This window comes from Glycine soja, chromosome 19, assembly GCF_004193775.1.
Source record: "Glycine soja cultivar W05 chromosome 19, ASM419377v2, whole genome shotgun sequence".
In the NCBI taxonomy this organism is placed as follows: Eukaryota; Viridiplantae; Streptophyta; class Magnoliopsida; order Fabales; family Fabaceae; genus Glycine; species Glycine soja.
Window position 1 is genome coordinate 43,971,648 of NC_041020.1, and position 66,871 is coordinate 44,038,518.

The 66,871-nt window shown below is 31.8% G+C and overlaps 4 protein-coding genes and 2 pseudogenes across 4 annotated transcripts; 3 read left to right on the forward strand and 3 right to left on the reverse strand.

Moving 5' to 3' along the window:
• Nucleotides 1–1,519: 1,519 nt before the first annotated feature.
• On the reverse strand, nt 1,520–6,730 carry LOC114399895 (diaminopimelate decarboxylase 1, chloroplastic-like). The gene is made up of 8 exons (XM_028362115.1): nt 6,005–6,730; nt 5,690–5,864; nt 4,806–4,955; nt 4,418–4,579; nt 3,297–3,482; nt 2,559–2,681; nt 2,335–2,424; nt 1,520–1,923 (listed from the first exon to the last, which is right to left on the reverse strand). Exons 1-8 carry the CDS (start codon nt 6,502–6,504, stop codon nt 1,843–1,845), a joined length of 1,467 nt encoding a protein of 488 aa, XP_028217916.1. The 5' UTR covers nt 6,505–6,730; the 3' UTR covers nt 1,520–1,842.
• Nucleotides 6,731–13,448: 6,718 nt separating this feature from the next.
• Nucleotides 13,449–17,712, reverse strand: LOC114399600 (cytokinin riboside 5'-monophosphate phosphoribohydrolase LOG3-like). Its single transcript, XM_028361806.1, has 7 exons — nt 17,331–17,712; nt 16,615–16,712; nt 16,403–16,433; nt 15,960–16,059; nt 14,399–14,469; nt 14,148–14,291; nt 13,449–13,734 (listed from the first exon to the last, which is right to left on the reverse strand). Exons 1-7 carry the CDS (start codon nt 17,448–17,450, stop codon nt 13,639–13,641), a joined length of 660 nt encoding a protein of 219 aa, XP_028217607.1. The 5' UTR covers nt 17,451–17,712; the 3' UTR covers nt 13,449–13,638.
• Nucleotides 17,713–35,053: 17,341 nt separating this feature from the next.
• Nucleotides 35,054–41,821, forward strand: LOC114400124 (annotated as a pseudogene).
• Nucleotides 41,007–41,936, forward strand: LOC114400125 (ethylene-insensitive protein 2-like). The gene is made up of 2 exons (XM_028362412.1): nt 41,007–41,119; nt 41,283–41,936. The coding sequence occupies exons 1-2, from the start codon at nt 41,051–41,053 to the stop codon at nt 41,646–41,648; spliced, it is 435 nt and encodes a 144-aa protein (XP_028218213.1). The 5' UTR covers nt 41,007–41,050; the 3' UTR covers nt 41,649–41,936.
• Nucleotides 41,937–57,316: 15,380 nt separating this feature from the next.
• Nucleotides 57,317–61,279, forward strand: LOC114399496 (phenylalanine ammonia-lyase 1-like). Its single transcript, XM_028361692.1, has 2 exons — nt 57,317–57,814; nt 59,365–61,279. The coding sequence occupies exons 1-2, from the start codon at nt 57,426–57,428 to the stop codon at nt 61,112–61,114; spliced, it is 2,139 nt and encodes a 712-aa protein (XP_028217493.1). The 5' UTR covers nt 57,317–57,425; the 3' UTR covers nt 61,115–61,279.
• Nucleotides 61,280–62,877: 1,598 nt separating this feature from the next.
• Nucleotides 62,878–63,646, reverse strand: LOC114398861 (annotated as a pseudogene).
• Nucleotides 63,647–66,871: the final 3,225 nt, after the last annotated feature.

Consider the following 66,871-nt stretch of genomic DNA (forward strand, 5'->3'; position numbering starts at 1 on the left):
TATGCATTAACGTCATAATTAATATTTGTGTTCGTCGTAGCATTGTCTTAGCTGATGCAAAATGAGAATAAATGTGAACAATTTATATTGTCTTCTTCACTTTTCATGCTTCTTCCTTATCCCATGTCCCCTCCCTTGCAAATTTTGTCCTTTGCCAGTCTCCCTTTTTCTCATTAAATTTGTGCCACTCCTCGTCACCCCTCGTTTGTTTGGCCTCCCCTGCCCCTCCTGATTTTTGATTAATATCTTTTGTGAATTTTATTAATTTTTATCATAATATATTAAACTTCATACCAATGATAATATTTATTTAGTTGATAGTATAAAATTGTATTACACTGATAAATTAAAAGATTACAAATAACTTTATCCTAAATAAAGATGTTATTTTTTTAATGTGTATTGAAAAACTTTAAACCATTGATAAAAAGAAAGAAATTAGTTATTTTCGCATTTATCAGTGTGCAACTACTTGAAAATGGCATTTGATGGTGTCAACTCAATAAAGGCACATATGTGTAAATGTTTGGTTGAAACACGAGCAACTCTGGATTTCATCGTGCTGACTTTGGTTAAAACTTAAAAGGAATAGGGCTAGATGTCGGACCATCAAAGTCACAAAATGTACAACAACTAATTGCAGTAAATTCACAACAAGTGACAAAACCACACGGAAAAAGCTCATTCAGACACTAACGCTGCTTTCAGTGCACGACATCAAACGCTAAAAGTCTAAGTAAATTCTATGAGGTATCATTTCATACACTAAAATTTTAGGACTTATAACCTTGTGAAATTGACGAAAACTACTGACAAATAAATAAATAACTATCAATTTAATCTCTGAGGTATCACCTTCTAAATAATCTTTAAACTAATAAAATTATATAGGTTCCATCAATTTTATCCATTGGTTGATATATTTTACTAACATTAAGAGACTAATTTAAAGAATTTTTCTAATATAAAGGATTTTACTTGAGGTACCAAATTAATGATTTATTAAAAAATTGACAAAAAGTAAAACCCTAAATTAGGTTTAGAATTTGTCAGTGTCAATCTTTAGCCTTTTTGAATCTTCCTCAGACTTTTCCTTTTTAACTTTTTTTTTACCGTGGTTTTTACTAATATAAAAAATTATAATAAATGACACTTCATAAAATTAAGGACTATAACATAAATTTTAAAAAATAAATCAAGCCAACACTTGCAAAGTTATAATCTAAAACTAACCTGAGAATTTACTCAAATGATGAATGACAATTTGGACCATCAGAATTCTTTTATGGTAAGCCACAAGTATCATGTAGCACGATGAATAGCAATAGAATTGCACCAATCAATATGCCCTTTTGAATATAAAGGTTCATGTTAAAGTCTTAGATTCAAGCAATACTACAGATGCAGAAAGAGCCAGCAAGTCTACACGTACATGTAAGTAAAATTTAAGACTTTAAGATGCTACCCCAAGAACTCAATTTGAAAGCCAACATGCATCTAAATGGTCAATAGGTCTAAATAGGAAGCAATTAGTACAATACACAGTAAGACTCAAATATATACAACCACCATACATAAGGTATGCTCCACAATTCAATTGATAGCTGTAATAAATAACATATTTGCGCTTTTATTAAATTGACATTGGAAGGAGGCAATTGAATGCAGTGTAAAATCTAACTGAAATCAACTTTATTCTCTGTTCCTGTCATGGGAGTCAACATTCAATTAGAACGGAAGAAACAGAACTACAAGAGTCATGCATTCATTGACGAGGAAAGATTCAAACTCCAAGTACATAACAATTCTCCAGCCTTCTTTCCTACAAGATAAATTATTAGCTCAAAGCCCCTCAAAAAACCGAATGTGGTCTTCAAAAGTCTCTCCATGTCTTATTTTGCTCACTGATCCATCATCTTCAACCTAAAATATTTTATAAAATATAAAAAATGAAGATGAAGTTAAAATTTGTTTTCATGTAAAGTTCTACTAAAGATTGGGCTTAAAACTTTAACGGGATTCTACAAAAGGAATAAATCTAATAAGACCATTGCCAACACGAAATGCCATTAAATATTTATAACTTTCAATCATTAATCGTAACAAGCAATATCCCTTATTTTTTCAAATACATGTTAAACTTCAAATGATTTTACTAAAGACACAGGAAAACAAAAAGAAAACAATTAAGAAATATCTTACTCAAAAAGGTATTGCTAATATCTAATATGTTTTTTTTCATTAATGACTATCAAAATGCATTTTCACTCAACCGCTCTACTATAAAGAAGACTGCTGAACAAGGTTAGCAAGTGGAAAAAGGAAATTTCATACCCAATACTCAGGAGGCCGCATCTTTAGATTGTAGGTTGATGCCATGCTCATGCAATAAGCACCAGCATCATGAACAACCAAACCAGTACCCTGACATTAAAATTCAGATGAGATAGTTTAAACAAGTTGGCATTGTTGTCTTTGTCATAGTTTTGCATAGATTATGCATGTATATTATTATTATGTAAGCAACTATATAACAAAAGATAAATATATGATATTACCTTGGCTGGAGTAGGAAGTTCTCTTCCTTTTCCTAAGAAATCTGCAGACTCACAGACAGGGCCAACCACATCAAAAGTTTCTGTTTCAGCATTTGACGGGGCAGGGGAAACCAGCTCTATATGCTGCAACCATACAATGAAAATGTCACTAAACATTCATGTAAACGAAAATTGATACAATACAACCCAGTTGCATGACTGTAGAATCAGGTGACCATAATCACCTTATGCCCTGTCAACATCCAAATTCCAAACAGTTTCTTTAGAATGCAGTTCTGTTATTTACTAGATAACATCATAACAGCTTTAAATGCCATGTTAAATCTAACTGAATTTATTTTTCATCTTTTTTCCATCGACAGTGTCAACATTCAACCAGAATTGGGAAAACAACCAAAAACGTAATTGCATCCTTTGGCAAGGAGTGGTCCAAGTCCCAAAAACCTTTTTTTCTTCTTTACATTAGATCCAGCACACACAAGGGGGTGGAGGTTGTAGAATCCCAGCCAAACCATAATATAATAATATGCTGAGCAAGATTTAAGAGTGCATAATACGTTATTAGAAAGCACATGCATTCAACGGGTCTAGAATCCTTCATTGGTTTCCAATGCAATATAGCAGAAAGGAGACATCAGACACAAATTTCTCTAAAGAAAAAACTGTCTGTTATACATTACCAATACTGATGTATTGGATGATAAGTCATAACAAACTTAGGGTACTTATAACATTTACCTGGTAAGCATCATAAAGACTAGGGCGGATAAGTTCAGCCATACTTCCATCAATTACAATGAAGTTTTTAGATCCATTAGTTTTAACACCTGTCACCCGGTTAACTAAGCAACACGTGTTTGCAATGAGTGATCTTCCTGGTTCAATGATGAGATTAAGACCACGTGAAATAACAAGATCTCGTACCTGTTCCAACCATGAAAAAAAAATGGAATTAGCAGGGATACAAAGTGCACAGTTAAAACGTAGTATAACTTACTTATTCTGAGATAAAGGAGTAGTATAACAGGTCCAAGTCTGTACCATAAATAGGCAGTTAAGAAGAAGAAGAAGATGCTCCTCTATGATTTATAACACATACAAACATGTGTCAAATACTGTTCATAGTATATGCTATTTATAGGACTCGAATAAATACCACATGTAGTTATACTCTAGAAATATCTTGGTTGGTAGAGCTGTGAGACATAATATGAGAGTGCTCGGGTTCAAATCTGGCAATTTATACTGCCCATATCCCCTCCCCCCCTCCTCTCCCTCTCATGTGAGGCTCCCAGTGGACTTCCTTCCTTCAAAGGCCCACCTCAGTGGTGGGTCCCCCCAACAAAAAACATGGACCTATAAGACCTCCATTCTCTGCCATTTGCCACAAGCAAAAGGTCCAATAGTTACTTCTATAGAAATTCTACTGCATGAAAACTTCCATCTTAATAAAAGAAGACTATTGCTAAGAACTTAACATCACAACTGACAACTGAAATCTAGTAATTTATGTATATGAGATGTTTTGGTCCTTTGCACTATTGCATCTTTCATCAACTATAATCAGCAAACATGAATCTCAATAGATGGCATTGATCTAGTTCCTGAAATACTGTAACAAAACATATCTTTGCATAATCTATAAAAATGTTATAGTTCTCAAAGGACTTATTTACCACATTTCTGTGCATGACACAATTACAAAAATGGTAAATGCTACATTTTTTGTGTAACATTGCAATACTAAGAACACTCATTTAAAAGTCATTACTCAGTAGTGATATTCATTATGCTTGCAAGCAATTGCAAACTTAATAACATATAGAATGAATTGATGAAGTGAGATATATAGTCCTCACAGTGTCAATGAGATCTCTAGGTGTAGGAAGGATGGCACCAGAATGATAATAATCTATCCCAAGTCCTCCACCAATATTTAAGTAATCAACTTCAAAACCCTGATCTCGGATTTGGTCAATGTAGTTGATCATAATGGTGGCTGCATCCCTGAAAATGTCAACCTGAAAAAGAAAGAAAAAAATGCAACAATAATTTCAACATTTTATATTTAGATAAAGATTGAGAATCAACATAAAGTAGTGCAAAACTACAAATTGAGCTAAGAAAGCATGAACGCTGAACGCAAAATAAAGCAAGAAAACATAAATTGAAAAAAAAAATAAGGTATATCTCAAAGTAGCAAAGCAAAAAAGAAGCAACAGAAAAAATAAAGAATTTCCATCTAACCTTGGTAATTGTTGAACCAAGATGGCAGTGGGCCCCTACAAGTTTGAGCTCATTAGGATGTTCCTTCACTGCATCTAAAAAGCACTGCAGCTTCTCATTTCTAATGCCAAATTTAGAGTTCTTATTCCCAGTGGCAACATAAGGATGAACCTAAGGATGACAAAGATAAAAGTTTAAATATTCTAAATGATAAACATAATATAAACAGCGATGCAGATGAGAGCTACAAAATCTGGAGGTCTCAAGTTTAGCAATGGTGCGTTGTGCACTAACCAGTCAATCACAACTTGTAAGTTTTAATGACAATGAAGGTAAATGCAGGAAGAGGGAAGGAAACCACCAGTGGAAGGAAGATATCATATGAATGGAAATTATGAAATATGTAATTGCTTGTGAACATTGTTGATTGTTGAAATATTACAAAGTTGTTTGCAATCAGATATCCTGAGCAATGCATCAAGTAGAACTTCCATGAATGTGTTAGCGTGTGTTTGGTTTATTGGCAGCACACTTTCTACTACAACAAAAATGAAAAAGCTTGTCTCACATTAGATTGGCTTTAACGTCAGTTCCAGTTCTCTAAACAGACATCCAACCATACTATAAGGACAATTTTCAGTTTCTTCTAAACTTGAAAACTTATTTTAGCCCCACTAATCCTAGAAGAGAAAATATAGTTTTTTTTTTAAAAAAACACACAATTATTTTCTTCCTTGGAAGCCTCTTTGGATCTGTGCACACCTCAGTTGCTTATCAGTTACCAAATGAGCAAGGACAATAACTCATTGTTGCAAAAATTGCCAAAACCTCTATCCTCTAAGTGAATTACAAGACGCATGAGTCAAACTTCGCTACTCGTGTGTCAAACCTGTACAACAACATACCTGTGGATCCACATCAGGATTAATCCGAAGTAAAACATTGACCTTCTTCCCAGCCCTTTTTGCAGCCTCTACAATGTTTTCCAAGTCAAACTCACTATCAATGTTGACAAACACACCTTCCTGAGCAGCCAAGACCAAATCCTCCAAGATTTTCCCATTCCCATTAAAGATACACCTATTCATCCAACCCAAAATTACATTAAGAATCACAAAAAATCCTTAACAACACAAAATACAAAAACAGCCAAACAACATGCAATGCAGGTGAAAAAGAACACAACAAACAAATTCATGGGTTGAGTGACATTATTAAACCTTGTGGGATCAAAGCCAGCTCGAAGAGCCAACTTCAGCTCATTCCCACTAACAAGCACAGCACCACAACCCAAGTGCCTCAAATGTTCCAAAATCTTCAAGTTATTATTGGCCTTAATGGCATAACCAATTATGGAGTTCAACCCTTCCAATGCATCCTTGTAGGCTTCAACATTCCTAGTTATCTGGGGCTTGCTGTACAAATAGAAAGGTCTTCTCTCAACAGATTCCATGATGTCATGCACCTTGAGGCCCTCACAGTACAGATACCCATCTTCGGATTTGGTGAAACAGTGCTGAAAATGAGCGTTCTTTGTGTCCTCCACCGAGGTTTTGACAGCGTTCTGCGAGAGAACCGCTCTGAGAGCACGTGGTTTTGTGGTGGCTTTGAATTTGAGGGGCAGAAAAAAAAGCTTTTGGGATAACGCGTTTTGGTTTAAGGAGTGGCTGTAGGTTTTGGGAAGGGAAGGAGAGTGAGAAAGAATGTTTGAGCCTGCCATGGCTGTGTGTTGTTGGTGGAAGATTTTGCCGACAAGACAATGTGTGTTGCAAGGATAATCACAAGACAAAACCCTCGCCCATGTTCTAATTTGTGTTTTATATATATATATAGCAATTTAGCATATTTTCTACTAAACTACGGTGACAATTTGGGCTTCAGAGGCTAGAGGCTGCTCTTTGGTCAAGGGAATTCCTATTGGGCACAAGAAGAATTGTTATTAGCCCCTATCAACTTGTAAAACTAATGGAAAACATCATTTTATCCCTTAGTTATCACACCCTTTCTATTGACCTTCACCTGCACCCCAACAAATATACAAAAAAAATATAATTCCATGTACAAAATATAAAATAGAATAGTTTGTACCTGTAATTACATTTTCATTGTGTTTGTTGAAGTACAAAAATATAACAAAAACATGATTTTGCGTGTAAAATATGAAAACGTAATCATGATTCTATTTTGGATTGTGTATGTGAAATCAGGTTTAATTGTATTTTTCAAAATGAAACAAATATACAACAAAAACATGATTGTGTGATTTCATTTGAGATTTCGTACACGAAATAATGTTTCATTATAGTGTAGGGATACAAACAAAATATAAAATGGAAACAAGTTTTCAAATACAAAATATGAAATGGAATCATGATTCCGTTTTCATATTTTGTTGGCATCTATAATGAAAACCTGATTTTGTACCCATAGCAATGATGTTGGGCCAATAACAACCCTCTTTGATCAATTGGAAAACCCAAATTATTTGTGTTCCAGTCATGCCAAGAAAGACGGCCCAAATATTTACATTCTTTATAGAATTTTTTCAGGTCCAGTATTTACAGGTTAAATGAACAATGTTGCTTTTGTCAGCCTAATAACCTTTTTATTTTAATTAAATGAACAGGAATGTTTATTAGTTCCCTTTTGCTTTTTTCTTCTGTTTCTTTTCCACCAACACACACAAAAAAAAAAAAATCAGGAATGTAGAGAAAAGAAGGGGAAGAAAAACAAAATGTGAGAAAAGTTAAAGAAGTTAATTAATTTTGATTTAGAGTGGAAAGTTTTATTATGGATGAATTAATAATGTTAACAATGTGTATCTTGAAATGTGATTTTCTTCGGTATTTTTTATAAGATTCAGTTAACTCATTTATAATGATTAAAAACTACTTCTTTTTTTTTATCATACAGCATGTGTGAAGTATTTCGTTGGTTCACCGAAGAACTTATAAACCATTTTTTGTAGAATTCTTTCTTCAATTATATTTTTTTTATCCATAATATTAAAACTCAAGATGTTATTTAAAAAAATAAAAGATCGAAATCTAATTCTACTTATTTCCAAAAAAGAGAGTTCAGATATTTAGGAGGTGTATTGGATTAGCATTTCAAAAGATTTTAAAATATTTTTTTTTATAAAAAAAAGTCTTCTAGTATTTAATCAGAATTTTTAAATGGTATAAATAAGTTTTATGGTATTCAATTAAAATTTTTAATTTTTTTTAAGAAAGACAACAAATTCCAATGGTATTCAATTAGGATTTTTATAACTTATAAAAAGTTTGTTGGTATTAAAAAATATACAAATAGTTTTTAAGAAGGATTTCGATAAATTTTATACGATTTTTTAGTATAAAACATCTATCAAATAATGTCACTCAAACTCTTGAGATTTTACTAGACTTTTTTTATTTATATTTTCTATGTTACCAGATTTTCTTTTATCCCATGACATATACCTTTTTCTCTATTTAATATTCTTTAATGTGTGTATATTATATATATTTCTTCTATTCTTTTGAAATAAAAAATGTCAAATATACTATTCTCTGTGCATTTTTTTCATTTGTTTTTTAAATTAAATTAATGTTTGTCTTATGTGCTAAGACTAACCATATTTTTTTTATATTGAATATGTCTATTACGTGCTCGACGTAATATTTTTGTGAATATCACCTTTAATTTTGTCATCCACATACCTCAATAACCCTCTTACCAATTTTCCACTCTCACTATTCTCTTCTAGTATATGTTTGTGATAATTGTGAAATTTGAGTTAAATTAATAGTTAATTTGGCTAAGAATGATTATAATTTTTCACTTTACTATTGTTTTAATGAAATAATGAAGAAATTAATATCATTGTAATTTTTTATCAGCAAAAGTCAAAAGAAAAAAATTTCAAGTGTTTTGAAGGAAAATTGATGCAAAAACCGAAAGAAAAAGCCTTGAAGAAAAATTGGAGACTGAGACAGCTCACTTAGCGCACAAGACCGACTCAACGCGTGTGCTAGCTTAGCGGCCAATTCACGCTTAGCACGAAGAAGGCCCACGAGAAAGCCCAAGGTCGCGCTTAGCACAAACACCGTGCTAAGCGCGTGATTAAACCGTTATTCTCGCTAAGCCCAGGAGTGCGCACTCAGCGCAAAGTCAGCGTAAAAAGTAAGGTACCTTAGGCTTATAAAAAGAGTAGGAAGAAGGGAAAGACACGTCGAATCGCAAAGCTCTTTATTAAAGATATCCAAAGTTTGAGCATCTTTAATATGGGAAATCCTCCTTCTCTAGCCATTCCTCACTTATTTTCTTTTAGTCATCCAAACCTTTTTTTCATCCATATTAGCATGTGAAGTGTAAGGCCTCTCATGACTATGAAAGGCTAAACCCCCTCTATTGGGAGCCTAGCAGCCAATACCCTTGTAATGTAATTTCTTTTATCATTTATTAAATGCAATTTCTATTTCTATTGTTCCTTTTTTGGTCTTCATTTTTATTATATGGTCTGATTATCCATGCATTTGTTTTAGGAGTTATACATTTGAAAATGATAATTTATAAAGAACTGAGAAATGACATTTAAACAATTCATTGCTAAGGATAAAGTGACTTTGTTTTACATCTGCATACATTTTCATACTTCATGCAATTTACTATTCTATTTTTTGCAAAGGGATTTGGGAGAGAGAATAAATAAATTAGACTCTTCATCGTGAGAGATCAAGGTTGAGTGTCTTGGTAGATGTGAGTGGAAATTGAGAAATCATTTAATAGAGAAAAAACATTAATATTACATCAAGGGTAGTTAGTCATGTTAGGCCTAATAAATTTAAATTATGAAGTTATCATTTGTCTTTAATCTTGTTTATTTTATTGTTCTTGTCCTTTTAATTTCAAATTCTTGCATTCTTCTCTCCATTGCAACCGGGTATTCATCAACCATCAACGTAAGTATAAACAAAGTCCTTTTGAATTTGACACCCGGACTTTCGTTTTTACTTTATTACGTGTGACAAATTGATACACTTCTATCTTTTAATTCAAATCTCGCCATTTCTTATTATTCTTTTACTAACTCTTATAATTTTGAATATATTTTTAAAAATTCATAAAAAAATTTCAAATCTTATAAATTTATAAAAAAAATTTCAAATTTGTTAATTTTTTATTAATATAAATCCATTAAATTTTAAACTATCATAAAAGTTTTGTAAAAAAATATGACAAATCATAATATTTCTACATAAACTTTAATATCTGCAAGACTTTTTTATACTAAAATAATTTTTTAAAATCCTATTTAAATACACCCATATATTAGTTTTAATTCTTTTAGTCTCTCGTTAGTTATTTCTCAAAATGCTTTGTATATTAAACAAAATTAGACTCCGAAATAGCTTAACATATCAATGTATTCCACGTACTATTTATTAAACTCAGAAATAACTCATAAAATAAAAAAATGTAAAAAAAAAAAAACATTTTAAATTCACTCTTATAAAAGGATGGAGCAAAACCTCTAATTTCATTCTTAAGAAAAGAATCGGAGGAAGTATAATATTATTATTTAAAACATATTTTTTATTATTAATTGAAATTTACTGTAAATCATAATTGTTTGTGGATATCGCTTCTTATTTAATAAACCTCTTTTATGATTTTATAATTTTTAATCAATAAAAAAATACATTATGAAGAGTGATTTAGAAAATGTTTTAATAATACGCTTCTATAATTTATTATGATCCAGAGTATCGTTTGGGTGTTGAAAGTGGTTAAACATACAAAGATTTACGTGTGCTCTAAAAGTGGGCTACATATATTTTTTCTCTGCTTTGTGTCTTTGATTTTTTATGTGAATCGGTTTTATTTAACATTACTTTGATTTGGTTGGGATATTGAAGATATTCTTTGTCACAATTGTTTTCCATGAGTTCAAACTTATCAGACCAAAAAGTTCATGTTAAGTTCAACTTTATTTAATATAGTTGAACCATTCTTTGAACGTGATTTTTTTTATTTAGATAATAAAACAGGAGGTTGGAAAATTTTTCTTTCTCACTCTTTTTTTAATATTAAAAAATATTTTTATGACACTAATTAAAAATATAAATAGAAATTATTTAATAAAAGTAGAATACTTATTACATTAAAATACATCAATTATTTAATACTTATTTTATAAATATTTAAAAATATTTAATAAAATATATCAAATATACTCTTTAATTATTATTCTTAAGACACTTGCTCTTAAGATACTTCTTTTACTTTCTTGCCATAAATTATCTCCACATGTGAATCAGAATTTATGTAAAACTAAAAGCAACTTTAGTTCAGATATTTTTGCTGATTTCTCTTTTACGTTGATCTTGTTAGATGAGAAACGTTGTTTGCAGAAGTAAATGAATCAAAAAATTTCTTTACTCTCCTGTCATGTTATCATTTAAGTAATTAGTGTTAAAGTTGTTCTGACATTGGTGTATGTACTGGCCTTTTAAGATGGTTTTTTCATTTAAACAAAAAACCCAATCAATCATAGGTTCATGATAATTTTTAGAACTTTATATGCAATTTTAAAGAACAAAACTGCCCAGGCATATGGGCTAATTAATGTCATTAAACTTGGTCTTCACATTGGGGACCAATTTTGGGTACAAATATTATGAGGAGCGCCATGGTCATGATTAAGACACCCTTGATAACATATACCTTTTCTTTATTGAAAACAAAATAAAAAAGGGGATCATTGTCGGTTAAAAGAGAAGGACTTACGAAAAGAAGAGATAATTATCGACATAATTTAGACTAATGCATTTGCACACACAAAGGTAAATTTCTGTATATGGTGAAACATGCCAATAAAATCATTTGATGTCAAATTTTTTTTCCTTATCCATCAGACACGGTTTAAGATATTGTTGTCAATCGTTACAACGGAAATTTGGCAATGTAATGCCTGTCCTTTTTACTTGAGAAAACTGAAAACAAACGTTGAACCATATTACACAAACCCTGTTACCTAACATAACAATAAAATATTCCGTGAAAGCTGCTTTCACAAGGAAGTGGTCCTAGACGTAGACGTTTGCCAAAACTAGCACTACATAATGCACAGTCAACCGTGTATATTATAGTCAATAACCAAGAGTAGCTCTTTAATTTAAACAAGTTGACTGAATACATAGAAAGGAGCTTTTCCCATGACCCTATCATTTTCCCTTTTTTTTTTTACTCTCTGGTTAAAGATGAAGAGCTTTCCCAGTCCTCATGTACTACCATATAACTTTTTCCTCCATCCATTATTACATTGTTTTCTTCCTTCATTTTCAAACATTTTGGATTTGAACGTCCCCGGGGGAAGGGGGAGAGAGACCTTACAATGGAAACTTATTCAATACATTATTTTGTCAACTCCTCCACCTTTTATTATGTTACACAAGATGAAGGCATTTTTTTTAATCCAAAGTATCCATTAATTGAAAATCAATGACTAAATTTTCAAAGTACTAAAATTGATTTACAGAGTCATTTTCTCTAAACAAATATTTTTTCCATACATGCGTTTAAGAATTGAATTCCTAATCTCCTCATGCTTACCAGATAAGTTATTTATTAGTCATGTCACATACCATATTAATGGATATATCTCTTTCTTTCTTCTCTAAAACTAATTCAAGTAACAACAACTTTTGAAGAAATCAAATTCATTATATGTGAAATATTTATTGAAAAAAATCAATCTCTTAAATGAAATCTATGTGGCTCGAAGGATTTGACTCCCGAATCAGGGAGCCTCCATATTCACTTAAGGTGTTTGTTATATGTGACCTTGATGTGAGCTGTTTGACTTTAATACCTCTTTGCAATGCCATGTACAAACTTTTAACATCATTTCAAAGCAAAACACATCAGAAGAGCTCATGAGTGCTACTACACAACCACTCAAAGCTTCCGGAGAGATATCTCAGAGCCAATAGCCCCAAATGTACAAAACAATTCTTTCAACCACTGGCAAATGTTTAGATGAAACCGGGGACCAAAGATGCCCATCATATTGCCTTGTGATGCATGTGCCACATGACCCCTTTAACTTTATCTTTGAAATCCCATGTTGCCCTCGCCAACACATGGCACTGTCCCATTCGCTGGGGCATTAAATGGCCCTACAAACTTCACTCTCTTGGTCCAACCGACCTGAGGAATGCAACCCTTTTCTCTCCATTGCACTTCCACCCAAGAATTGGCCCCGGTCACCGAGTACTGTGTCTCTCTTGTTTGTTGTCTCTAGTTCTGTCACTCTCCTATACCTCTTGAACTCAAATTCCAGTTAATTCAAGCATGCCAGGAACATATCTGTCTCATATTTGGACCCATTATTAATTATTAGCACTTGCCAACATTTAAGTTGGACCATAGTTATCTACACTACCCCCCATCAAGCCATGTACTGTGTTCTTTGTTTATTTCTTATTCATCTGGTTCTATCATCTATTGAAAAAAAATTTCGCAACTGCTTCATGAGTATGTACTCCATTCATTCAAATTATAGAACAAACTTTCAAATTAAGAATAAGTACTAGTATATGGAAATTTTGCTCGAGGTGCTTCTTTTGACTAGTTAAACGTAAAAATTAATTGGCATTGAATGATAATAGTAAGTTCAAATTTAAGAGAATCAAAGTTTCACAAGGTAATAACTAATAAAGTAGTATCACATATTAAGGTCAATCCTGGTAATTTACACAAGAAATTAAAAAGGATAAAAAGCAGAATAGTGCGGTAGTCGAAAATATAACTTTGTTCCATCTCCAAAATTCTATATGGTCTAATGTTCCGTGCACGTGAAGTAACCCAACTACCTTGACATGTCATAATCTTGAGGGTATGCAAGCTGCTGTTCTATCTGCCAACTCAACTTGGAAGCAACACCCTCATGACACGGAACGTAATCCTGTGAATTAAACAGGAAAATATTTCACTTTCTTCTTTCATATTACCGAACTTCATAGTTTTGCACCAGAAAAAGTTGATTCCGTATACAATTGATTTGCTAAGCTTTGATGATATAAATGTGCATATTCTTGGACATCCAAGAAAAGTTTTTATTTTGTGCATCTACAAATCTTTCAATTGCCTATTTACATATGCAGCACGAAATCAGAGAAACTTTTGATTTGATGCGACTTCTCTAATGAAATCAGAGAAAGTGGTTTTTATATAAGACAGTTGCTTCTAATTGTGAGAATCAAACTGAAAAGGAGTTGTAATATGCTCTCGCAGCCTCACAAGACTTTTCACAATGAATTTGAGGTTTGATCAAAAGGGTATGTAAGAATCAACATCTGTTTTATTAAAACATATTACCTCCAATTTCTTCACCAACTCTTTTGCTGTTGGTGCTGATACAATTATGTGGCGAGCATTTGGACTGATAAATCCCTCTTCCACAGCTTTGTCAATAAATGACAGCAAGGAATTAAAGTATCCATCAACATTTACTAATCCCACCTACAATTTTTGGAATGTCAATGCTGATTAGGCTTCAAGAACAAGACGATTAAAGGGACATGAATTGAAGAATAGTATAAATTCCCATAATGAAACAGGTCAATTACTGGCTTGTCATGAATCCCAAGTTGTGCCCAGGTTATGACTTCAAGAAGCTCCTCTAGAGTCCCATATCCACCTGCATGTAACTTGCATGAGTTTCTTTAGGAATTGAAGCACAAGCACACGATAAAAATGAGAAAAACAAAGTCAAATTGAACAGTTATACTTGCTCACCCTGGTAGTAGTAAAAGTATAAAAAGGAAATTGATATTTAATTGAATAATTTGAAAACTTTATTTCACTTATTTTTTGTTTTTGGTTTGACTGTGGTGTCTATGAATCCCCATATCCAAGATTAACTACTGCTACTCCATGTTGGGTGCCTGTCATGGACTTAACACTACCAACTTCTTGTTCAAATGCAATCATGGATTTGGCAGTGTCAAGGGAGAGTTCATGTATTGACCCTCCTGGGAAATCAACTTTCGTACGAATGACAACTTTGTCTTTGCTCACTCTCTCTCTCTCTCTCTCTCTCTCTCTCTCTCTCTCTTTGTGTCACCCATTTTCAGCATTCAATTATTCTCTGAAGATGATAACAACGACCAGTTAAAAAAAAGTCTTTGAAAAGGGTCAAGCGTTATTCCGTGTCAGGTGCCGGTGGCTAGTTGGAAACGTTATCTCGTGAAAGTTCTCTTGCTTCACTTCAAGGTTCTAACCAAAGTTGAGGAAAAAAATGGTATGTAATTATGTATTCAACCTGAACCGTAATCAGTGTCCCAGAGCCGCAGAAGCTCTAATTTTTAGTTCGAGATATATTAATATTAAGGGCTCATGTAAGGTCAACATCATTTTCAGCGAGCTTTGAAGGGTTGCTCTCTCTAATCATAGGATTGGGATGTGCCATGAAAGTTGGTTTTGCAGCACTGTCAATTGAATCATGAAATTGAATAAAAGAGGCACACAACTACACAAGATGGTTTGAGATTCTTTTTTTAAAATTACTAAATTCATGTCCTATCCTCCATGCCTCAATGTTTACTTAATAAGTGGACAACTAGTCAACATTATCCATTACGTGTCGTGCCTTCCAAATCATGACACAAAAGTTTTTAACGCCTTGTCAAGTAGCTAGCATCCATAATTAGGCGTGGTAAACACTTTAAAATTCTTTAGCCAAAAAGGTTTAGCAAAGAAAAACACCAAAGCCTGTGTCAGTTTAAAAAGTTAGGAAACTTTTGTAGACATAACCATTTTACTGAAAAGCAACGCTAGTAGTAGTAACACCGAGAAATCAACGGGAAACATGTTGGTTAACTAGCCTCGAAAGAATCAAATAGAGATATGTTCATTGTTGCACACTATAACCACGAAAAAAAATAATTTTAAATTCACTTACAGCATTTTTTTTTTATCAATTCTTATTAATTATGCAGAAAACTTGAATATTTTTTTTATATATATTTTAGATATCAAACACATTTATTTTTTTTCATTCAATACTTACTTCCTAAAATACTACTTGGCAAGATATAACATAATGAAGCACATAATGGATACAAACTTGTACTATTTCGTTAATGTGTCACTGATTCTAATGTGCAAACAAGTATTTTGATGGCTCACCTGGTAAGGCAATAAAGGCGTCTGAATGCTTGGCCATCTCTGCCTTCCTTTGGTGCATATCAGCAACAGCTTTTACTTCTCCCACTGTTTCACCAGTCAGCTGCAAAGGAACATCAAAGCAAAGGAATTCAAAGAAAGAGCCACTTAGTAATGATGAAAGTTTCTGGAATGGTAATTTGATACATTTAACCTATTTCTATGACATATTACAAGACCACTAAGAAAAGCATTGGCCAAAAGAAAACAAAATAGTATCAACAAAACTGGAAAATAACTAAATTTTCAAAATTGACAACATGGTCATGGAATGCATGAATAGAATCCTTCATGAAGTTGAGAAACAAATAAAATACTGAAAAACACAAGTAGGAATATTTTAAAGTTTAAAGCTTGAAGAAAAAAGGGATTAAGCTTTCTCTACTGGCTGAAGCAGATATACATACCTCTCGAGGCATGAGCGTCTTGGGAATAACTCTGCAAGAGACAACATGACAAATATAGCATCAATGGTGAAAGAGACCAACAAAAGCAAACACAGTGGTTACTAATTGAGTATGAGTTCCTATTCTTGCCTTTTTCCCAACATCTTTGTGGGAAAAAAGAGAAAGGGGAATTAAAAAAAGAAACAAAAGTGAAGAGTGTTTATGTTACTTACCCAATGACATGGCGACCGCCATCATGAACAGCTTGTGAAACTAAACCCATTAGACCAATGCTTCCCCCTCCATACACCAGATCGATGTTCCTTGAGACCTTAATTCCAACACCATTCAAAAAACAAATATTAATCAGCCTTGAAATAGTAAAACAATAATAGTGGTGGCTATGATTGTGTATGTGTATGATCTCAAAAAATATAAAAGAGATAAAAAGCATGAGTAATGAATGACCCTTTAGAAAACAATCCCATGAGAGTACATTATTTACTGTTTGACTGAAAGTAAAAGGGAAAATGATTCCTCAAAGCTCACTCAGCCGAGGGCTATTGCTAAGTCCGTACAGTGTTCAGTTCAGAGCTACTGAACCAAAAGCTCAAGAGGTAAAAATAAAATAAAAATGGAGACTTCAAGCTCTAAGCACGTGAAGAGAAAAAAAAAGTATGCAAAATTTTAGAGCTTCAGAATGTTTTTGAGGTTGTTTTGCCTGTCATGAAGAGACATCATCGTTTGCATATGCAAACTAAACCAAGACATAAGTCATTTTTATTATGAACAAAGTGACCTTACACAAATATTAATGAAGTTGAAAATGGAAGCAAAATATTCAAGACCCCATCAAAAAAATTTAATAAGAAAGTTTTGGAAGATTTTGAGGAAAAGAAAAGAAAAGCATAATGTAAGTTGAAAAGAACGGCATGAATATATAGCGTACCAATTCATTGCCAAGTTGAATGGCAGCATCTTGGTAGCTACTCTTCTTGCCAGGGCTACTGCCACAGAACACACAAATCCTCTTGAACTTTGAATGCCTTATCTCACTTCGTGTCTCCATTTGTTAGTTATATTAACTTTCACAGTCACACAACAGAATTTTGTAACGTTTCGCTAACAAAAGAGTCTCCCTCCAAATTCTGATCCTAACACTCCCTTGGTTTTTCCACTTGTGACAAACAAGTGTGAGTGTCACAGAAGCATTAACCACTAACAAAATTACACTCTTTAGACTCTATGCTTGCTTTGCTACAACTCTTGCAAGTCTCATGGCTTTATATAAAACCACGTTAGTCTTCGCACGTGGCCGCCTTAGCGGTTGGCACGCGCGGACTCCTACTCTCGCGCTCCCACTCTATTTATGCCTCCTGATTAGTATTTTTTTCGCTGACCATGGTTGGTTCCATATTTGAAAGCACTAATTAATCAAGAAAGGTCCACAGGCTGAATATTTTTTTCACTAAAGTTTATTTTATTTTAAGTATTAATTAAAATTCAAACTTGAATCACTTGAAAGACACAGGTCATTGTCACTTTTGTTAAGCATTGTTAGTTTATTATGCAGTAGTATTTAAGAAAGTAACATTTTCTTTTAATAATTAAATATTTTAATTTTGTTTTTTAGTTTTAATATTTTGATGAGTTTAAAATATAATTTTGCATTTATAATTTAACAGTAAGTAACATCCAAGTTGTATCAATCAAATGAAAAAAAAAATTACATGTTAAACACGATTTTTCTTCACATGAAAAACTATATATTTTTTCTTTGTCCTTTTATTTAAATGTATCTTATCAATAATTTTTAATTAAATATCAACTGAAAAATAGTATTTAATAATATAAATTATCATAACTAATAATTTGCATTTGATAATAATAGCTAATATTAAATCATTGATATCAATAATTATTTTTTAAACAGTTACATATAGAGATGACATATCATATAAGAATGAAAATGATTAAATCTAGACCCTTCATATATAATTATACACTCTAGATTTATTCATCTCCCTTTAATATAAAATATTTTCTCTTATAATATATATACTCACACATTTACCAAAAAAATGAAATTGATTTTTACTGGTAGTAAGAATAGACATTAAATTTTTCATTCTCAATGTTTGTTTGTTCAAGAATGGAATTGTACTTTTCTCCATTTCATGAAGTGACATAAAATAAATTTAAAAATTACATTACTAAATATAATTTTTATATTATTATTTAATTATTAATTATTATGTATAATAATATTATTAATTTTTGAAATAATTAATTTAAAGATTATATTTATGGTGGTTTATAATTAGCTGATGGTATAAAATTTGTACATTGACTGTGTATCAAAATTAAATCATGTAAATACTTATTTTGATGTTTATATATTTATTGACAAATAATATCGTATCCTTTCATTTTATTTAATTTTTATGTTTGAAGTTCACTCCAAAAACGAAGTGGATGAATGAGAGAAATAGAGGTCTTGTTTGGATAAAGAGAAAAAAATAAAAAGAAAAATGAAATAACCTTTTTTATAAATTAAAATTAATTTACGTGTAAGTTAATTTGTAAAAAAAATTATATTAGTTTCTTCAAGATTTATTATATGCACAAACTAATTTAGCTTATAAAATAATCTCATTTTATTTTTTCTTATAAATGTTAACAAAAAGATTTATTCAAACAGGACAGAAAAAGAAAGACAGAGAATAAATTATATAATAACTGGTGCAATGGAAAAGAAAAAGATATGTGAAAAAATATAGAGTGGTAGGATGAAGGATAAAAATGAGTATACATTAACAGTGATGCCAAGTATTACCTCATCGAGGCTCAAAACCCCCTCGTCTTGAATGAAACTGGACCCAAAGGTTTCTAGGTCTAAACATAAAATTGTATAAATGAAAAATTTAATTTCTTTATCCAAATATAAAATTTTAAAAATAATTTTTTTATTAAAATATTTTAAATTCTTAATTTTTTTTTAGAATTTTAAATTATCTCATCCAAATAGACTCCTAAGAAAATTGTCAATTTTAAATAAAAACAAAATAATAAAAGAAGATCAAAAGTTATTGATATAAATAATTTGATACTTGAGTTTTTAATCAATGTTGGGGTTCCATTTTTAATTTGGACATGAAGTCACATATGAAAATATCATTTTATCCTAAAATAAATTAACTCAGCAGACAAAAACTAGTTGGGTGTCAAATAAAAAGCTTCGTATACCTATGTTTAAAGAAAACTCTAAATGAAGTTATTATATTTTGAGATTAATGTCTACTCATTTTCCCATTTTTACAGAATGCAACAAGAATATCATTTTACACTAAAAAAAAAATCTTCATCCCAAATATATATATATATATATATATATATATATATATATATATATATATATATATATATATATATATATATATATATATATTTTCACAGCTTCATCCCAAATATCCTTTAGTAACAGCCATTAATTGGCATAGATTTTTTATTGTTTAATCTACATAAATAGGGTGTAGTGGAAAGTGCGTTCTTTCGTAAAGGACGCATACCTATGTGTTCGATTTTTATGTCAGTTTTTACTGGGAGGACCATACCTATGTGGTTCCAAGTAAAGGGGGCTGGGAATGGCAATCTGAGGTCTAATTCACCGAGGACACGAGTCCATGTTTCCCTTATCTCTTTCCAAAACGATTATTTTTTTGGGTCTAGCTATGAGAATCATTGAATTCCATCACCTGAAATTTGATCATGGGTGTGGTGTGAACCTTTATGCCTGTGATGTGCACCTAGATAACCGAGGCGTTATCCAAGAAAATAAGTCCTCATTGCCAGTCACGAGTTATATTAGTGTCAATTATGATTATGAGCAAAACACTGGCATTTTGTTTCCTTACACTTGTTCTGTTTTGTATTGGTTTAGTCCTGCCTTAGCCAAAAGTGTTGAAATCATTTAACTGGGCATTATCTAAGAAGGGGACTGAATCAACCAAGAAAGTGATTTGTCCATAACTTTTTCAACTAACCAAAATAACAATGTTTGCTTAAACTAATGAGAACAAACCCTCTTCCTAACCACCATAAAAGACTTAAAACAATTAATAATTCTTCCATGGAAAAGAAAAGCATAGTGGGAACTCGACCACTGTCTTTGCTTTACCCCTACAAGGCGACAATGAAAAAATGACATACGAATCTTATTACTCTTGTGCCTTTGATTAGGTTCACCTCCTAAAATGGAAAAAGGGTCGCCGTCAAATTAAGCAAGCAAGGGAAAAACAATTTATAAAAAGAAATTTGAGTTTGTTGTCAAAATAAAACGTGAGAATGCCACAATTAATTAATTGTCACGAATGGGCACCCCTGACAAAATTTCTTATGTCGTTTGTGTAGCAAATTTTATTTAAACTGAGCAAAGTTATGGGTAATAGCAGTAGTTACTTCAGATTGAGCTCCCATTGTGCATTGATGATTGAGAGAAAAAAAAAAAAACCAAGTGGTTAGTAGTGTCTAATATCACCTTGTGCCCTCATCCACCTTCCCTTACTCGACATTCTTGTTGTACACAAAGGAAACATTTGATTTTATTTCAGACGCTCCTTTCCATTCCCCATATCCTTTCTCCCTCAATTCTTCAAGCATCTTGTCCCAAACTCCCATTATTTGTTTCTCCTATTGATTGCATGCTCTATTTCATAGAACTCGTGCTTGCCATGGATGAATGCAGAACTAACCGAAAAAACTTGCAAAGGAAGCTAGAGAGAAAAGAGATAAAAAGAGATATAAGAAGCATTGAATAGCATAGAATGAAATAAGCTTACAAAGTTGGTTGTTACAATTGCATATATAGTTAGTTACAAGAATAACTAGCTCATAACTAACTAAACTAACTCTAGTCACATAGTGATTAACCAACCAACTAAACTAACTTTAGTTATAAGATGATCTAAGACTCTTTTTTACTTCCAGACATAGTTCTCCAAAGTCCTGTGACTTAATTGGATAGTATCTACTTATGGTTCTATTGAAGTTAGTTTCAATTGAATATAGTTAGTTTTTTATTTATTTATTTCATATATAAGTACTTTTCTTCGTGAGTAATCTTATTCAAAAAAACGGTCAAATATATGTGAACACCTCTTCGTCACGTTAAGAGAGACTAATTCTTTCGTTAAGACTTAACCCTATAAGTTGAATGCAATTAGTTTCTTAATATATTTGAACTAACTTAAAATAATTCTTGTAAAACTATTTGCCAAAGTCTTGAGCATTTTTTGGCATTATGATGTGTCATGTGTTAGGCTGTACACACAATCTCTCAAGTGATGAACTTTTTGATTGATTTGCTGACATTTTGTTTATATCTGATTTGCCAGGATTATCAGAACTGAACCCATGCCTTTAAGCTAATGGTTTATTTTATTAGTTTGAGTTCCAATCCCCAAATAGCCTTTTTGGCTGTTGTGGTTGAGCGTTATTGACACCTTTGTTTGTCTACCTTCCCCTATGTTTAGATATTATAAACTCATAATCACTCTCTTAATAGGGGATTGAGCTTATCTTAATAGGGGATTGAGCTTATGTATAAAAATGTATGTGAACCTCCCGCATGCTCGCACGCGCGTTTTACAGCATGTTTTTGCGTGTTAGTTAGTTCACTACTTATCTTACTGTAGTGCCATGATATAGTAATATGATTAACCTGAAGACTAAAAAATGAAAACTATTCAAGTCTGGAACTGTCAACCTGGACTTAATTTGATTATTTGGAACGAATTATGTACGTAATGTGGATCGCATACTCTCTTTCCACGTCCAATATTTTTATTATGCATAAGTAACTATTTGTGGCTTCTATTTTAACCTGTTAATCACGATAAAGAATTGAAAGCAAACACGCACTATGGATGGGTAGGAATTCAACACATACACTTGAAATTTTCTGAAATTCTTCGAAGTCTAAGCAAGTTTTGAGGTTTTGGGTCTGTGCAAGTGCTTCTGTTTTGGGGAGGACTAAAAATTTACCAATAAGGGAAATGATTCTCTTTTAAAAAATTGTGGTAAGAAAAGGTAAATTTCAGAAAATTTACCAATAAGGGAAATGATTCTCTTTTGTATCAGTATGTCTTCTCTTTTAATCCCTTAAATTATTAAAAACAAATTGTAGTATTTAACTTTGATAACAAACAATTCTTTCTTTGAATTTGTTAAGAGTATCTCAATTTTTTTAGGGTCCTGATGTTTGATATGTTTTTGATTCCAACATATTGTATTTGGCAAAACTCAAAAGCACACTTGTGACAAAAATGTATGAACAAAAATGTTTATTTTTTATGATCTTTCATCTATGAAACACTGACATAGAATCGGATACACGACACGGACACGGGCAGGTGAACACCTATAATGTCCAAAATATAGAACGTAGTATGAGTGTCGTGTCGGTGTCGGACACTGACACGAACGCGTGTCGGATACCAAACACGACAAGTGACTGAGGTGTCTGTGCTTCATAGTCTTTTATATTAAAATCATCACAATGTCAAACATTGTATTGATATCATGTATGCAAAGAAAAATGTGTACGATAATATAAATGGAACACTTCTTAACAGACAGTATAAAATCAAAGATAGTGTGAATGCTAGATTAGATTTGGTTGTAATAGGAATACATGCAAGAAATGAAGAAATACTAGTTCGACAGACAGTTTGTAAAACGATTTAGAACATGTTTGAGTAGACGTTGGTGAGACTAAACGTAAGTTTGTTAACAGATCAAGACCATTCCTTTTGTATTATCCTTCCTTTTGCGTTCTTTTTGTATTGATATGTTAAATTTGTTTCAAAATTCGTGTCACAATAATTTATACTGAAAACCAAACATGCTTCTCTCCCAATTTTCTATACATTATCCGAAAAGGAAAGAAAAACCTTTTGAGTATTTATGTAGCATAAAAGTATCACAAGGGTATTCTTCGGATGTGATGCTTGTGTCAATGAATGATAAGAAATTAATCGGCTTATAAAGCCTCATGATTGTTGCATCTTAATGTAACAACTACCAATGGATATTAGTGATATGTTAAAAAAAGTTAAAATATACTTTTGTTCCCTTATCTTAGTGTAAAAATTTGTTTTGGTCTTTTTAACTTTCAAATTTTTTATCTTGGTTCTTTAATTTTTAAATTTAAGTCAATGTTGTCTTTATATTTAGATAGAAGTCTGTTAGTATTTTACGTTTTATGATGGTTATTCATAATTGCATTAATTTTTAACTGTTACTAAGTTGAATGCCTGAAATAAATCTTTTTAAAAATAAAAAATCAAAATAATTTTTTCATTAATTAGTGAGACAAAGGACAAAAATATATTTAATTTTAATATAATTTCAATCCTTTCTCATTTTAAAATAAACTATATTTTAATCTAACATGCGAAAGATTTATTAGATGACTAGTATATTTATCTTTACATATGTAATAAATAACATATAAATATAGTAATAAGTTAACAAATTCATCCATATAGTTCAAGATTATATTAAAGTGAACAGTGTAATAAATCTTTGGTATGTTATATTAAAGTTTAATTAATCTAATTTTATAGAGTTGAATAATCTATTAAGGATTCTAACTCAAGCTAATTGAGAATATGCATGAAATATTGTAAATAAGCTTCCTTGTACTTATATTTGATTAATTGATTCTTACAAATCGAAAAAAGACTTGGATAATCTCACATAATAAGGACTATATTTTGGACAAAACTTACTGACCAGATCCCAGTTCTAATTTCATTCTGAAAATTCTCAGTAAAACAACAGATTGGAAAAACTGGATGGGAGTGCCAAAAGTAGGGCAACTTTTGGAAACCAAATACGCCGCAGAAATATAGAGCTGAATGGACTTACTAAAGGCAAAGACTAGACAAAAGCAGCAATATAGAGCTGTAAAGTGTCTTGAAAACCGGTGTCACAAAATCGTGCACATCATAAATAGTCAGGATTAGGAAGGTGCAAATAGTAAAGCAGGGAACAAGTTCATGAATCTGATAAGCTTACAGAGTGTGTATGTATGAGAATGCGAACGAACGTGTTACTATGAATTTTTTTTTTTTCTGAAACGAGAGAGACTGTCATGCACAACCGTCTAGTCCTACTACTTAACTACATTCGTTTTCCAATGCATCATTTTTGCTTATCTTTTTTTTTTCTTTCCCCCATAACCCTCTGGCTCTGCTCTCGACAGAGTATGGTGAAAAAACGTATAAATTATGCAATGCAAAGAGACCCGTTTGTTTCCTTCTTCATACTGTTCTTTGCTGAACTACCGCACCAATTCATTTGTTCTTCAAGTTTTAAAATGAACAAATAAGTAGTAGCCCTGTTTAAAAATGGGTTTAAATGTTTTTTAACATGGTTTAAGAGAAAAACAGTACGATGTATGCTCAACATATTGAACTTTTGCTTTGATATATGGTCGGTGGTTTCCGTATCATGCGACAATTAAAATTAATAACAAAAAAGAACAAGGGTATATTACGATTTTATAAAACACAAGCATTTGTCCAACGTATCATAAATGTGATATATTTTTATATTTATTATTGGGGATTATAATTATTAGAATTGAATTAAAATGTGATTTTATAATAAGAAAATCTAAGTCAGTTGATTGAATATGCATATAAAACATTTTAAATTCTAGTACCTATTTTTTATTCTTATTAATAAAAAAATATATATGCTTTTATATTATTATTCAATTTAGATTAACATGTAAGTATGTCCTAAAAAAAATGGATATGTATGATAAAATTGTTATCTTTTATAATAATTACTTAAAAAATTATTTATAGAAATTTTTAATTAATTGAAAGTATAAAAATACTTATATTATGTGAAAATTATACTCTTCCAATTATGCATTTTATTTTTTAGAATGCATTTTTCTGTCAAAGAAATCAATTTTCACTTTATTACTTTGTAATTAGCCTTATATTGCCCCATATATTTTTTCATAAATTATAAATCTTTCACTTAAATTATAATTTTTAAAAATAAGCAAATATTTTGATCTTTATCATGCTAATCTTCTATTTATAAAAAGGGTATTAAGTATAAGAAGCTAGTCATTTATTAATAATTAGAAGTTTATTTTCCGTTAATTGTTAATTCAAATATCAAATAAGTTAAATGAACTCAATCTAATATGATATTAAGCTGTCCGAAAACAGATTGTGTTTGATTAAAGTTATTGATTTTTTCCGTTATCATCTCTTTTAGTCTTTATTATTAAGTAATGAAATTAAATAATAATGTATCATAATAGTCACATTGATAATCTAATAACTTATCACATTATCAAAAAATTGAGATAGTTAAATGGATCAATTCATTCCATTAGACCAAACCTAACAAATGGATTGGGTTGAATCAAGTTAAATTCGTTTATTTTACTTTTTAAAGCCTAATTGTTATATAAGTTAAAAAAAAAAAATCAGACCAAGATAAGCCTGATTGAATTTTGATCGAGTTCATCCTGGCCGAATGAATCTATCATACCGATCATTTGTCCAATTGAACCAACATTTTTTGGTCCAAATTGATCTGTCCAGCTCAATAAATTTGACTTATTTTATCATTTTTATCAAGAAATTTGATGTGTAATCACATAATTTTTTATTATAAAATATAACTTTAATCCCTCGTATATTCAAATTAGTTAATAACTTGGTGCTAATTGACGAGAGACTAAAAGAAAAACAACATCTCTTTCGATGAGTATCTTATCTTCATTGGATTGAGATCCTCTGTAGTTACATTTTCAATTCTTTCAAGTACATTTATTTTTGTATTAAATTGAAGCAAGAAATTTCCTCATATAACGTCAGATTAGAACCGCACCCCATGCAGTTTAATATAATCTTCATTCGAGTTTCAAGTGATTTTGTTTTAAAAAAATGTAAAAAATTACATAATTTTGTAAAGCTTGTAATGATGCATAATGATGAGCGTTGAATGGGACAGGGAGCAGCAAGGAAGTTAATGCTGGGTCAGATTCAGACTCATTGAATGCCTGTGCCGTGACAATGTGGTGCCCTCTGGCCATCAAAAACTCTGTTTGGTGACACGCATAATCACTACTGGGGAGAGTCTTTGTGCTTCTGCCTATGATCATTAATCTTTTTGTTTAATTTGTACCAATAACGTTACATAACTAAACGCAACAGAGAAAGCAATTACATGTAGGGATCTTTTTGTTTTGGTCACCACAAACAATATGCGACGTTTCCTCGTTCCCACCCACGCTGTTATGCCTACTTACATTTTCACAACTTTCCTCTTCTTTGCCATCTTTGATTAAGGGGTGGGTATTAGGGTTCATTCAAGTTTAGGTGAAATTTAAATTTAATTTGAATTATGTTAATTAATTTGGATTGTGTTGAATTTAAAAAAAAAAATATATATATATATATAGTAATTTAAATCGAAACAATTTGATCATATTTTAATGAGTTTATATCATATTACTCAATTATTTTATACTATATCAATGATCATTAAATTTTTTTAACTCAAATTTTTCTCTTCAATTTAGATTTGAATTGATGGAGTCACATTCATTGAATTCATCCAGAGCCAAGGAGTTGGTTTCTGTCATCGAAATATCACCAATATGTCATGATATTTTCTTTGCCTTTATTTTGATGCATGTTCTCGCAAAGGTGGAGCTGATCAAGCTGAGGGAAGGACCCTCTCTTCTGCAGTTCTGCCGGTCCTGTCCCAATATAAGGCAAGAATTTAGGCTCCAAAAGTACTCTTTATTGAAATTACCAACAAAAACGATGGCTCTTGTTTAATTTGTTAGTGCTTTTTGACCTTGTTCCTAACCAATAAGCAGGGCCGTTAAGTTTCAAAGTGAGGCAAAAACTGGCTGGGAACGTGATGGGATGTGGGTAATGTTTTTCCAAAAGTAGTCTGTGTTGATTCTCAGTCTCACTTTTGGAGCGTAATTACTGAAGTTGTTCATTGTTGTGATGTGAAAAGCAGGTTTCATGTGGCTGAATGATAGAAAGGGTAGTTAAGGTTACATTTCAAGCTTTATTTTGTCTACTACTACTCTATTTCATCGACCAAAAGGACAATTTACCTTTTATTCTATACCTTTTTTACTTTCAGTTTCCCGCCTCATGTTGTTGTGTGTGTATTTGGTTAATTGCATTTGCATGCGTATAACTCGAACCAAAAGTATGCATTCATCCTAGTAACTATGCACAGTGAGACTGTTGACCATTTAAATTAAACTAGCTTATCTGTTGTTAACTTTTTCTTAATGATAATTTTAGTCTCTCAATTATAGCTAATAATAATGTGATTATGATCTTTCAATAATTTCTTTGGTGAATTTAATCTCTTTATATTTTTAGTTGTCATATTTAAGCCTTTTCATCACTTTCCTTTAACTTAAAACAATTCTAAATTCTTAGTTTTTTACTCAAAATCTTCACAAATTTAATAGATTAAATCATTTAAAATTATCTTTTAATCAAAACTCACTAACCAAAGTATCAAATTTTACATAAATAATAATTCTCTATCTTTTCTTCTCTTCAAACTCTAATATTACATCCTATTAAATCTTTCTAATTTTATTAATGTTTCACTAAATATTTAATTTATAAAATTATCTCATATCTCAAATATAACATAAATAACTTCAACTATTTGAATAGAAATCAGATTTTGATATATTCTAATATTATCCAATCTACTTCAATCGTGAAATAAGATAATATATATTCTTATCCAATGCTTTGTATTTTATCCTATCTTATCGTGTCCACTAAATGATCCCTTATGTACAGTATAAATTTACAAATGTATCATTTATTTTTCATTTTATAATTTAAATTAAAAGATAGACATAGTCGGTACAATAATCCAAATAATAAAACATATATGAAAATGATATAACTACCAAAACTGTCATATTCTAACTAAAATTGTCGCCAGAAACCTCTCCCTCATGTCATAGGCATTCTAATTTTCAAACAGATCAAAGATAACGCGTTTTTTTTATGTTGGAAGTGACATATTAAGGGACAACAATATAGAATGATAGTAATATATATAATATATAAGCGCTTTCTTACACGGTAAGGAAGACATAATCCTGGACAAACTTTTATAGAAGCTTCACCTTTAGACTATATGGATTTGAATATTTTTTTCATGGGAATTGTCTTTGCCCTTCCCTAGCTAAATGCTTAAAGACAGGATTAACTTGTCAAGCAACATCTACTTTCCTTGAATATAAGGTGAAAAAATTGGTCGGGAAACGACTGGGTTTCGTTACACATGCTTTATCCTTAAACTGCTGCGACAATTTGAAAAAATCGCTTCGTGCCGAAAGTTTACTGAAATTTTAAAAATAAGGTCAATTCCATCTTTTTTTAGAGAAGATCCTTAAATATAATAGCGGTCGTTTTCTGTCCCCTCACGGCTTAATGTTCAATTCACGATTCATATGCGTTTTGGCACCGCTGTCACTCAATGTTCTCTTGCTAAAGCATTCAAATTGATTTTACTTCATGTCAAATGTGATTTTAGTAATATTTGGTTACTATTAGGTCAAATTAATTTTGTTTTCCGTAATGTTTGGTTATATTATTAAGTAAAATTAATTTTGTGTTCAAAATTTGATTGACTAAGAAGTAATTTTTATGTTAATTCGATTTTCACTAAATTTTTCATCAAACTCACTTTCAAAGTAAAAATATCCAAACATAATGTAAATTACTTTACTTTAAAATCAATTTTAATCAAATTAATTTATAAATATTTATTGTGAAATATTAACTTGGACGCTTAGAATATAAGAATCCCTATCGTGACTGAGGGGTACCTAAATTGAAAGTTGTAAGTTTAGGTTATACATTATTAACTAATTAAAGCTTCTTATGCAAGGGGAATTATTTCCTTTTTGACATTGAAAATTGAATAAATACATAGTGAACATGTTAATTTCTAGACCTTCATTTATAGTTTATAATATAATATTATCCGCACCCAAGTATATACAATAAATAAATGTAGAGATAGGATAGAAGATGGATGAAATTTAAAAAAAAAAAAAATCTGATGTTGTTGATCGATCAAATTAAAAGCAGGGCTACCCGATATGATGATGAATGTGATAATGTATGTACCATAAGGCTGTCTCAAATCCCAAGAGTTTCCTGAAAAATATTTGGACAAAGATAAGGGGTGTGAAAGTTGTTTGGCAAGGAGTGATTGGCATGTTCTAGCAGCGAAGGAAATGGCTTACGGTGGGAGAAAACGACAAATCCTGCTAAAATGCATGTTCATTCATTGGTTTGACATTCGGGTCCACACACCATGGCCCATATCTCTTATGCCATAGTAGTAAAGAGTGAGCAATAAACCCTATCTAAACTTGATCAATCATTCTCCATTCGATGGGGTCGTTACACGTGTCATCCTACTAGGACACACCTATACGCGTCCCTATCCCCCTAGCTATGCCTCTGCCATGGTGACCTCATTCATTTCTGCTACAATCATAATTCATGATTTCTCATCTCTTGCATGGAATTGCAGGCTGCAGCAGGGTGCCATCTTCCAATTACCTGCATGAAAGTGAAGGTTACAGTACTGTTTCTTTTAGTTTAGGACAATCTAGGTAAGATTGTAATTTGTTGTGTTGGGTGTTTTGTAACTTTTGTTTATTATTTATAGTTGTTTGATTTACTAATATATAGTATTAATTACTAACAGTTCTTACAAATGAGACAAGTTTATTGTATTTGTTACCATTAAATAATTACCACATCTAGGTTTGGAGTGGAAATTAGTGATTTTTACTCATTAGTCATGAGTAAAAGATCCAAAGCCTGATTTCAAGGAGTGTGACCTGTGTGAGTGAAGTGAGAACATAAACTGGATTGCATTGTTTTTTGGAGCCACCATTGGTCAATTTAGCTACTTGATAAATTTCAAAGGGTATTATACAACTAGAAACAATAGGCTTTTTCTAGCTGATTTTGGTGTCGACAAAAGGCATAGCATTAGATTAAATGATAAAGTTTGAATAGCCTATCCAGATAATACAAGGACATAAATGCATGTATTCTAAAGTTTCTTTTTTTCAAAGATGAGTACACATAGAGACTTATTTTCTTGAAGATAAATTGTAAGGGGAATTGGTTGATTTGGTCCCTAAGACTCTAACTTCTTCTATTCTTCATTGGAAAAAGTGTGAGCATTTAATGATATCAATAGCTTATCTTTTGAATGATATGGAACAACCACCCCCCTTTGTTTGTGTTGCAACTTCTCTGTTTCAAACTGAAATACGCAAGAAGCTTCTTTAAATTCTGGAAAGTTTGGGACGGGGGCACCCTTCCTATTTCTATTTAACAAATTAACAACTTTTCGAAAGAAAGAAAAAACATGATTATGAAAAGTATTCACAAGTGATTACTTTATTTCTTTTCCCTTTTTTTTCTATTTTAAATTTCCCGATAAGAAAGGCAATTTTGAATCGGCTCTAGTCAAACAAAGTACTCCAAAGGCAACGAGCAATGATATCTAATCAATTGGGTAGCATGTGCTTTTGATTGCTTTATTAAGAGGACATTTGAAAAGTGTGGCACATTCCCTGCATACCCACATTTTTGGGTCGGAAACTATATACATGACCTACCACAAACTCAAATTCTCAGTTATTTAATCATGTTCCTTGTATTCTTTACCACACATGCATGCTGTCTTTTTACTAAATTGTCATGGAAAAATTGTGGGAAATTTTTAAGGTTTAGTCCCATTTATTTTATTTTTTGTAAAGTTTTGAACTAGCTATCTTGTCCTACGGCATGAGATACATATAAACTCGTTTGTCAATATGTTCAAAGTCGCAATGATTGTTTTAAAAGTTGACATGAAAACCACATAGTAATACTACTACTTGTTGTGTAATAAAAGCCGTGCAAATTGAGAGAATAAATATATTTAAATAAATGCACAATGAAAAGCTCAGCCCATAATTGTATAAATTATAATGCGAGTATTTTGCGGTCCACATGACTAATTAATTATCCCTCTAACACTCACAAAACTTTGTTACAAAAATTTTGCGGTCCCTGCAGAGTGCAGATATTTATTACAAACAATTCAGTCAAGTAGAACGCCCTAATTATATAAATTATAGGGAAATGCTAAATAACGATATACTCTAAACTTATTCAAATAATTGCTCTCCACCATTCCACATTACTACTTAGCTTCTTACACAATGTGAACCAAAGAAGAAGAAACGAAATATATATCATTCCGGAAGAAAAGACAAAAGCAGAATTGAAGGTGCATTTGAACATGGAGTGCAGTTGATATGGCAACCTTAAAGACTATTTGTCACCTATTTTTGAGACAACGTGATACTTAGACTGCATTTCGGCACCACTAAAGCTGCTTCTCGGAACTTTCTTTGTTTTCTCCTTTTTCCTAATTTTCTCTGTAACATGTTTGATATTTCAGCCAATAATTTTTCTAGATTTTTAACCTACCTTAAACTAATTGGCAAGCTCAGTATTGGTGTAAGGAGGCTGAGGACGAGGAATCAAACAGGTTTTTGTGTGAAGTGAATTAATGAAAACGCTTATTTTATGGTTGCACTAGTCGATATGAAACTATTGGTACAATAAAATGTGTAGTATATTACTATGAAAGCAAGCATGGAAGTATTATAATGTCAAAGCATTATCCATGCTAGACATGATAGTAAATGAATGAGTTTGTTGCCACATCGATTAGCGGAATGAAAGATTATGGTGTTTGAGTTAATATGTAATTCTGATTGGCTTAGCTTGCAAGACAGATTTCCAAAGGTATATGATATATTAGTTAGGGAGTCAACTGTCTTGGATGTACTAGTGTCTTACATGCATGCACTCTCTAATCATTACGTATAATCAAATTATATTCAAAACATATATATGACCGTGGCAACTCTAATATGCTTAAATCTGCAAAACATATATACTCGTAGGAACTTGGATTCATTTTGTAACGCTGAATTGAATAACTATAAATTAATAATACCAATTATATAATTAATTAATAGAAGAAATGGAGTGATGAGAAGAACAGCATATCAGATGCAAAATTTGACAGTTAAATAATAATAAGATTTAAAGTCATTTGATTTTCAAACTAATGTGTACAAATGAGCATCTATTAGAAGAGATCAATCATTTAAATAGATTTTTATATGTTGAGAAAATAGTCCCTCATTATAAATTGTAGATATTTGAAAACACACACACAAAAAAAAAAAAACAAAGATGATTTAATTTCTTTGCCGATCATAAATGATACTTGCATATGTAACTATTTGTTTTTGTGTAGTGCATGTGTGAAATCAACTAACAATGATATATAATTTTATTATTATGTTACATTACTTATCACTTTCTCTTTTTCTTTTCGTTTACTCATATTATATATATATATATATATGATATGGTGAATATATAAATTAAATGATCACTTCTGTATCACATTGGAGTAGTTTTTTTTATATAAAAAAAAAAGGTTTGTAATATCCCCTACAGAGGCAAGGCAACTTGGTTGGAGAATCTTTGGTTGAACTTGTGGTGATGTCGGTCAAAAGAATATGCTCATGATTCCCATGCCTGTGGACTGTGGTGAGTCCATTTTATTTCTTGGCCGCCCAAACTTCCCGTCTCAACAACTACTATTGAAACCCACATCAGCCATTTATAAGATTTTCGTCATTTTACAACTTTCATTAATATATCGCAGACTCATTATCATTACTTCATATTGCCACCGATTCCTTTCTATCATTCTCTTTTTCCCACTTTTATTAAGAAAAAAAAATCAATAATGAAAAAAAACCTATGTAAGTAAAATTTTTCCCTTTTGGATCTGTCGAATATGATGTGTTGCAAAACATTATGAACTGGAGGTAATAAGAAATAACTCAAGTAACCAAGTTTAGTGTTTACAAAGTCCCGCTAAGTAATGCATTTACTAAGTCAGGGCATAGACCCATTAAAAATATTAAAAATAATACGTATAAAAAATGAATTGTTTTAATGGTTTCTGTAACAAAATTATGACAATTAGATAAAAATGTATTTATGTTTTCCCCCCTAAAGCATTTATGAAAGTGGAGTGGAGGGTGGCGCCACTGATACCATATTTTTTTTTCTTCTCTTTTTCAAAGCCCAATTATTGATGCAATTAGACTTTTCAAAATGGAATGGAATGGAAAGCAGCAGCAAACAAAAATGGAAATATGAAGGAAGGTGCATGATAGGTTCATAAGCATTATATTTGGGATACACTTGCGTTATACTTAAACAAGGCTTTTACTCTTTACACACTCCCATTTTATAAATACACTACTTTTTTTATGTAAAATTATTTAAACACCTTTTTTTTTTCTTTTCCTTTTTCAAACGTCACTCTTCCTTGTCTCGTTACACTGGACTCCTTCCTTGATTTCATCGTACTCCCTCACCTATGGTTTCATCACACTCCTCCCCTCTCATTTCTCTTATGAAACTTTCTCCAAAAACACGTCATTTTTACCATAGAATCGCACAACAGAAATCATGAATCTGCTCAACGATTAACAAAAAGAAAAACAATTCCAATTAAAAGTTACCACATTATGCTAACTTCCTCCCCACCTTAAATTTAAAAAAATTGACACTTGCAATCCTCATCATCATCGCAACACGTCAATTCTTTTTCCTACAAGCGTGGATGACTCCCCACAATGAGTACCGCATGTCGTGGTAGAAAAAACAGGAGGAAAGTTGAGAAGAGAGTGGCAAATGAAGGAAAGAGAAGAAGCAGAGAAGGTAAACACTACTTCAGAACCCTAACTGTACGGTCATCATCATCGTCCTTGAATTCCGTGCTAAATGTTCCTTCCTTCTGCATCAGATCCACGCCAACGTTTTCATTGCCTCTGTCTGTTATCTCTTACTACTTGAACTTTTCCACTGAGTGAGGTTTCAGGCTTTTACCTCTCTAACTCTTTCTTCTGGTGCATTTCGGAGCTGAGTTCTGTTTCGCGACTTGTGTTATGCTTTTCTTTTGGGGGGGAAATTTTCATGTGGATTTGCTTGCTTAGGTGCTATTTGTTACCGCTTTCAAGTGTTGATAGTAATGAAGAAAGTGAATAAAAATGTTCTGTTATTTTCTTGTTCTGTTTTTACTTTTAACTTTGCTCTTATTGTTGTTACATTGGTCAATTTGATGATGCAGGATTTGAGAAGTTCGAGTGGGAAGTGATGATGATGGATGCATTTGGGAACCCTTTTTGAAATTGAAAATCGCCGGAGCTGTTTATGAATTTTGGCCTCAAATTGGATTGATTTTCAGTCATGTTGAGGAGATTAATGGAATTGTTAATAGTGGTGTTGTGAAAAGATTTTGTGATGGTATACGGGTTGACTTGATCGAAAACCTCGGTCTTGTTAATATCTGATGATCATAGCTGATGGTTGAATACTTTTTGCAAGTTGCAAGTGCTTTTGGCAGCTTAGTATATATATTTGCAGTAATGGAATTGTCTATGGCTCATTGAGTTTTAGCTACTTCATAGCCTTATTGTTGCTAGTAAGATATCAAAGAGTAAAATGGAAGCAGAGACATTGAGTCCTAACCATCCTCCTAGCTTTCTTTGTCAGTCGCTTCCTGCTGTTGTACCTATGCTTCTGATTTCAACAGTATATGTTGACCCTGGAAAGTGGGTAGCAACTGTTGAAGATGGTGCACGGTTTGGGTTTGATCTGATGGCTGTCATGCTTATTTTCAATTTTGCTGCTATCTTCTGTCAGTACATATCTGCAAGGATTGGTGCAATTACTGGAAAAAGTCTAGCTCAGGTATTTTGTCTTGCACCTCAGGGATTTATAAATTATACTGTTGTTGAGGTAGTAAGATTGCAATATTTGAAAAGCTTCTGCACTCTGAGCTGCTTTTTATCCCCCCTCAGAAAAAAAAAACTGTTCTATTTGAGTTTCAAATAATTTGCTAGTTTTGTTGTCTTTTTAATGTAGCACCCTGCCATTCACTCCCTATTAAATAACTCGTTGCACAGTAGGAAGACTATTAAGAAGAAATCACTTATCAAGAGGATATGAACCCAGAAGAAAATTATTAAACAATCTTTTACCTTCTTTTGCTCAAAATTCATCTACCAAAAAATCAAAATTCACTCAATAAAAAATTCATAATTTGCGTGTTTTTCTTATAGACTAACATTACTTTCTTTTTCCAAAGATTTGCAGTGATGAGTATGATACATGGACATGCATGCTCCTTGGAGTTCAAACAGAACTTTCTGTGATAATGTTAACATGGTAGTACGCTTGATTAACCTTCAAAGATTTAGCTGGCTCTTCAAAGATTTTCACAGGATTTAATCTTATTTTTGGGTGGGACTTGTTCACTTGTGTCTTTTTAGCTGCTACTAGTGTTGTTTTTCATATTCTTCTCTCAGTTTTTCTTGTAAGTATCATCATTTACTTATTCATAAATCTCTGTTGAACAACACTATACTTATCAAATTGCTTTTGTCTAGGACATTGAGAAGGCAAAAATCCTAGGACAGTTTGTTGCAGGTTTTGTATTTCTTTCGTTTATACTTGGACTGCTTATCAATCAACCAGAAGTTCCATTTTCCATGAATGGAATACCAGGGGAGGGTGCATTTGTGCTAATGAGTCTTCCAGGAGCAAATCTTGTACCTCACAACTTTTACCTTCATTCCTCTATTGTACAGGTATTATTTCGTCTTGTTTTTAATTTTCCTCTATGCATATACAATGAAATGTCTGAATCCTTCGGAAACTGCAAAGAACATATGCTTAATGTGTCTGTGGATATATTTGCTCCTCATGTTTTGTGTGTTCATAAAGGAGAAACTTGCCTCTTGCAATATGGTAGTAGCTTGCATGGGCAGTTGCCTTGCTGCTGGACTGCTGGAGGTTTACTAACTTTGATAAATCTTATGTTCAAGTTGACAAGCACTTTGAGCAACGCTGACCTTTAATTTCCTCTTTATTATAGAATGATAAACTTATCGTTATTCATTATTCTTACTTGATTTTGTATACTTGTGTCCAAAACCTTGTATTGTGAGTGGTTTTTTGACCATGTCTCTCTACTGTTACATCATCAGATGGTTGCTTTATCTAGTGAAGTCATGAAAATATTATATAATCAATTTTTGAACACTTGCTAATTTGAAAGATAGAAACCAAAATGTGATTTGAGTTCTCTTGCCTCAAAAGCTCTACAGTCTACAAGTAAATTGATGTATGGTTTCCTTAATTAACTATGTTTTAAGTTCCTGCAGTTTAATGTTATTCTTGCTAGCACCCTTATGAAGGGAAATGAGGGCATTTATACTAGTTCTTTGAATTGGTAATATGATAATACTTTCTTGGAAGTTGGCTCAATGGGGTTGCATTGGGGTATTTGTTTCCATGATGCAGGCATTGTTTTAAAAAGGGATATTATGCACAAAATAAAATTAGCATTCTTTATTACTAGATGTTGTTGGGAGAAATGTATCATTTACCAATATGCTAGTAATGGTTTTGGAGTAGTACCTGTTAGTGTTACCTATTTCTAGATAGCTAGGCCAAGTCCAATTCTAACAGAAGGTTTAGTAACTGATAGTTTCTCTTAAGGATGTTCATTGGTAGTTATATTCTTGCATTGTAATGAACCTACTACATTGTAATGGCACACTTTAAATGGAAAGGTAAAGGTGTATTACAAATTCTCAAAGTGATATTCTTTTACTGATATTGTTTATTCATGTATACAAAATCTATGTGTAGTTCCTCAGTAAGTTTCTTATAAGTTTAAGCTATACAATTGCTTCCTGATAAAAGTAGAGCTTTCTTAATGTTGTATTTATGATTTTAGGTTTGTCTCTGATCAATCATCACTTCCCATACAAACCTTTCATCATTTGTGCACCTAGGTGAAAATGATTGTACATCATGTTCTATGTCAAATTGGGTGCAACTTTGAGTTCTTGCCAATTTGATTTTTTTTCCAGCGGCATCAGGGATTGACAAGCATTTCTAATATGTCAAAATGGGGTGCAACTTTGAGTTCTTGCCAATTTGATTTTTTTTCCCAGTGGCATCAGGGATTGACAAGCATTTTTAAGAATGCTTTGTGTCATAACCATTTTTTGACCATATTATGTGTTTCCAGTGGTCTTTATTTTGTAAATAATATTTTTTTTATCAGCAAACATAATATATATATTAATAAATAAATTGAGTACCAAAGGTACTAAAGTACAACTATGTAATTGCCCTTACTCTGGTTCCAATACAGACTAAATGGAGTCTGGTTAGGAACCATAGCCAGGCCATACCCTGATGTTAAACTCTACTATTAATCTATGGTTATATCCTCTAGTGATACACAAACCCTTCTCTTAGGTTAGTAGACCATTGATTAAAATGAATTACAAAGTCCTTCTCCAGATTCCTAAGCCATGTCCACATGAGGAAAGCTGCCTCTTCCATCATTTTGTTGATGTCGAAGGAGTCATTGGAGAAGATTATGTCATTCCTTTTCTTCCAAATAGTCCAAGTGACAGCCAACCACCAGCATTTCCATCTATTAGTCCTTAGTCCATCAGCCACTATAGATCCATGTTGGAGGAAATGTTGTCTTGGATCTTGCGGAAAAACTCCCACATTGTTCACCCAAGACAAGGATTCCCACCACATAGGGATGATTTTAGTGCAATGAAAGAACAAGTGTCCCGCTTCCTCCTCCGCGCTTCTGCAAAATGGGCAGATCCTATCATCGATCTCTACTTGTCTCCTGTGAAGATTTGTTTTAGTTGGCAACCTGTCTCTAAGTAGCCTCCTAGCAAACACTGCAAATTTGGTTGGAACCTTCATCTTCCACAGCTCCTCAAAATCCCTATCCTGTGTCCCATCTGTTGCTCCCCCCATCATCATCCTGTAAGCACTTTTCGCCGTATATTGCCCACTTGAATCTGGTGTCCACACCCAGTCATCTCTTCTTTGTATCTGGATAGCCTTACTTTCTACATGTTGTAAGAAATTTACAGCCATTGGTATCTCATTGTCAAACAATGGCCTCCTCCACAAAAAGTTCCACTCCCACTCTTCTTCCCTATATCCTCCCATCTGCTGGATAATTTGGTTTTGTTGGCACGATATTAGGTACAGTCTGGGATATTTTGCTGCCAATGATTCCTCTCCATCTACCCACTTATCTTCCCAAAATTTGATTCTATCTCCACAGCCAAGCCTCCACTCTATGCTATTACTCAGCTCCATCCCCTGTTGTGAGTTTTGAACGACCATCTTTAGATCCCTCCACCAAATGGACTCATGATTGTCTCGATGTGCTTCATCCAATCCCCTCCAACCTCCATATTTAGACTCCAGAACCCTAGCCCACAATTGTCCTTCATGCTGAAATAGATTCCACCTCCATTTGCCTAGCAGGGCGATGTTGAAGGTATCGATGTCCTTGATTCCCAGACTCCCTTTCTCTTTTGGGAGACATACTGTCTCCCATTTGACCCAAGCAATCTTGTTTTGATCTGTGCCGCCTCCCCATAGGAATCTTCTTTGTATAGACACTAGCTTCTCCACCACTTTCTTAGGAATCTTGGAAAAAGATAAAAAGTAAATAGGCAACGAAGTTAAGACGGACTGAATAAGAGTCACTCTCCCCCCAAATGAAAGGTGTCTTTGTGTCCATTTATTTAGAGCTCTCTCACACTTTTCAAGAATAGGATTCCACATGTGAAACCGTCTAAGGTTTTCCCCTATAGATATGCCTGGATAAACAAACGGGATGGACAACAAGCTACAATTCAAACAACTGGCTGCTTCCCTCTTCCACCTATCTGACATTCCAAATGCACCAAAACAACTTTTTGCAAAGATAATTTTAAGGCCAGAAACCATCTCAAAAGTCCGCAGAATTGCCTTGATAGCCTTAACATTCTCCATCGAACCCTCTCCAAAAAAAATGGTGTCATCCGCATATTGGAGGATGTTAATATCCACATTATTTGAGCCCACTCGGAATCCCTTGAATAAGTTTTGTTTCTCAGCCTCTCTCATCAATCCATTCAACGCCTCAGCAACAATATTAAAGAGAAAGGGTGCTAACGGGTCCATTTATTTGATAAATAATATGCTGATGACCGCCTCAGCAAACGAGTTCTACAGTACAGGTCCTGTGCTGCTTACTTTTCAGGATGCATTATCACCAATGGTACAGGTCTCCTTTTCCTTTATAATTGATTTACATCAGAATACTTACAACACCCTATTTGTCATTCATGATCTGAAGTCTGAAAATATATAATAATCCTAGGATTCTTATGCAGGTCTTACGTAGCCCAATAGCTCTGCTTGGGTTTTTGCTCATTTTGTTTCTTGCAAATCAAACCACAACATTAACTTTGAGTTTAGGCAGAGAAGTAGTAGTGCATGGTTTCTTAAAATTGGATATTCCAGGTTGGCTTCATTTTGCTACAATTAGAGTGATTGCTGTTTTGCCTGTCCTTTATTGTGTCCGGAGTTCAGGAGCTGAAGGGATGTATCAGCTACTATTATCCACGCAAGTTTTGGTAGCTCTGCAACTTCCATCTTTTGTGGTCCCCCTTTTTCGAGTTGCTACATCTAGATCAATAATGGGTGTACACAAGATTTCTCAGTTTCTGGAACTTTTGGCATTGATGATATTCGTTGGTATGCTTGGCTTGAATATTTTCGTGGTGGTAGAAATGATATTCGGCAATAGTGATTGGGCAAGTGATTTGGGATGGAATGTGGGGAGTGGTGTGTCTGTCTCATTTAGTTCTTCTTACTGCTTCTTTTACATCGTTATGTTTGATGGTTTGGTTAGCCGCTACACCTTTAAGATCTGCCAGTGTCCAATTAGATGCTCAGACATGGAACTGGGATATGCCAGAGACTCTGCCAAATCCTCCAGTTGTTGGTGAAGAATCGTATTTAACTGAAACAATGTGTCATGAAGATGTATCTAAGCATGTGGAGGAACACACACCAGTTGTAGCAAAAAGCTGGGACTACTCAGATGTTATCACTTCCAAGTTTTCATCCTGATCTACCTGAATCTTTAATGGAACCTGAACCCCATGTGAACCCCATGTGAATACTGTAAGGGATACTCATTCTATTACATCGACTTCCACATCAGAGTTAGAGGCAGTATCAACTGTAGTTAATGAGATTTCTGATTCTTGTTTGGAAGACACCAAAACTATAACAATGGAAACAAATGCTGAAAGGGATGACGATGATGGTGATTCATGGGAAGCTGAAGAACCTTCCAGAGTGGTATTAGCCAGTGTCCCATCTTCAACATCAGATGGCCCCGCATCATTCAGCTGCTCTTGTAATTTACATTTAAAAAGTGGATGAATAGGCATTGAAGTGCTGGCCCTTTCTTGTCTCCAAAAAGGGAATCATTTAGTTTATATTTATACACTTCTATTTTAAGTGGTATTATACTAATTGTTTGCTGCCCAAAAAATGTGGTATGCATCTGTTGTTGATAAATCACATGGAGAAGTTGCTCCAATGTGTTAAGCATTCATCCCTCCTCAATGTAGATCCTAATCTTTGCAGACAATATAATATGTGTGTTTGTTGCATGCTCTTCTAACAATTCTCCCACTAGCTCACAACACTCTTCATTTCTGTCTTTTCCTGCCACTATAGTTTTCTCCAGTACATTGGCATTTATATATTTTATTTTTCTTTATGAGCAGGGCATCATTGATCCAGCTTTCCTCAAGCCTCATAGTCCCTTGGATCCATGCTTCTGCCTTCAAGTTCAGCGAAAGTTAAGCCCCCATCTTTCAAATGGGATGCTACCCCCAACTACAAAACCAGGCCAGGGCAAATACACAACTGCATCAACGTTGCTTGAACTTATCAAGGAAGTCAAGCTTGCGATCTCTGGCAGGAAAGGACGTACTGGAACTGCCGCAGGTGATGTGGCTTTCCCTAAGGGGAAGGAAAATTTTGCGTCTGTTCTCAAACGGTACAAGCAGAGGTTATCTAACAAGCCCATTGGCACTAATGGAGGAACAGGTTCACGTAAGATCCCCACATTAGCACCATACAACCAATAGCATTTTGCGTTAACAAAATCAGCGTTAATTGGGCTGTTTTGTAATTTATTTTCATTAGCAGCTCATACTGTCAAAGAATGTTGTCTCCGTGTATCATATTCCATTCCCTGCTGACATTGTAGCAAATTTTATCCACGTAGGGCAAGATGCAATATGTTATACTTTTTTGTTAGTTTTTGGTTAATAATCTAGCCTCAGCATAGAAGGCAAGGAAATCGATGTAGTAATGTTTTGAAATAATTATTACATCAAGTGAAGTTTAAACAATAGTGACAATAACGTTTACTACGAGATTCTTAACATTAAATAAAATATAATTCAGGCTATGTGAAGGTGACCACCTAATATCATTATACGTTTAATTTCAACAATCTGCGTGTAGCGCGGAAAAGAAAGCAAGTTTGTGTAAATTACTCAATCTTCTATGCCTCATGTTGCATGAATGATGAAAAATGACTTTTGATGCAAATTAGAGTCGAGCTGCCTTAAATGTTAATCAATGGTCATCCAAATTCCAAAGCGAAACCATGTTCAGTGTATCAACGATCAAGGATGCATTATTATTTCGGACAAGATGTGCATTAAAACCATGAGAGAGATTGAATTTATACGTTTCAACGTGTCCAACCATGTTGTGACACGTGGCATACGTTTCACAACCAAACCGTGTTACTTGTTACTAGTTTCTATCTTATGGCTGTTCCACAAGTTTCATTCAAATAATCAGATCGCATCTATTCTTCCCTTCAATCTTTCTTCCAAAATTAAATATTCTTTCCTAATCATTAAGTGGCAACGCCCAATCCAATCTCTCTTCAGTTTCTGTGTTGCAGACGGTGCTTCCTTCACTAACATCATCAGTAACAGGTACGCAATTAGCAATTTCTTAATTCAATTTCTTTCTTCCGATTCATCACCTTTTCAATTTGTTATTTCCCCCCTTCTAAGGTGTCCCCAGCAATCTATATACTCAAAACAATGAGTGAAATTCCAAAAAACTATAATCATATCTATAATATGTTAATTATCAACTTATTTGTACTCAGTAATTTTTTTTATTTTTGATTTTTGGTATAAAATTCATCTATGGGTCAATCAATCCTGTTTCAGTTAAGTGCAGTTTTTTTTTTCTATTTCTCTAGTTTGGAAAATTAAATTGGAAATCACGAATATTAGAAGCTATAAATATGTACCTATGCTATGTATTTGGTTGTTGTGGCTTTATGTTCTGAGGAATGAAGATGGCATGTCGTAGGTATTATAAATAAAGATAAAGACAAGAAAAAGTAAAGTTGAGAAATGGGGTTCGTGATGGTTATATCGTTGCCCTTAATATTGTTCATCTTGATCCTGGCTTTGGCATGTTACCTGTTGGGCCGGGCCAAGGGTCGACGACAACAGCCACAACAATATGGGCCTCCCGCTCCTCCACCACAGGCCCAACCCAGATAGCCATTTGTCATTACTGTTAGTTCCTCTGGGGTTTGTGTTTGTTCATCATCAACACTCAACAGTACTGTGCACCCACTTTGGATTGTAGTTTGAAAACTGTTGTGTAATTATAATTATAAACATATACACAGTTTTTTTTTTTTTGGTAAAATGACTATCTACATAATAGTTGATGAAAAACTAGTGTGATAGAATCTTACTATTCTTGACTTAATCTTGAATAAAATGTTAGAGCATTGAAATTTATTTCCCCATTAGTGGGTATGTTTGGTGATTCAGATTATGCCTTGAGAAAAAAATTGTATCAGTAGTGGTTGGTGCTTACTATTATGAACATCTTCACCTATTAGTTACAATGAATTTGTAGATGGTCGAGCTGCCAATGAATTTGTAGATGGTCGAGCTGCCAATGAACTCCTAAACCAAAGCAAATAACTTGATTTCTATGTTCTCTCTTCATCAATTTGTTAAAGTAGATTGATTATATATATATATATATATATATATATATATATATTGCTAAAGTAGATTTTGTCACATATCCAAAGATGCGAGGCAGTAGTAACCATGGATTATTAATATTAGAAGAATAGTAACCATTTAAGAATGTTATTAATATTAGAACAATAATCACCAATTAACAACGGTATTAGCCTACTACACACAACTAGCCAAAACACTAGCTTAAACATATTTAAAATCTGGTTTATCTATATCAGAATACTGGTTTAACCATACTAAAATAACACTACTACAAAAAGCAGTTTTAACATCGATTTTGTATAAAACTGATGTTAAGTTAAACGCGGTGGCATATTTGTAAATAAAGTATTCTTCTTAAAATCGGTTTTTCAAAAAACCGATGTTAATGCATACACGTTAACATTGGTTTTTTAAAAATCGATGTTAACATCGGTTTTTCAAAAATCGATGTTAACGTATAATATGTTAACATTGGTTTTTCAAAAAACCAATGTTAATGCATACACGTTAACATCGGATTTATAAAAACCGATGTTAACATCATAGTTAACATCGGTTTTTCAAAAACTGATGTTAACGTATGATATGTTAATATCGGTTTTCTAAAAAATCGATGTTAATGCATACACGTTAACATCGGTTTCTAAAAAACCGATGTTAACGTATGATATGTTAACATCGGTTTTTCAAAAAACCGATGTTAACGTATCATACGTTAACATTGGTTTTCCAAAAAACTGATGTTAATATAAACTTTTTTTTAATTATTTATATATTTTTAAAAAAATCATATATTGTGTTATTAATTATATTTTAATTAAAAAATATAATAATTAAGAAACAATTATAAATTCAAAAGATAAACATTTAAAAATTAAACTACATTTTTAGAATGAATTTCGTAATTTTAATTTTATTATTATTTAATCAACAAAATTTGACCAAACTTCGTCATATTTTTTATCATTTGATTAAGTAAAATTTTTTCTTCACTGCTTAAATGACCAACATACAAATGGAGGTGAAATTTAATATTTTGGTTATTACCAAATGCATTGTGTTAAGAGTAAATAGTGGATGCTACTAAAAAAGAGTAAATAGTGTATGTTAATAATTTAATTTTTTACACTAATATTTAATAATAAATTATTATGTACAATTTTTTTCTCATGTTAGTTATCCTAAAAATTGTAGTAATAATAAATTTTAACTAATGAATGATATAAAAAAATTAAATGGTTTCTTTATAGAAATTAAAATCTTGCGTAACTTTTTTTTTGTTAAAGATCGGTCTACCGCAAATGTCCAAATGTAGTATGTGACTACTACCCAAGTAAGTGTAGGGTCGGATTGATTAATTTTTTTTATTCGTAAAAATTAAACATAAAAATATATAATAACTATTCAATCAAGAAAATACAAAAAAAAAAAAATTGTTTAGTCAGATCTCTTTGACCGATAAAATAATTTATTTCAATGGACATATTTCAAAATAAATATAAAATCATTGTTATTTATAAAAAATTCTAAAAATTAATTTAAGATATGATTCTTGCATAATGCTAAATACATGCCGTTAAAAAGATACATATTTTAAAAAATGTGATTATATCCCATGAAAATTAATCAACATTATAATGATTTGCTCAAAAAGATCCAAATTTTTAAAATTATATTGAGCTTTATAGAGTCAAAAACTTTAATTATGATGATTATTTAAAATAGAAAAAATTTGCAATTTATTATATAAAAAATAATTGTTAATAATTAAAATGTAGTATGCCTTGTATTTAATAATTTTTTTAAAAATAATCTTATATTTTTAAGAACAGATGAGGAAGTATATCATAAAGAATAGAAAAATTATTGATAAATACCTAATATGCTAACAATACCTACTGAGAGAGAAAGAAAAGTAAAAAAAAAGTATAAATGTTATAGGTAATGAGATTTGAGATATGAAGAAATAAATAAGAGATATTGATTAGATATATAAAAAAAAACATAAGTATCCATGTATTCCTGATTTTTTTTAATTTTTATTTGAAAACTTTGATTATAGAAAAATAAATCAAATATTAAGTTGTATATCGATAAATTGTTGGTCCAAATAGTAGTGAGTTAAAGTAAGATTTTGGATTTGGATCTTGTAAATGAAAAAAAAAACATTGTTGGTCCAAATTTCTTTGACTTTATTATGAAATCTGATTTGTTTAGAAGTCGTTGGGCCGGTGACTTTTTAGTTTTCTTTTTTTTTTTAATATGTTTGAAATAGAGGTCGTAGAATATGTAGGGATTTCTTCCATTTTTGAAATAAGTATTATTAAAATAAAAAATTATTTAATTTATTTAATATGATTATTTTAATATTAACGATAAAATATTTATTTCGGTTTGTCATGACATTAATGTAAATAAGGATCCTTTTATTATTAATATTACATTAACTTTCGGTTTGTCCAATTACAGACCAATCATTCAACATTGCCCACTATCACAGTTCACAGCTATTTTTTCTACTTGGCTTCGGAGAGTATTCCACTAACTGAGAATTTTTTGGTACACAAAGCTACAATATTCATTCCTTCTTCTAATTTCAACCATAAAAAGAGAATTTTTATCATTATTTTTATAATTCTTTCTTTTATCAGAAAAAAATTATGGTTAATTCAAATTTCAATCAAACAATAATTAAGTCTAATTAATAATTATTTCTATTAAAAATTAAACTCGAATAATACTCAAATATTTTCATCTTGACTTTAATATATTAATTACTTAAATACAAAGAAAAAGAAACTAGAAACATTATAATAAAATTATTTTCGACAAACTTTTTCATAAATACAAAATTTCAAATATACTTAAATGTGAATATCAAACATTGTACAAAGTGTATTTAAAGGGGCATATTTTATAATAATAAACTTGCCACCCTTGGTATATTTTCTTAATTATTGATGGATGGTCATCCACTTTAATGGTAAAATTATGAAGTAAATTATTGGAAGAATTTTGTACAGTTTTCATATCTTGTAATAATGCAATAAAGACTATACGTAATGAAGAGCAGCTACTTCAAGGTTTTCAAACAGCACCGTGGATCATGATGTTATAATAACATGCCTCCTAATATTATTATAATATCATGCCTCCTAATATTTCAAACAGCACCGTGAACGGAAAATATAGAGTAACATTTAATAGCACAGCTTTTTCTAAAACCCTTTTATATTTAATTCCTTGTGCATGCACTGCAGAACAAAAGAGTCTCCCTCGTTGCAGAAGCTTAAGAACTCACTCACTCACTCTCCCTCGTCGTCGCTCACTCAGTCTCCCTCGCTCGCCGCTCACTCATTCTCCCTCGCTCACTCCAGGTACTATAATGCCTCTTTCTCTTCCTTCCATCACATACTTCCAGCAGATTAACTCTTCTCCATGGGCTAAGGTTTAGTTTCATTTTGTTATTGTAAACTTTTAAGTTAATAACTCTATTTGCATCGAGAAGTTCTCTGATTTTCCACAACTTGAAAGAATTTTTTAGGCCTCTTTTACTTGCAACTGCGATCTCATTGCTGCTGCAGTTTCAGCCGCGATCTCAGTCCCGGGAGTGTCACTGGTAATCATCTTAACACTGTAAGCATAAAATACTTTGGATTTGCTGCTGCATTGTATTTCCTTCAAACAATGTAAGCCATACTACAATGATGGCCCAACAAACTTGTTTAGTACCCATGAAATGATGCGAATATATAATTTAAATTTACACACTGCAAGTTGGGGGAAAGAGATGGAGAGAGAGGTGTTTGTAAGAGGTGGCTTAGGATCAGAGTTTTTATAGAGAAAAATATGCAAAAAACTGGTTAAGTTGATGGTTGGAAAGTTGTTTTAATTTGCTTCCAAAAGGAACCAAGAAGCATGAACAATTGCTTTTTGATTTGGGTGTTTCATTTTTTTTTTAATGAGATAGTTGGTTTTATAAAAACCGATGTTAACTGTTAATAGTAACACATTCGTTAACATCGGTTTTTTTAAAAAATCGATGTTAACTGTCAATAGTAACACAATCATTAACATCAGTTTTTTTTCAGAAAAACCGATGTTAACTGTCAACAGTAATACATTCGTTAACATCGGTTTTTTTTGTAAAAATCGATGTTAACTTTCAACATTAATATACATTTTCTGGGTGTAATTCATATTAGCAACATCGGTTATTTATATAACCGATGTTGATAATTTTACGTTAACATCGGTTTTTCAAAAACAGATGTTAACGATAATATTATCAACGTCGATACTTTCAATATCGGTTCAAAAACCAATGTTAAAAGTCATAAATAATCGATGTAGAAAACATATTTTCTAATAGTGTAACCAACCAACAACTAAACAACGGCAAAATGACAATAGCAAAATAAACAGTAGCCAAATAATAGAAGCAGAATAAAATGAAAAAAGTTTCATGGATACTCCATGCTACTGACTCCAAGAGAGCAAGAGACAGAAGAGAGAAAAATGTATGATATGGAACAATTAATGAGTAATTAATTCAAGTAATACATGGTTGATTTCTAGTATGATATGGAATTTAAGTTTAGTATATGGATAAACTTCCTTGAGAAAGATAGTGAACTGATCTCACCACTACACTTACATGTTTTTCATTCAAATAAATTGTCTCTCGTGATTTTAAACAACAAAAAAATCCATTAAATTTCACACCCACAAGGATAATTATTAACTTCAAGTGTATAGCATGTTTTTTTTAAAGGAAGTGTATAGCATGTTAACACTATCGTAAAAGGGTTTTGATTACGGTTATCTTAAGGAGAATGAAAAATTGAAAAGAAAAAAAATCATTAAAAAAATATAACATTTAATATTATTAATATATTTCTACTGTAATTCTTATAAAACTCTTTGTTTATTAATTTTTAATCCTAAAGTAATAGTTAGTATGACAAATTTAAATTTAATAAATCTAAATCTCTATGCAGTATAATCTTAATCATTAAATGAAATAATATTTCTTACATTTCAAAATAATAAATATATCTATTTTTATTTTTTATTAATCACTTAGAGTTACTCCTCTTAATTTTTAATATATATTGTCAAATTTCCATCAGGAAAGAAGTATTATGAGTTTTTCATGCATAAACTTTTGCCCTTTTTCGACTAAGGGTAGAGAGAAATGAATGGAACTATCCCTCAGTCGACGGTTTCTTCCTTCGACGATATTACTCACAAAACCTGCTAATTATATATTTTGTTTTTCTCATTATTGAAAATTTCCAAACACTTAGCATTGTATTTCTGTGTTTTATATTTATTTTTCGGACGGGACCACATGCCTCCAAAATAGTTTCTGCCTTTAATAATAGGAAATGACCTTGGTCCATGCTTTTGGGTCAACAAAGTTCAGCTCTTCAGCAGTGGGTTTCTTTCTTAAAACATTACAAGCATACAAAAATAGATAGCATCCAACTAGTTCAAGTGGTATAATATATGAATTCTTTGAGGGAAGATTTTGAATTTCAACTTTGTGTGTAGAAAAAAATTATATTAATAGAACTAATAGCACAATGTTATAAATGTTTCTGATTTAAACAGGACATATAAATATTTCTGATTTAAATTTTATTAGACCAATATTATATTAAAAAGGACAATTATAATACATGATATTCCTTTCTTCATTTGGTGACTTAAGTCTTTGTGGAAGTTAGTTAAGAACTTGCGATGAAGAAATTAAAAAGCTGAGCTTTATGGAAAGCTATGGACGGAAAATAATGGTTAGTGGATAATGGATTGGAACAAGACTAAATTAAGAAAGACTTTCTCTCTTTGGTTGAGCGTGAGACACATGCAATGTGCATCAACTCTAAAGCTTTTTTTTTTTTTTACAAAAAGAAACTTATATCATTCCAATTATAATATTAAAATCAACATAAGACGATAAATACTCAAAAATTTAATTTGATGATTAACATAAAATCTAGACATTATTATAAAAGCAAATTGATTGGCTTATCTCCTGACAAAACCAACACATTGTTTTCACATATAGTAAGAAAAATTCCATAAACTGTCACAATAGAACCAATAAACTCTAAAGTTTAAAATACATACTTTTGCATTAAATGGAAAATTTTGCCTTAAAGATATAGATCAACATGGATCATGGAAGTGGAACCAAACACATACTACAATAAGTATCTAAATATTCATAGAATACTGGAATCTTTTTTTAAAATTTGAGTAAAACTTAAAAGTAAATTAAAAATATTTAAGAGAAAAAATGAGGATTATCAAAATGCATAACTAATCAAAATATACTTTAAAAACATAAATGATAATAAAAACTTCAAAGTTATAATTGAAAAGATATATGTAAATAATTAAAAATTTAAAAAAGTGTGTTAACATGTTTGGTAATCTAGGACTACATTAATCACTCATTCTTTAAAATATCTCCCACGAAAAATTGATAAAAATAAGTAATTATTTTAAAAAAAAAAAAACTAAACACCTTTATTCTTCAAATAAGAGTACTCTAATTAAGGATGATAGTTAAACAATTAACAAATAAAAGTTTTTTGGTAATGCATTTATAATAGTAAATATTTGATTTTTTGTTGTTGTACAATAGCAACAACGTGATTTAGACATAGAATTTTGTAGAAACTATCCAAATCTCAAAGCTTGGGGACAGGTTGATATTTAAATAACATACCTTTTGATGATTTTTTTTTTATTTAAACCTAGGTTTTATTATTTTATATTTTTTGTTAATCGTCTTAATATACTATAAAATAAGTACTAAATAAACATAAATATATTTACTATCGCAAAAATAATATTTTCTTCATTTAAAAAAATATAAAATTGTAAAAATATCTTAAAAAAGATTTAACTTCATTTTTCTATTTGTTTATTCCTTGAACATTATCCTTACAATAGCAATTAGTAAAATTAATTTAGAAAAATACTAACAATATACTTTCTAACACACTTTTAGAATTATCTGCATTGATATACTTCACTTTTGTTTTATTGTATTAATCATTTCAAAAAAAAGTTATCATATATTAAGGAGATAATGGAATTGATTAAAAGTTTATTTCTTTTATTTATATGACTTTATTATTATTATAATAATTTTATTTATAATGAGTATGTAAAGTATTTAAGAGTTAAACATGATTAATAATGATATAATTAAATATAATACAGTTTAATTTTTGTTAAACAAAGAGTACAATATTTCGATTGAATCCTTATTAACAAACAGTTTAATTTTTGTTAAACAAAGAGTACAGTTTAATACACTTAACATTTTTTTTGTCTATAGTAAATAATTTTTTACATAGTGATATTTGTTGGATTGAATACTTATTTTAATATTTCGATTCTTTTTATAAGAAATAATTTTTAATCTAAAATACACTAAAATTTAATTCTTAACAAAAAGGCCAGAAGTAGTGCTATTTATTTTTATGGAGAATAAAAAATTATAGGTATATATCCTAAAACAATATGTTAGAAATTTTGGGATGGACAATATATTTGATTATTAAGAATCAAAATAAATATATGAATCCATAGCTAATAATCACATTAATTAATGATGAAGACTTGAAACAATCAAAGTCATAAACAAAAGAGTTGATGATTCTTTATTAGTTTATTCTTCAATGACATTTTCGGAACGTACTCTTCAATACGGAAAAAAAATGATATTAAGTATGCCATTTGTTATATTATAACAAGGATTTTTCATTTATTGACTCCACTAAGATTTATGCCAAAGTGAGTCAATGAAAATATCCACTCGTTAAAATGTATTATGTAGTTTAATAGACCCACTTAATTAACCACTTCACTAAATAATATAAATAGCTATATAATTGTTATTAAAATATCAGCACACATTAGATAAAGAAATATAAATTTCCAATAATTTTTTGATGTAAAAATGTAATATAATTATCAAAATATTAAATGTTAATATAATAAACCCTACTATTAATATTCAGCCTAAATATGTCTATACTAATAATCCAATGTTTGTTAAAAGAGACTATATATATTACAAATGACAATCTCTAAGTTTTTTTTGTCTATTATATGACATGACATGATATGTTTTATAGTGTTGTTTTTTTAATTATTGGAAAAAAATAAAAGAAAATATAACAAAAAAAGATGTATTAAAATTAAATAAATCTTAATTAATTAACTCTAATTAAAATTGAATACTAGAAAATATCATGATATTGTTAAATTTTTTATGTCATAACATTGTACGTGGATATTCCACAGCATGCATCGAGTCATTGAGTGAAGATTACGGCTGTAGTAGTAGGATCACTAATCAGAATTGCAATTTGCAGGGGGTAGGTGGAAACAACCTTGTGTATTTGTGTTGCAAGCTAAGTACAGAACATTGAACCCTACCAGCAGCTATCCCATGCACATGTTCATGTTTCTTTCCTCACCTAATATAAATTTGGACTTTTTCTTCTTCTATCCTCTCATTGGATTAGTGGTCAGCGTTCAAACGGGGTGGCTTTTTTTTTTGAGTCCAAGGCTGATAGATACTTTATCTTGAATTGAAGTCTCTTTGTTTGACGCCAGCAGAAAATGGTGGTTATGTAAAAGACCGTGGAAATTAAAGGGAAAAAAATAAGATACATGTGTTTATTATTATTATTATTATTATTATTATTATTATTATTATTATTATTATTATTATCCAGAGACTAAAAAAATATAGATAATAGATGGATGGTTCAATTTCATTTGGGCTATTATTGAAGAATTTCAATCCCTTCATTTAAACTCCAATGCAAATGTGTTAAAATGGTCCGTGTTAGTGTAGGTATAGTCGTCAAGCGAAATTTACTTGCAATAGTAAAAATTTGAATTTTTTTAATGTCGCTATTTTAGAGAAATCTTTACTTAACCGTCATCTTTAATCTTTAGTGTCTACAGGGATTCCCTATATATATATATAAAAAAAAAAAAAAAAAACAAAGTTTGTGCAGACCGCCACTAATAAAAAGACAGATCATTAGAGTTCACTATGTCGTTGACTTGAATTCCCATGCCACACGTCAGAACACAATCTCATGGTAAGATGCAAGGGTCATATATAGTGCTTCACCATGTGATCCATACTTCTTGTCTCTTATAATTTTACCTCAATAATGTTCCCACCCTTTATTTTTAAGTTCACACTTCTTTTTACAAAACAAGCTTTATGCTTCTTGGACTTCTATATATTTTCTCATTTGTTCATGATTCGTGGCCCATAATTAAGAGGATTAATTCTAAGTACTCTTCTAAACTAGGATATAATGTATTGGTTATTTTCAAACATGACAGACCACATAAATTTTACGTGAGGATATTATTATTATAGTTGTTTAGATCGTTACAAGCTCTTAATTAGGCCAACCATGCATAGGTAGGTTTTAGACTCAAAGTTGAATATTTAACACTTCGGCCGACCTTAAGTTAACCATAGACCAAGTTGTGTACGGGTCGACCTTGTATTAGGCTAACCTATGGATCAATTTTGTATCCTTTCGACATTAAGCTAATCTATGGGTTGACTTTATACCCTTAAGTAGAACCCTAATTTTTTAGCGGATAAAAGCTCAAGCATATTCCGCCATAATTCTCGATCGGTTAAGGGATGACTTGGAAGTTGGAATGTTCACTTGAAAAAGAAGCACTAGTATGCAGGAAAATATTTTAGAATTGGAACATCTCAGAACCGATAGGAATCGGATAAATTGGATCTCATGTATATTTTTTTGTGTGAATTGGAGGGAAAACACCCAAACAAGGTAGCACTAAAAATCGCGAGGAAAGATAGAGCTTACATGCGTTAAAAAATAGGGTTACATAAAAAATCTAGGGAAAAACTCATAATTAACCATTCAAGATCAAACCATGATTAACCAGAGGTATGTGACCAGATGAAAACACCACCATTGAGGCCAAACTCCCTAATGCAATTTGGAAGCAAGGGTGAGAAGCTTAAGGCAGAGATCCATATTATTCAACAGATTAATCGAAATCTGTGAATCCGAATTAAATTCCGTAAAGCCACGACTACTTCATGCTACACGAATGCCATATAAAATGGCCCACAATTCCACAGCCAAAACTGAGCATCTCCCAATATCTGCAGCATATATAGGAAAAAAGCACAACTCCACTGTGATTTCGAAGGGCACCTCCACTGTGATTCCTTAAAGTCACGATCTCATGTATATTTCAAAACACGTTGCGTTTTTTTTTTTGGTAGAGATTTCATAACCTGTTTTGTACGTGTATTGCTATCTGGTTTCTTGTGCCTGCCTTGGTATCATTAATTTAATGAAAAAATTCCTTCGCTTTAAATTCAATCTCATCCCACTTGCTTAATTAGACCGGTGGATATTGTCTTTTTTGAGAAATATAGAGCAAAGTTATCCTATAAGCAAGATACATCTTTAAAAAGCATTGTATCCTATAAACAATATAGTCTATGCATATATATCAGTATCACCAAAACAAAAAGCTTATACTATCTCATTATCTTTATGCATGTGACCAAAAACTAAGTAGAAGATGGAATAAACTATATATTTTACCAACAAACTTAGAACATGAAAGTTGCTTAACTATATTACATGGGTTATTTATTAATAAAATATTATTTTAATGTGTCACATTTAATTTTATATTGTTTAAAATTGGAGAAAATTTCTCATATAAACAATCATTTTTTATGTTGTTTAACATTTGTATTAAATATAGAAAAATGATGAATATTAGATATTAAAGAAAAAAATATTTATGAGTTAAATAACTTGTTAATAAAAAATTTGATTGAAAAATAAAATGAATTGGATTCTTAACAATACAAAGAGCATTGAATATGCTCTTGGGTTCAGCAAAATGAATTATTACTTTCTCACAAAGATATTGGTGAAACAAGACTTGAATATTTATTTAAAGAAGTGTTGATAATATCTCAGATGAATGTATGAATATACTACATATATCTTATTTAATTTGATTTGTGTACATGCCAACTAGGTAGGTGGCTTTGGGCTGGGGATGAAAGCTAAGTGAGTGATGTGAGGACCATAATACATTTAAAATTCATTATTGACCGGACCATTTTTGGAGGAATGCTATTTGTTACGAAACATTCCTTGCACGAATTACACGATGCAATACGTGACTGGTTTTATAAATCACACAGTTGTATTTTTTAACGGAATAAAGACAAGATAAATTTAAAATTTTACCAATCAGTATTCTTGGTACATTTTTTACTGGGAATGTTGAACTAATTTAGGTAATTAGTAAAAAGATAGAAATTGATGAGTACAAGTTGGAAATGTTTCTAATCAGATTTACACAATTATTTTTTAGGTTGGTTACTTAAAGAACTAATTTAAAAGGTTAAATTTTAAGATACTTAAATAATCTATCTAAAAGTTAACTTTTAAGAATCCTAGCTACCCAACGAGAACTACAATCGGACGTCCATAGTTAGTTTTCACCAAACACCATTGCATGACAACACACACAAACCTCACATAGTCAAATCAATATAAATACCCAACCAAACTTGTTTTTCCTCAGGAAATCCACAAACTAATTAACTCTCTCACAGATTTCCTCTCTCTATCTCTCTACAAAACTTAATTCTCTTTTTAATCATTCCTTGCATTCTTGTTAATCATGGCAACTAATTAACTTATTTTTTTATCGATAAATATTAATAGGATTCGTCCATGATTCGTCACCCATAATTAATAAGATTAATTATCTTTTTATAGGATTAATCCTAAGTACTCCTAAACTTGGATATATGTTGGTTATTTTCAAACATGACAGGCGCTATATAATTTTTACATAAAGGTATTATTATTTAAAGGATTTTTTTGCGAATGTATTTTAAAGGATGGTGTTATCATAAAAATGAATTTTATATATTTAAATAAACAACAACATAAAATGTAAAATTACTTGAACTGAAAAAATTGTTACTCTTTATATAATTTATGTATTTTTCTAAAGTCTGTCTAAAGGTAAAAACAATTAAAACTTAAGTTTTAAACTTGTTAATAGAAAATTATTTGTTATTAAATTTTATAAATAAATAAAAAATCAGATATGACAAAAAGATCATTCACAAACGAAAGTAAACAAAATTTGTATTTTACTAGTCCCACCTTGCTTTCTGCTCTTCCCAGCATCTCATTCTTTGTTTAGTTTTTGTGGTTTCCAAAAATACCTCTGACAGAAATGTGATTTTGTTAATTAAAATACAAATGAAATCATATTTTTAGTGTAAGAAGAGTGTAAACAAAATATACAATATATAGAAATGCAATTTTATTATATATTTTGACCAACAAAGTCACATTTCTATTATGTATAGGGTTTGCACCTCCTAAATAACTCAACATAAATGAATTTTTGTTTTACTTAATGAAAGCACGTTTTTTGTTGTGTTAAATTTTTATAAACGAAATTATACTTAAATTTTGGATACAAGTTACTTTTTTTAAAAGTATAAATTATGATAAATTCTTAATATGCGAGTGAGTTTGATTCTTCATGATAAACAAAATTGCTATCAACCAATCTAGCAAAGTTATTATATATATATATATATATATATATATATATATATATAAAGTCATTTTCAAAAGAAAATAAAATAATATAAACAAGTCTACATGCACTTATCACCAAAACAAAAAGCTCGTACTATACTACTTATAAAATATTTGACCAAATACTATTTAAGATGAAATAGAATAAATTATACTACTTTTTCCTAAAAAAATTAATTATACTATTTCATCAATAGCGTTAAGTCTGTCTAATAAAATAGACTAATATATATCTTATAACGTGATAAATTCAGATTCAAATTTTATTAATATTTAATATAGAAAAGGATAATATATTCTTAGTGAAAAATTTTAAAACAGTAATTCAATAACAATTTATGATATATAATAAATTTATTAACTTTTAAAATAATTATCTAAAAATATATAATTCAGATGATAATTTATAACTAAATAATAATATAAAATTATTTTATATAAGTCGATAAACATTAAACTCTATTTAATATACAATGGTGTAAAAAAATATGAATGTATCATGGACTGATATATTATCCAACTTAATAATGCAGTATGTAAAAGAGGATTTCTGTGGAAAGAAAGAAGAATAAGAATCATAGTATCATCAGATATAATTTGATTTGGTGTGCTGATTACGAGGGAAATTAAAGATTCGATTAGTAATGAGATAGAAAATGGCTGGGGATAAAATCTTCTAGTGAGTGATATAAGGATCTATTTAAAATTTAAAATTGATTAGTGACAGACAAGACCATTTTGAAGTAAACGATGACTATGTGAAGTGAAGGACACATGCAGGCTTGAGCAAGACTTTCCTCGCACTCCTCAGTCCTCACCAACCACCTCCTTCTCATTTTGTTTGGTCCACTCCGTTGGGCGCCACCCCAATGCCGTATTCCACGTGGCAAAACCTAAGCCGCCCAATTCCGAGTGCCAATCCAACGGTCCAAGTTAATTTTCAACAAACCCCATTTTCCCCTTAGCTACCTACCAAACACCACTGCATGAGGACAACAACAACACACAAAGTTATCTCTATATAAATGCCCAAACCAAACCTTCTTTCTCCTCAGGAAATCCACAAAACTAATTAACTATCTCTCTCTCTGTCTCTACAAAACTTAGCTCTGTTTTTTAATTATTCCTTGCATTCTCTTGAGTTCAGATGGAAGCAACTAATGGCCACCAAAATGGTTCGTTTTGCTTGTCCAGTACTAAGGGAAGTGATCCGTTAAACTGGGGAGCGGCGGCGGAGGCGATGAAGGGGAGCCACCTGGACGAGGTGAAGCGCATGGTGTCCGAGTACCGGAAGCCGGTGGTCCGGCTCGGCGGCGAGACGCTCACCATCGCCCAGGTGGCCGCCGTGGCTGGACACGACCACGGCGTGACGGTGGAGCTCTCGGAGTCTGCCCGAGAAGGAGTGAAGGCGAGCAGTGAGTGGGTGATGAACAGCATGAACAACGGAACTGACAGTTACGGCGTCACCACCGGCTTCGGTGCCACGTCACACCGCCGAACCAAACAAGGTGGTGCTCTGCAGAAAGAACTCATCAGGTAACTAACTAACTCTACTCTACTCTACTACACTGCGTATTCGTATTCGTATTGTATGTAGTAGTATTTGCTACGTACACGTACGGCTTTCGTTCTTTTCCATATCTTGCTGGGTACGGTACGGGTTACCTAAATTTAACCACATCATAAATTACTACTAGTACCACCTAATCATGCTTTTCGACTGACTCAATTGTTAACTTGAATAAATTCTTTAGTCGAGCCATTTCAAGAACAAAAAAGATATATATATTTGTAATGTTTTTTTTTATAAGGGAATATATATATTAGTGATGACGGACCTTATATGTATTCTTTTTTCCTTAAAAAAAATTGTTACTAAAATTTTTGTCACTTCGATTTTTGTGAGAAAAAAAAATATTTTTAATCGCTAAATTTCGTCATTAATTTATTTTTGTTGTGTGTATGAAAATTAGGAAAGATTAATAAATTTTATTTTGATAATTATTATATTTCAAATGTAATTGATTTTATTTCTAATCATTGGCTAAAGATACCTCGATAAACGATAAAAACACAATATTTGCCAATAATAGAATTTTAGTTTATCGTTGAATTGTCTTATTTTGTATTTAAAATAACATAATAATAATAAATTATTAAATAAATTCAAACGTACTTCTTGGAATAATAATGAAACACTAAATTAACTCATGATTTTTTTTATTTTCTTTATACATGGCCAATAAATAACGAGTATTATATCAATAAACATTTTATAAAAAAAAATGTGTTTTTTATGATTATTATAATAACATCATTTTTTACATTATTAATTTATAAAAAAATAATTAAATATATGAAACGGTCGAGGGGACTGAGTTAACACTCCCAGAAAATAACCATATTTTACGGAAAATGTGAGTTTGATGTCAAGACAGTCACTAAAGGGACGTTTGAAAGGTTTCAAACGGAGAAACAAACATTACATATTTTATTAGCATCTTAGGGGTTGGACAATTGTGACAAAAAAATAGTAATTTAAACTAGAGGAAGGGTTGGTGTGACTGCATCCGCATATCATCCCACCTACTACTCACCATGTTTGACTTAAGTTCTTCCTATATATGTCATTTTCTAATTTTGTTTTATTTTATTTTAAGTTGGACGGCTCTTACGAAATTCCTTATCTAACTAAACCGAGTTTGGAAAGTGGTTATCACACAATATTGATTTAATTCGGGAAAGCTAAAAAGATATAACTTTTTGTTGCTATTTTTACATTATTATTATTAGGTGATAAAGAAAAAAAAACCTTTATACTTTTTTTAAGAAAAAAAAAAGATTTAAAAATAAGTTCTTTCATTATCACTATTCTAGTTCTGAATTCTCAATTAACTAAATTATATGTATTTCAGTTAGTTCATGCAGTATGAATGTTTCTTATAATAATAATAATAATAATAATAATTATTATTATTATTATTATTATTGCAAACATATGCAACATGCTTTCATCAAGATAGATATAATTTACCATTAAATTTAAACAAAAGTTCCTAATCATGATTTTTATTCATCCTTTTCAGGTTTTTAAACGCAGGAATATTTGGAAATGGAACCGAATCAAGCCACACCCTGCCACACACTGCAACCAGAGCAGCCATGTTAGTGAGGATCAACACTCTTCTTCAAGGGTACTCAGGCATTAGATTTGAAATCCTAGAAGCCATCACCAAGCTCCTCAACAACAATGTTACCCCATGTTTGCCACTTCGTGGTACAATCACAGCTTCTGGAGATCTTGTTCCACTTTCTTACATTGCTGGTTTGCTAACTGGCAGACCCAACTCCAAAGCTGTTGGACCTAATGGAGAAGTACTTAACGCTAAGGAAGCTTTTGAATTGGCTAGCATCAATTCTGAGTTCTTTGAATTGCAACCCAAGGAAGGCCTTGCCCTTGTTAATGGCACTGCTGTTGGTTCTGGATTAGCTTCTATGGTTCTCTTTGAGGCTAATATACTAGCTGTGTTGTCTGAAGTTCTATCAGCTATTTTTGCGGAAGTGATGCAAGGGAAACCTGAATTTACTGACCATTTGACACACAAGTTAAAGCACCATCCTGGTCAAATTGAGGCTGCTGCAATTATGGAGCATATTTTGGATGGAAGTTCCTACATGAAAGCTGCTAAGAAGTTGCATGAGATTGATCCATTGCAAAAGCCAAAACAAGATCGATATGCCCTTAGAACTTCACCACAATGGCTTGGTCCTCTCATTGAAGTGATTCGTTTCTCGACTAAGTCAATTGAGAGAGAGATTAACTCTGTGAATGACAACCCTTTGATTGATGTCTCAAGGAACAAGGCATTACATGGTGGCAATTTCCAAGGAACCCCAATTGGAGTCTCTATGGACAACACGCGTCTGGCTCTTGCATCTATTGGCAAACTCATGTTTGCTCAATTCTCTGAGCTTGTCAATGATTTTTACAACAATGGGTTGCCTTCAAATCTCACTGCTAGCAGAAATCCTAGCTTGGACTATGGGTTCAAGGGAGCTGAAATTGCCATGGCTTCTTACTGCTCTGAACTCCAATATCTTGCAAATCCAGTAACTAGCCATGTCCAAAGTGCTGAGCAGCATAACCAGGATGTGAACTCTTTGGGTTTAATTTCATCCAGAAAGACAAATGAAGCTATCGAGATCCTTAAGCTCATGTCTTCCACATTCTTGATTGCACTTTGCCAAGCGATTGACTTGAGGCATTTGGAGGAGAATTTGAAAAACTCGGTCAAGAACACTGTGAGCCAAGTTTCCAAAAGGATTCTTACCACAGGTGTCAATGGAGAACTCCATCCTTCAAGATTTTGTGAAAAGGATCTGCTAAAAGTGGTTGATAGGGAGTACGTATTTTCCTACATTGATGACCCCTGCAGTGCTACATACCCATTGATGCAAAAACTTAGGCAAGTGCTTGTAGATCATGCCTTGGTAAATGCAGAGAATGAGAAGGATATGAACACATCCATCTTTCAAAAGATAGCAAACTTTGAGGAGGAGTTGAAGAATTTCTTGCCAAAAGAGGTTGAAAGTGCAAGGGTTGCTTATGAGAGTGGCAAAGCTGCAATTCCGAACAAGATCCAAGAATGCAGATCTTACCCACTGTACAAGTTTGTGAGAGAGGAATTAGGGACTGGGTTGCTAACTGGAGAGAAGGTCAGGTCACCAGGTGAAGAGTTTGACAAATTATTCACAGCAATGTGCCAGGGCAAAATTATTGATCCTCTTCTGGAGTGCCTTGGGGAGTGGAATGGAGCTCCTCTTCCAATCTGTTGATTTTACTATAACTTTTACAAATATTTTCTTTGTACCTATGCAAGTGCAACCATAATCATTTGGTTTGTCAATCCTTTAACAAATGTTCCTTTAATGTCAAATAGGACCTTGTAATTTAATATTTTAATGGAATTTCAGTAGTTTGCCGGAGCTTTGGTTCTATTATATACTAAGTCTCATTTTTTGACCCTCAGTTTTTATCCATCTTGCATCTTTTTCTATGTCTCTCCTGTTTTAGCCATCACATTTATTACTTTCTTTCTTTCTTATATCTCCCACCTGTCCATTATTCATGCTTCGATGTAAATTATGTTTTCTGGAAAATAGGTTCTCTAATTATGGGGTCTCGGGCGGTATGGGTTGATAATAAAGGTGGGATAGTTGGATAATGTTGGCTTGATGTTTTGATAATGGTGTATAGATTCTCTTCATTCGCTGATAGCTGGAGTTACAGAAGTGCATATTGTTTGTTTTGGGTTCATTTGATGTAAGGGTTGGGTACCTCTTGTCCCGTATCCTCTTATTTAATGAATTCATCTTTGCTTTGCTGATAAAAAAAAAAAGAAAAGAGAGAGAGAGAGTAGCTGGTGGCAAAATCAGTTGTTCTAATACCCAGATTTTAGTTTTGGACCACTAAACCTCTAACACAATCAATTTAATTTCAATGTTTGTTAGATGTAATTTTCTGCCAAAGAGCTATCACTCAAATATGCATATCTTGATATGGTAAATAAAGTTATCCACATATCAATCCAGATTCAAGTTTTCGACTACTAATAAACCTCAAAGGCTCAAACACAATCAATTTAATTTCAAAGTTTGTTAGATGTTATTCTCCCAAAGAGCTATCACTAAAATATGCATTCCTTGATATGGTAAATAGTTATCCACATATCATATTCTAAGCTAAAATGTCTGATACATTGACTTGCATTAGTGGAATCACTACAATCTTGAATTATCCGACTACCTTTAAAAAAAAAAAAAACTAGAGTAGTTAGTAATCGTGTGATACCATGGGAGTTACATGCAGTGCAAGTATAAGTCATGGGATGCACAAGATGACACGAGAGGTCGAATAATGAAGAAAGAAAGTCATAAAAAATTTAAATATATTATTTCTTTTCTTTTTTTAAAAAAAATGCATTTGCAAATTAAGCATCAGTGTCACTTTTTTTTTTTTTGGAAGTGAACATCAGATGAATAATATGTCTTACATGAAATTTGACGAAGCCACGTCCCTGTATTTCATTGGTCAGTTATACTATAAAAAACTTAACACATTAAAATGCTTAAAAGTCATCCATTTTTTATTTATCGATGGTAATTGTTAATTTGTTTACTAAGAGGAATTGGAACCCTCCCTTGAACCCACAACTTCTTTCTTTTCTTTTTCCTTTTCTCACCAAATGAATCTTATAACTTGTAATTAAATGATAATTATTTTTAAATCAACGGCTAAATTTTCATAAAACATAAGTGCGTTGAAAAAAATATGTTCAAAGTAAAATAATTGATAAGTTTTTTCTTTTTTAAAAAAAAAACATGAAAAACTGGATTTTATTCTTCAGAAGAAATTACATAAGCAAATAATACATGTTCCACTTGTTGAGAAACTTCATCAATCCAATATTTTTCATGAAAAAGAAAAGTCAATCCAGTTGATTCACGGGCAACTACAACTCTATTGAAACTTCATCAATCCAATTTAAAAGTGAGTGAGATATATTGAAACTCATCACTCAAAACATAACACTCGTCAATTAATAATCCCCTGAACATAGCTCTTTCACACAACTACCAAGATTATGGCTCCAAACTTTAGCTAGTACCTTATTCCTTAACACTAAATTACATTGTGTCTAAGTTCCCTTCTTTTTAGAGCTACTTCAGTATCGACATTCTGAAGCAACATCCTGTACTTTACTCTTAACTTTTAAACCTCCTTTTCATAGTCAGATTGGAGCTGTAATATCTGTTTCGCAAAGAAACAAAAAAGTAAGCTGAAAGTAGAAGGAATCAGAATCCAAAGATGACATTAAGAAAAGGGTGGGGAAAGAAAAAAACGGATTGCTGCTCGTACCTTTTGCTCATGTATCTTGAAGGCTCCTTCTTTGTCCTTTTTTATTCTCTCCATTTCTATTGGTGTGGATCTCTGAAGGCTTCTTCATTCATGTTTTCTATTATCGCCATCTCAGATGTCACAGAGTGAGCTTGAAAATAATCACTGTTCATAAATCCAGGAGTAGTAATGCTGTCAGGTACATGTGCTGTATTTTCATTCATGAGCACACTAGTGAATGGTTGCAATATCACAGGTGAAACAAAGGAAGAGTTAAGGTCGTTTGGTGCTTCCAATATTACTTCAGCCTCATGAATGTAGCAATGATCCTCACTACTATGACAAAAAATATCATCTAGAGGCATGACTGTACTGCCTGAATTGTTCTCCGGAAAAGATGGAATAGCAGACATTGCCATCTGGAAGAGCAGGTATGAACCATATGATGAAAATAGTTTCAAAGCACTCGTGAGTTGGGTTCTTTTGGCATTTTAGGTATCTTCTCTACTGTGTCTTCTATTATATTCTTTGGTTTTCATGTTACATTCACTTTCTGTTATTTTATTCATAAATCATAGCTAGGACAAAATATTTAATAGATTGAGATATTAATAATAACTATACAACATTTATAAATAATGCAATAACCTAAAAAATAAACATTTAAATTCTTAACTGAATTTTAGTGATATTATTGTATGTTACTATCTAATTATACTATCATTTATCATACTTTTGCATTAAAATATATTTTTATATTTTCGGTAGGATCATATGATCCTTATTACAATCCTAAGTTTTTGCGGTCTTGCGACCCCCTCCCAACCCCACCAAGTAGGATCTTGTAGTTGATCTTGAGTCTTGACAACATAGATTATAGTTTAAAGGAAGTGTACAACTATGTTCATGCAGAGCTTCTAATGTGGTCGCAGTTAGAAGAAGAGGATCCCTCTAAACAATTTTAAGTTAGAGATACATCCTTTTTCCTACTTGTGGAAGAACCTGATAGTAGTCGCTTTTACATAACTAAATAATAACTAAAAAATCTATACCACAGTTGCTCAAGTAAAAAAGACCATTAGGTTAAACATTTAGTTAAACTATACCACAAACTTACCATAATCATCCAATAGAAATACAAGTGGAAATGAAAGAAAAAAAGGATAGCCCGGATTGTACTTAAAAATGTTTGGCTAGAAACTAGTATCGAATCTAAAAACTTGACCTCCCAAGTGATGTACACAATGGCTTTCAAATTTGTTGCCATGCTCACAAAGCAACAGGAAGTTGACCAGAGTTTGCTGCTTTGTCCAACAACGCATAGATTATCAATAAACGCTAACAAAGCACCATAAGGCTTCTTGTACTAAAACTACTAACCTGAGGCAATGGCCACCAATTTGAATCCGATGGTTGCATATATGGCAAGGTAGTCTCAGGAGACTCCAGAGCAGTTGACTCATCACATACAGGACTCGTTACACTGTACCACTGTCTGAACTCAGGAACAGCAGTACTAGCAGAAGTTCCGGCATCTGCCTCAACACTGTTAAGCTGCGCAGAATGGATAGACATATTCGTAGCATTGTCAATAGCAACCACTTCATTCACTAAAATTTGAGGATCTTCAATTGCCATCAGATTGTCTAATATCTGTACTTCTAATAGGACTCTGTCTTTCCAAAGAACCAGTAACAGGGTTGACATCATTACTCCAGTGCTCAAAGGATGAATCTTCTGCTGTTATTAACGTTGTAGTATTCATTCTGTCGTCTTCTGAGCCAGATTCCATGGAGATAGCATCTGCTTCCACAGGAAAACTAACGGGTGTATTTGGAGATAAACAAATTTCATGAGTACAAGTCTGGTCTTGTGAAACCACTGTTGTGGGAGATTTCATTTGTGACAGATTTCACAAGTTTTGAAACACATTTGCCCAGAAAATCCTTCTGCTTCTCCACCTCTGCCAAATCATTCACCTCAGGCATGTTGGAGTCTGAAGCACCATTTATATTGCATTTCTCAACACAAAAGTCCATTTTGTACACAATTAAAATTCCTTCACATGCTTCCACAGTTCTGAGTAAACATCAGTGCCTTCCTCTTTCTTGCAATCGAAGTTCAAGTACAGTTTTGCTAGTGCAAGTGAATCCTTCATATCAATCCCGTGTTTCAACAAAGAAGCTGCTAGCCAACACTGAAGATACAGATTTCTTCACACAACTATGATGTAATGATTAAAGACTAGTAATATTTGTTTCATAAAAGTATAAAACAACTATTATAAATAAAAAAATGAGCAACTCACATAAACAACAGTGTGCAAAAAATGAACAACCCAAAACACGTTTTGCAACATATATGGTACAGAAGGTAATTCAAACTCCAATGTGATTTTTGACCAACCATACACTATGAGAAGCCAGAAAAAGAGAAAATGCAACAGAAAATCTCAGCTTCTTTTGAGATTGTTGGAATTTGTTATTTTCTTCTAAGGAAGCTATGCCCCAGGTTCCAAGGTGTGTGAGGAGGACACCAAACGAGAAACAGGTAAGAAGCATTGCTATAGAAACTAGAAAAAATTTCTCAAGAACTTACTGTTGCCAGCCATACCTTGTTTGAGCCTTTGAGGCAGACAAACATTATGATCAACTGGGGAGCTTAAACCAATCAACACAGACAAGCTAGCTACAGAAAAATTTATATATATATATATATATACATACATATATCAGTTCTAGTAGCTTCTTTCTTTCTCACTAGATGCACAGTGATTCGTCCATAATCTAAGCAAACATGTGACCAGACTTGTGTTTTCGATTTTAAAAAATAGAGCAAAAACTAACCACATATATTTCAAAAGCCTGTACAGTAGAAGCTTCTTGGCAATTAACATCGTAATGTTTGAATACGTGCTCAAGAATCCTCACGGCGACAGCCTTGACTTTTTTCTGCACATGAAATCAAACGATCATGCAAATCAATCTTTCTGTTTCAAAAATAGTCATCCTAGTCTAATATAATATTAATATAATTCAACCATGAAAACATGTTGCCAATTATGACAAAGATAATGTAATAAAATATAATCCCATGCTAGAGTGATATTAACAGTAACAGTTTCCAAGCAACTAATGGTACAGAATAATAATAATAATACAAATTTTTCTACTTTCGAATTCTTTGCTTTTAATAAAATCCCTTCTTTTATTAATAAAATTACACAAATGGAACAAATATGCATGCTTGCTCCATCAGTGTGAAAACTTCTCATGACAAATGCAATTGTAGTAATTGTCAAGTTATAAGTGTTGGTACAGTGTGTTGTTCCGGTCATATACAAGCTGTGCTACACTAGTACTTGACCAAGATTATTGATGTAAATGCTGCTGTATGAGGTATAACGTCAGTGTTTAGAACTGGACTATTTTAGAAAATTATTAATAATATCATATGAGGGCGAGCCCTGGTGCAGTGGTAAAGTTGTGCCTTGGTGACTTGTTGGTCATGGGTTCGAATCTGGAAACAGCCTCTTTGCATATGCAAGGGTAAGGCTGCTTACAACATCCACTATTCTTGTTTTCCTTGCTCATCAATGATGATCTAATGAATTCGTTTGCAACATTAGTTGTTGCATTTGTTTCCAGTAAGTTCTTACTTATCTAAACTTGTTGTCTTTGTTTCTTTAGCGCCAT

Excerpts from the sequence above, each read along its gene's own strand:
- LOC114399496 (XM_028361692.1), top strand. The coding sequence starts at position 57,426 with ATGGAAGCAACTAATGGCCACCAAAATGGTTCGTTTTGCTTGTCCAGT. Across the intron at positions 57,815-59,364 it reads CTGCAGAAAGAACTCATCAG|GTTTTTAAACGCAGGAATAT; the intron begins GTAACTAACTAA and ends CATCCTTTTCAG.
- LOC114400125 (XM_028362412.1), top strand. The coding sequence starts at position 41,051 with ATGCATCTGTTGTTGATAAATCACATGGAGAAGTTGCTCCAATGTGTT. Across the intron at positions 41,120-41,282 it reads AGCATTCATCCCTCCTCAAT|GGCATCATTGATCCAGCTTT; the intron begins GTAGATCCTAAT and ends CTTTATGAGCAG.
- LOC114399895 (XM_028362115.1), bottom strand. The coding sequence starts at position 6,504 with ATGGCAGGCTCAAACATTCTTTCTCACTCTCCTTCCCTTCCCAAAACC. Across the intron at positions 4,956-5,689 it reads ATCCTGATGTGGATCCACAG|GTTCATCCTTATGTTGCCAC; the intron begins GTATGTTGTTGT and ends TGTCATCCTTAG. Across the intron at positions 2,425-2,558 it reads AACTTCCTACTCCAGCCAAG|GGTACTGGTTTGGTTGTTCA; the intron begins GTAATATCATAT and ends TTTTAATGTCAG.
- LOC114399600 (XM_028361806.1), bottom strand. The coding sequence starts at position 17,450 with ATGGAGACACGAAGTGAGATAAGGCATTCAAAGTTCAAGAGGATTTGT. Across the intron at positions 16,713-17,330 it reads TTCAACTTGGCAATGAATTG|GTCTCAAGGAACATCGATCT; the intron begins GTACGCTATATA and ends GTTGGAATTAAG. Across the intron at positions 14,292-14,398 it reads TTGGGATTCATGACAAGCCA|GTGGGATTAGTAAATGTTGA; the intron begins GTAATTGACCTG and ends CAAAAATTGTAG.